This window comes from Peromyscus eremicus, chromosome X (genome assembly GCF_949786415.1).
Source record: "Peromyscus eremicus chromosome X, PerEre_H2_v1, whole genome shotgun sequence".
Classification (NCBI taxonomy): Eukaryota; Metazoa; Chordata; class Mammalia; order Rodentia; family Cricetidae; genus Peromyscus; species Peromyscus eremicus.
Window position 1 is genome coordinate 106,396,917 of NC_081439.1, and position 72,089 is coordinate 106,469,005.

Below are 72,089 nucleotides of genomic sequence, written 5' to 3' on the forward strand. Positions count from 1 at the left end.
CCCAAGGATGACCCCAGCCTGGTCTACTAGCAATAGTGGAGAAGGTGCCTGAAATGAACTGGCTTGCCCCAGAGATCAGACTGGTGAATACCCTAACTGTCATCACAGAACTTTTCTCCAATGTCTGATTTCCATGCAGATGTAGAGATCCACAGCCAAACACCAGGCAGAGCTCCAGGAGTCCTGTCAAAGAGAGAGAAGAGGGATTCTAGGAGCAAGGGCATCAGGATCATGATGGGGAAACATGCAGGGATGACCAAACCAAAATAGAGGGAACTCATAAAAGTTGGATCAATGCCTGTGGAGCCTACATGGGACTGAACTAGGTCCTCTGCATGGTGAGAGAGTTGTGTACCTTGATCTGCTTGGGAGGTCCCCTGGTGGTAGGATCAGAATCCATCTCTGGTGCATGAATGGGCTTTGTGGAGCCCGCTACCTGTGATGGTACACTTCATGCAGCCTTGAGGCATGGGGAAGGGCTTGAACTTGCCTCCACTGAATGTGCCTCCCCATGGGATGACTTGCCTTCTTATGGGTGGGAGTGAGGGGTGGGTTGGGAGGGGGAGGTTGTGGGGGCAGGAGGAGGAAAGAGGGGGATATCTGGTGTGTAAAGTGAATGAAAAAATTTTCTTAATAAAAAAAGAGAAAAATATATATTGTACATTTTAAAAAAAGGAGGAATTTCCAGAATTCTACAAAGTTCTAAACTGATTTGATAAATGTAGCTTGGGAATATGTTTAAGAATCTGGGGAGCTGAAAGTAACATCATTCCTTTCCTCTGTGCTTAGCCATTTTCTACTTTCTCCCCATATAGATGAACCTCAAAACCATCTTGTGAAGGTAAAATTAGATACAGGTACTTATTTTTGTGCTTCTGTGATATGGTATAACTACATTTCTGATTATTTTTTTGCTTATGAATAAAATAACTTTTTGTTTGGCAAAAAATAAAGACTCTCCAGAAGTTTAAAAAGATTCACAAGGTGTGTATCCAAAGTTACATGAGGTGTAAAAATTGCTGGGGATGGGAAACTCCACAGACAGCAGAGTTATGTGTAAATTGTATGACAAGTTCTAGGGATACAGCTGTCAGGGGTCACTGTTATTCACGTTGAAGTAGGATTTCCAGTCATTAGTTGCCTTTGTGTTAATCCTATTTCTATAAGTACATCCTCACCAAAACTGATGTAAGAAATCCCCATAATCTCACTGGTTCTCTAGACTAGACCTAGGTGAAATATTTTCTTTCTTTCTCGTGGGTGCCTTCTTTGGGGTGCATAGATGTTTGTTCGTGTATCTCCTAGAAAAGTCAAATAACAAGAAATTACTGTTTGCAATGACGGATAGCACTAGATATCTCTTTCACTGAGTTGGATATTTGATTCATTGTTGGCACCATTTTACAATTGTTTTTTATGGTACTGACATTATAGAAAAAAACTAAAATGAACAGTAAGCTTTCTGATAAAATCTCACTTAGATTCACCAAATACTACAGTCATATTTTTTTGAAGAAAATAGTTATGGTAAAATTCAAGCAGAATGATGATGCTTGTACTTCAAAAGATTTTTATTTTTTCTAAACTTACTTTTAAATATACAATTGAGGACTTTTTGGACTTATTGCATAGTGCCTTTATGAATGATGCAGCATTTTCTTTTCAAGATATTTTTGATTCAACCCTTAAATCTCAAGATGCAAAGTTATTCTAAGTAAGAACATTCTTCTACTAGTATTTTGTATTAGTAGAAGTATAACTGCTGTGGGATGTCATTCTGTATGCTGTGAATATGTGTTGCTCTGATTGGTTGATAAATAAAATGCTGAGTGGCCAGTAGCCAGGAAGGAAGTATAGGTGGGCAAATAGATGAAGAGAATTCTGGGAAGAGGGAAGCTGAGTGAGGAGATACCAGCCCGCCGTTCAGGGAGCAGCCTGTGATTGCACACAGGTAAAGCCATGGAAAACGTGGCGATATATAGATTAACAGAAATGGGCTGAGTTTAAGTGTAGGAGCTAGTCAGTGGTGGACCTGAGCTAATGGCCAAGCAGTTTTAAGTAATATAAGCATCTGTTTACTTGGGTCTGAGCAGCTGTAGACTGGGTGGGACACAGGGAAACTTCTAGCACATATACATATACCTTTTATATTGAAAATTCTCTACTTTATTTGTGATATTAGTTTTCTTTTACAATTATAAATGTTGAATCTGGTTTAGCTACACACAACCTACATTTAAAGATCATTGTATGAGCACTGCATTAAAGTTAATATAAAACTAATTTTTGGTAACTCAATTATTTATCTTTCATTCCTCACTGTGTTCTTCCCTATCTTCTTACACATAATCATGTATGAATAACCACTGTGGAAGGTATGATCCTCCTAGCAATTTCAAATATGACAATTCTTTGTTTGGATTACTTAAACTTATGTCTGAAAAGTAATCAATGACACTATTGCTGTGTAATTTAAGAGAAATCCAACTTTTCATCAATTATCTTAATTTATTTGAAATAAAAATGGTGTGTATAGACTATTGTTCTATACATTATAACCTCAGGAAATTTTTACTGTTACTATTACTGATATATACTCGTTTATGTGTATAAATACATACAACAATATAAAATTGAAGCCATATTAATATAAGAATTCAATACAACAGATTGCTTGCAATCACACTTCAATATGCCAAATAGAAGTCCTTTTAAACACCCAGTATCAATTTTTTTCAGTTTTCTTGTTGTGAAAAAATATCATAACAAATTGCAATGTAGAAGAGAAAGAGGTTTTATTTTAGTTTGCAATTCTAGATTATAGTTAACCATTGTGAGGGTAAAGACAGGACCTCTATGGTGATATTTTATTTGTTCTGAAATGTGATTTTATTTGTATGTTAATAAAGTTGCCTGGAGATCAGAGCTAAGAGCATGCCATTTAGCAGAAGTCCAGTGGTGGTGGCACATGCCCTTAATCCAATCACATGGCAGGCAGAATCTCTGTGTGTTCAAGGATACAGCCAAGCGGTGACTCAAACCTTTAATCTCAGTATGAACAATAGAGACTTGGAGGTCTGTATAGACAGGCAGTGGTTCGGTTTAGAACCAATGAGAAGGCAGAACAGAAAGGCAATAAAAAGACAGGACACAGGAAGAAGGTCTCTCTCTCAGGGGAAGGACAGCAGCTAGTGGTAAGATAAGGTGGTCATAGTTCTTGGCTACTGCTCAGTCTCTGGGCTTTTAACTCTTTATTAGGCTCTGTGTTTCTTATTTAATAAGACTGTTTAGAATTACATCTACAGACCTCCAACTAGGTTATTACATAACATCCATGGTCAAGAGCTGAAAGATATTAATTGATGTCTAATACTAGTGTTTGCTTGCTTATGCTCTGCTGGCCCTCACCACTCTTGCAGTTTAGCACACCCTGCCTAGGTAGTGGTGCAATGCACAGTGGGCTTGTCTTCCCCCAACAGATTGGCTTAAGTAAGAGAATCCCCCACAAACATGTTCACAGAGCAACTCAATGTAGGCAATCTCTCCTTGAAACTCTCTTTTGAGGGGATTCTACACTATGTCAAATTGACAATAAAACCAATCATCATACCCATAATATCAACCTATCCAGCTGTTTGCTAGGAGTATTGAGAGTAGACACATATTTTCTTCTATTTTCCTGTTTTCTTGTTAATGAAATCTCATATTTCTTACTATAAATAAAAACAGTAATTTTAAAAGTCTATCATTTCTGTAACACAGTACATAGTACTAAACCTACCTAAGACCAGAGCAACATACAATTACAGTGATCTAAAGAAAATAAAACATGAGCCTGAACTTAGAACATAAAAGATTTTTTTGCACAGATTCATAACTGTGCTATACAAAACAGATTTCAAATTTTAAGTTGTAAGTAAACATTCTGGATCTACCTCCTCCTACAGTTTTTTCATTTTCATGGGTTTTTGGTCTGAATGTTTCTAAATTGCTATGGCAAAGAGATATGAGGTATCCGGTCTCCTTGGAAATGAATCCCATCAGGGAGCCATCAAATTTTCAGACCTGAGAACTTTAATCATTTTACCTTCAACTCTTCTTCAGGAGAATTTAAGCAGCATGAATGTACTAAGAATGTTACACCTGCTAGCCATAAAATGTGCAATGAAAAAGATTATATGTTAGCATCAGTGTGAGAATTAAAGTGGTGTGCACAATATATTTCTTGAGTGATACATTTCAAATTGCAGAGTATTATAGCATTACAGAAACTTTCAAGCATATTTTTAATCATTTGTAAACAGCTAAGTTTAAAAAATGTGTTTGGGAGAATAAATTATTCTTTTGACAGGTATCAGAACACACACACACACACACATTTGCACAGTTCTCTTTTAGTAATATACTGCTTTGCATATTCTTTTTAAAAGGTATATGATCTCCTCGAATGGGGGGCGCGCTGGGGGGAAGGTGAGGGGGGCGGGAGGGGGGAGAACAAGGGAATCTGTGGCTGATATGTAGAACTGAATTGTATTGCAAAATAAAAATTAAAATAAATAAAAAAAAAAAAAAAAGGTATATGATCCTAATTCATATTATATAGGGTCAGGATAAGTAAAGATAATATATTATTTAACCTGTATGTTCCCATAGATACCTAAAATATATTTACTTAAACTTCTTGCATTTATACACTGTGTCTTTGACTTACTTTCCCTCAAAGGACATTAATTGGAAATGCTAATGGAAACATTACACAAATTAAGAAATCATTGCTCATTTTAGACATTTTTCTCTACTTTTCAGTTAACTAATTATTCATATATTTCATTAAAAATAAAAGCTGGGAGGGAAATGTACTAGAGGTTCTAGGGTTAGTTGGAGGGAGGTAGTGTGGGTACATATGATCAAGATACATTATTGACAAACAGAAAATTACCAATGAATAAATAAAAGAAAAAAATGTTATAAAATATTATCTCCCTTCAAAATGGAAAATGTATTTAGATACAATAAAACATAAAAGTAGACTATAGCAGTCCACAAATGACTCTGTATTCCCAGTCTACCTATTGATAATAAAGTATTTTATGCCCTCTGAAAATTCTTCTATTAATCTTATTTTGACTCTCAAAAAAGTTTCATATTATATGTTCTTTATATTTGCAAAGTACCAAAGAGCTTTGGTACCATTCAGGCTTAGATAATTCACTTGTATGTATCAATTTCAAATATTAATATATGCATCCCTTTTGTTCTTGTTCAGTTTAGAAAAAATGAATATTTTCCTACTGGATTATAATAATATTTATGTTGAACAATTTTTATAAAAAATTCTCATGGGTTCATTACTCCTTACTATCATACGTCTCCCATCTTTTGCATTTTCATAGACTGTCCCTTATATATATACTTCATTGCTTTGTTTAAATTTACCATTTTAAAAAAATTAATATTAATAATTTTAATTAATTATTTTCTGTTTAATAATGAGGCTTAAAGACAGGACATTTGTGGTGATACTGTGTTCCCCAAAATATTGTGCACTCTAATAAACTTATCTGGGGTCAGAGAACAGAACATCAACAATATTAAACATAGAGGTTAGACAGTGGTAGCACACGCCTTTAATCCTAGGATTCCAGAGGCAGAAATCCCTCTGGATCTCTGTGAGTTCAAGGCCACACTGGAAACAGCCAAACATAGTGACTCACGCCTTTAATCCCAGGAAGTAATGGCAGGAGGCAGAAAGATATTTATGGCGTGAGAACGAGGAACTATAGCCTGGTTAAGTTTTTAGGCTTTTGAGCAGCAGTTCAGCTGAGATCCATTTGGATGAGGACTCAGAAGCTTCCAGTCTGAGGAAAAAAAGATCAGCTGAGGAACTGCTGAGGTGAGGAAGCTGTGGCTTGCTCTGTTTCTCTGATCTTCCATCATTGACCCCAGTACCTGGCTCCAGGTTTGTTTTTATTAATAAGACTTCCAAACAATTCATGTTACAGACATTGTATATGCTATGCAAGTACTATCACTGGGCTAGATATCTCCCTTTTTTCCGAACTTTTTTTTATGCTTTCTAGTCTGGCCTTGAACTTGTGACTATACCTACCTTTGTCTCCACGGATGTTGACATAGTTAACATGCAGGAACATTTCCGGCTTATTATTACTATTATTGTTTTATAATTACTTTTATTAAGACTTACTTTATTGTTTTATATGCTCTTTGTAGCTGAAGTTTTCCTGGTCCTGCCCAGCTCCCATGGCCCTGTGGCTGCTTGGACCCAAGTAAACACACAGAAGCTTATATTAATTAAAACTGCTTGGCCATTAGCTCAGGCTAACTATTGACTAGCTCTTACACTTAAATTAACCCATAATTCTTATTTATGTTTAGCCACATGGCTTGGTAACTTTTCTCGGTTCTGCCTTTACTTCTTGCTTCCTGTGTGTCTGGCTGGCACTCCTGACTCAGCCTTTCTCTTCCCAGAATTCTCCTTGTCTGTTTATCCCACCTATACTTCCTGCCTGGCTACTGGCCAATCAGTGTTTTATTTATCAACCAAATCAGAGCCATACACCTTCACCGCATACAGAGTAATATCCACAGCAACTCTTAATCACTTCAGATCACAGGATCATAATTTTTTTTCCACACTAATATACTGGTCTCTTACAAATACATGGCACTGAGTATACATTTGTTTATTGTTTGAATAAACTTCAATAAATTGAAGTTGAAAGACAGATTCATTTCTTCCTATAAAGGACATCTAGTTAAATTGTTGGCCAAAGGGGTCCCATGGAAATCCACAAAGAACACAGTATGTTGCAAAGCAATAGGTTGCTCTCCATAAACTGACAAAGCTCCAATATTGATGACAACACAGATACAACAACAGGAACATAAAGAAGTCAAGCTGGTGCCAATATAGAAACTTCATCCTCAAGTCTTTGGTACAAGAATGGACCCTATATGCTGCCAAAAGAGAAATGTAAACACCTATTAAGGCAAAAACCCTTTGATATACAATCTGTCATTCCTGCAAAATATGCTAGGGCAGTGGTGGCACAAAGTTTGTGGAAGTAACTAAAGAACTTCTGATTTGACTTCAGGACTACTCTGTGAGAAGTAACCCTTACCTGACACTGCTTAGGGGACCAAGAACCAGAAACTACCTACCTCAGAGTCTTAGGGTAAAACCAAATACTACTGGTCTCAGGACAAAACAGTGGTGATTAAATGACTCCCAATGATATGCTGCTATACTCATAGATCAATGACTTATTTAGTGATTTTGTCTAGCTTGAGCTTACACTGCTATTTTTATGTTTTATTCCATCATCAGTGAATTCATATATGGAGTTTCCCATCCAGAAGATGTTTCCTGTAGTCATCCAGCAACTCCAACTCTGTTACAATTCTTTTGGCCCTTCTTTCAAAATGATCCCTAGTCCTTAACAGGACATGAGTGCAGTATATATGTTTCCTTTAGATTTGATATTTCTGCAGAATCTTATTCTCTGTGCATTGTCCAGTTGTTGGTAACTGTGCTCATCACCAGCTACTGCAAACAGAAACTTCTCAGATGAGGATTGTGAGATATATTGATATATGAGTATAACCATTAGACATTAGTAATTAATGTAATTATATGTCTATTTAGCAACATAGTCATAATGCGTTCTCCTTAGGGCTTATGACCTATCTAGTAATATGTCCTGAATTATATAATAGTACCATGTATGGTTTCATCTTGTGGAGCAGAATTTAAATTCAATCACAATATGGTTGGTTATTCACATGATGCCCATGCCATTAATGCATCAAGGTCTTCTCAAGCCAGCCATTATTGTATCTAGAAGGATTCACAGCTAAGTGTGACTGATGACTACTGTTCATCTTCAGTAGCTTGCATCACATCATCCAGCCCTGTGGAAGCTAGACAAAAGGGAAAAAGCTTCTAGGTTTGTGACACCTCCATTTCTCCATGATTAAATATGTGATATCTTCAGCATTAGGTTCTTACTGTGAAGTTCTAAGGGTAATCAAGAGCATTTTGCAAATACTATGAGATATATGAGAATTTACTGACTAGTAACCACTCTGAAAGAGGTAACCCATTCCTGGCACTTGTTGTTTTATTTCTTAGCCTCTCATGTCTAGTAGGTGCATTACTGAAGTGTTATATGTTATAGGATAACTCCTTCTCCCCTGCCCCTGTATGTGTGTGTGTGTGTGTGTGTGTGTGTGTGTTAAACAGTTTCTACAGCATTAGGTTTACATATGACTTTTGGGAACATTTTTAATGTTATTTATTCCTCCTCATAGTCTGTTCTCTATACTAGTCTCTAGTTCTCCACCAAACTTAACATTTTCTATACTGATGCTTTCTTTGAAACTGTTCTATCAGTTTGTTCTATTTCCCACCCCTTGGAACCACTTTCTCATATTCTCTTAGTAATCTCCTGAACTCTGTGTATTTAAAGTGAAAAATATCTGAATAGTCAGAGCTAATATCCTCAGATGAGAGAAAGCACATAACATTCATTTTTTTCTAGGTCTGGATTAACTCAGAGTTATTATTTCCAGATCCACTTACTTTCAATTTTCGAAATTTTACTTTTCTTAATGGGTAAATAATATTTCATTATCTAAATATATCACATTTTATTATACATTCATTAGGTGATGGGCATCTAGCCTGATTCCACTTACTGGCTATTGTGAGTAGCCAGGGATGAGCAGATATCATTGGAGTTGGATACAGATTCCATGGGGCATACATACAATAGTATTATAGATATATCATATAGTATCATATAGTAGGTCTATTTTTACTGTTTTTGTTTGTTTGTTTTGTGGAAACTCCACACTTTTTTCCACAGTGACTGTAGAAGTTTACTTTTCCACTAGAAGTGAATAAATATGAGAAAGTCACGTTTATGTTCTCTATTATTATGATAATAGAGTTTGCAATGCATAGTTTATTCTAAACTGTTTTCTTTAAGGTTGCAAGTTTTACATTCTTTATATTGTTTATATAACTATCACTCTAAATATTTATTTCAGAGAAGAAATATATATTTGCTTTCTAGGTATACCATACATACCTTTCCTTTGAATCTTATCAAAATAAATGACATCTAATCACTTATAACTGTATTGTTTGCATAACTTAGTGCCATAACATTACATTAAGTGGGGACTGTCAATGGACATATGAGAGATATTGGAATCAATACAAAAACAGAATTTTCAACCCATAATATTCAGCAACAAGAATCATAATCTCCTTGTCTGTCATTCTCTATATTGCTTTCAGGAGTTCACCATACTGTAAATTAAAAATCAATATAAAAAAAACAAGTAAAACAATCATAAAGTACAGGTCCAGGTGAGATTGGGAACATATAGCATGGTGAGTGGAATGAGACCTAACACTAAAGATTTTTGAGAAAAATCTATTAAGAAAATGTTTCATACATATACACATACATATATGTATATATACATATGCATTCATATATAAAGGATTAATTGAAATTACTCTATAAAAGGGAGGATGCCCTTTCTTGACCTATATGTTGCCAAATAAAAGATCCATTGCTAGATGTGACATATGAGTACTTGGCTGTGGGCATCCCAGTGACACTAAAACAATATAATGTCTTGCCATTGCTCCTGTTTGCCTACCAGGTGATAGTAAACCCCTGTTGATGAAGACATCACCAATTTTTCTTACAGTACATGGAAAAATCAAGTTGGGACTGAAGAAGAAGCCGCCTCTTTGATTAGTAGCTTTCAAAGTACTGGAAGGTGCTGTGTAGGCTTTTGAGGGGAAAGGTCATAAATAATCTTGTTCAGCTATGAATTTTGTAAACTGGTCCAATAAAGATACAAAAGTTACAGAATGTAGCCAGAAGTTTTCCTGTGTCCTGCCTGTTCCTCAGCTCCTCAGAGCCAAGTAAACACACAGAGGCTTATATTAATTAAAACTGCTCTGCCATTAGGTCAGGCCTACCTCTAACTAACTCCTACAATCAAACTCAGCCCATTTTTTGCCACGTTTTCCATGGCTTTACCTGTGTGAAATACATGCTGCTCCCTGGATTGTGCGCTGGCATCTCCTGACTCAGCCTTCCTCTTCTCAGAGTTCTCTTTGTCTGTTTATCCTGCCTATACTTCCTGCCTGGCTACTGGCCAATCAGCCTTTTATTTATCAACCAGTCAGAACAACACATTCACAGCATACATAACATCCCACAGCAACAGAGTTAATTAACTGCCTTCTGATTTTATTTAAAGCCTCTTTCCCAGGAGGAAATACCTGGTGCTAGAAATCTGGTCAAGAAACTATGGTAGGGAGCTCACAAGCCTCAGGGTTAAACTTACTACCATGTTTCTACTAAACAAACACAGTAACAAACTGCCATCTAATTTTCACCTCTAACTTTTAGATTAGTGCAGCTCTCAAATATCATCAGAGAAGTCTCTTTGTGCAGTGTGGGGTAGTTAACTAAAAAACTTGAAGCTGGTCAAAATGCAGAAAGTAACTGTTACTGGAGTCCTCAGCCACAAATGGGATAGCTACATTATCCCTTCCACTAAGTCTCAGGGCCCACTGCAAAACTGTAAGAGACAGATATTTGGAAGGAGAAGACAGAAAAAGTATATTCTAGACACTAGAGGACCACTGAACTCATGAAATCACAGAAGCTGTAGCTGTCTGAACAACAGATTTTAATATGAAGTGGGTGGCCTGATACACATGAGTACATGGGTACCTGAGCATATGATCTACTACATCGAATGCCTTGGTATACCTTGAGTATATGGGCAGCACAAATTGAAGTTGATGAGATATTAAAAAATAAAAGGAGGCAGAAAGTTGCAATGGGGAAATGAAAAGTAGAAATCTAGGATGAGTTAGAAGGAGTGAGAGGTGAATATAATCAATTACATTGTATGAAATTAACAAAAATGAAAATATTACACTAAAAAGAAAATAATATATTATAGTATTTATGGATTTGTTGGTAAAAACAAGGTTCAATGGAATATCTACATTTGATATTAGCCAAAAGGCCAAGAAGAAATCAATGGAATATCTAAAGGAATCTATTATATAATGCCAACATTTTCCTGAATTCTTTTTTTTACTTCCTTTATGAACTACAGTCAATTAAAAGGAGTGTAATAAAACATGATCATTACATCAAATCAATTCTGAAAATAATAAATAGAATAGAATTATCAAACTTGAATACTTACAATATTGTCTAACAGACATGGGCAGTAATGAAACTCTACAGCTTCAAGTCTCAACAGATAATGAATTGCTGTAAAACTAAAAGAGAATATTCTTGGAAAGATATCCAATAAAACATGTACTCTTTCACTTTGACTCTATACTTCCCAAACATGTTTCATAGAGAATTATCAAAGGATCCTATGCATGTTTACAGTTCTTTCACTTTTGACATCTCCCAATGCACTAACTACAAGATAAAAATAACTAAATATAAAAAAACCCAAAACAATAACACAAACAAAAGTTCTGCAAGATTCTTTTGTGTAAAAAATGCACTTCCTTAGAAGACACCTATGTCCCAGTCAGTATATAAACACTAGTCCCAAAGAACTAATATGCCCTTGTCCTGGGATGGATCCTAGGCAGCAAAATAAAATCTCTTATCTCCCCATGGGTCACAGAACATAAATAACATCAACACAGAGCTAATAAGTGGACTCATATTACCCTTTGCTGTGGCTTTCAGGAAACCTTTCATCAAATTTATTGCCAGAGCTGCTGCACATTATTGTGTTCTTTATTAGGCATTCTTCTCCCTAAAGATTAATTCAGGGCTTTATGAAGCTGCATGTTCCAGAGTAATAGATGATTGCAAGTAAGTTAAGAGGTGTGACATTCACATCACTATAGACACAGAATTGTGGTCAAATATCTGGTGACATTCTTGACATAGTCCACTGACTTAAATTTACCATGACAACTCTGTCTTTGTGACAGTGCTAAATTAGGAATCTTTAAGGTGCATACATATTTGAGGAAGCCAGTTAATACAGAACAGCTGTACGGTGAGCACTCAACTACATCTGTAAGATTGCAGGGTAACATATATAAAAATGAAAGATTCAGTCATATCACATGTTCCTGGTTATATTTGTGAATTCATATGTGTCAAAAATATAGGCTGCATTCAACTGATGTGGAGGGGGGAGTCTGCCAGATGGTTTACACATGTTTCAAATATTGAACTTCTGAGAGGAGGTATTAGCACTGTCTTAACTTGTCTTTCTGAAGCCAAATTTTAATTTGCAATAACATACTGACCTCAATGAAAAATATAATCCATCTACTCAACTTGTAATCACATCCTTCTTTTATCCATCCATTAACTAACTGTTGAGTGCCTTTATGACTATCTAGTAACCCTTTATATATAAGGCAAACAGCATCTTATTTTAAATTGAAAAAAAAACCTTACATTGTTTTAATTTTATATAAAGGACCAGTAATTGAAATTTTAATCTTTTAAAATTTTTAAATGCCATTGCAGACACTACTTTCTCTGAATCATAAAGCACAAATACTCCATAGGTATTTCAGTAAATTTTGTTAGCCTATTTAGAGACCATCTATGATAGTTATACTGCAAAATGCATTTTATTGAGTTGCCTTTCAAATGTATATAACATTCAAGTTATTTCAGTATTGTTATGAATAATGATTCCTATTGTGGAATTTAGTGTCTAAGTAGTGTTTATACATTTGACTAAGGGTAATATTAGTAGCATATGTTTTTATTTCAGTGAAATTAGTAGCAAATAAAAGAGATCCTTTTGGGAAAATACACACACATAATTTTACTACTAGTTACTGTGTGTCATACACTGTTGTAAGCATTTTACATGTACTAAATATTGGCATATGTCAGGTACTAATGAAGAAAATTGCAATAGTTCACATAAATACTGAAAGGTAAACAAATATTTTCAAAATTACTGGGAAAAGAGAAAGAAAATGAAAGAAGGAAGGAGAGAGGTGAATATGCAAATGTGTATATTCAAAAAATAATAATCAATAAAGACTTGTACTGAACTAACTTATATATGGGAATCTACATATAAGTCATTGAACAAAGAAAACATATTTACATATATTCTCTTATGTGAACATCATGTTTTTTTAATTTTTTACTATTAAGAGACTTTTTTCTTTTCATTTTACATACCAACCACAGATTACCCTCTCCTCTGTGGTTGATATATTGTGCACCCCAATAAACATCTGGGGGTCAGAGAAAAGAACAACCGCTAGATAGACATAGACGTCAGAAAATGGTGGCACACACACCGTAAATTTGAGCATTCCAGAGGCAGAGAGCCATTCGGATCTCTGTGAGTTCAAAGCCACACTGGAAACAGCCAGGCAAGGTGACACATACCTGTAATCTCAGCATCTCATGTCTTGCTTGGGAAAGACACACGCCTTTAATCCCAGGAAGTGATAGCAGGAAGCAGAAAGGTATATAAGGTATGAGGACCAGAAACTAGAAGCTTTTGGCGTTTTATGCTTTTAGGCTTTTAGCACCAGTTCAGCTAAGATCCATCTGGATGAGGACTCAGGCTTCCAGTTTGAGGAAACAGGATCAGCTGAGGAATTGGCAAGGTAAGGTTGAATGTGGCTTGTTCTGTTTCTCTGCTCTTTCAGCGTTCACCCTAATACCTGGCTCCATGTTTGTTTTATTAATAAGACCTTTTAAGATTCATACTACACTCCTCCCTCCTCCTGCCTCCCAGTCTTACCTGCATTTCCACCTCCTCCAAGGCAAGGTCTCCCATAGGGAGTCAGCAGAGCCTGCTACATTCAGTTGAGGCAGGTCGGAGGCCCCTCCTCTCTGCACCAAGGCTGCAGTGTCCCACCATAGGCACTAGGCTCCAAAAAGCCGGCTCATGCACCAGGGATGGGTCCTGATCCCACTGCCTCGGGGCCCCCTAAACAGTTCAAGCTAAACAACTGTTTCGCCTATCCAGAGGGTCTAGTCTAATGCCATGGGGGCTCCTCATCTATTGGTCCACAATTTACGTATTTCCACTAGTTTGGCTGGTCATCTCTGTACATTTTCCATAATGATCTTGATGTCCCTTGTTCATAGAAGCCTTCCTCTCTCTCATCAATTGTACTCCTGGAGCTCAGCCTGGCATCTAGCTGTGGATCTAAATGAAGACATCATGAGAATAGGGAGAAACAAAGTACTAGGGAATTTCCCAGGAATCCTCGAGGATGATCCCATATCTTAGACTACTGGCAATAGTAGAGAGGGTGCCTGAACTGGCCTACTCTGGTGATCAGATGGCGTAATACCCTAACTCTCATCAAAGAGCCCTCATTCAGTGACTGATGGAAACATCATGTTTTATTAAAATTAGATTTTTAATACAATATAATCTGTTTACGGTTTCTCTTCCCCCAACTACTTCTCGATCCTCCCTACTCCTCTACCCACTCAAATATATACCTTTTCTTTCTTTATTTCATTAACATACAAACAGTAATCTTAAGATTAGTAATAGTAATTCAATAAAACTAGATAAAAATGAAAAGCCAAACAAGAATAGGACAGAACAAACAAACAAACAGAAGAAGAGTCAAAAGAAAAAGCTCAAGAAACACAAAGACTCAGAGACACACAGATTTGCCCACACAGAAATCCCATAAAATACAAAACCTGAAATCATAATATGTACATAACAGACTTCTAAGGGGAAATAAAGAAAGAAAGAAAGAAAACACTAATGAAGAATTATGAAACAAAAAAAAATCTCCAAAAAAAATTCCATTGAGATTGTTTAAGTTGAAAATCTACTACTAGGTATAGGGCCTGGTATTAGGAGTGTTTTGTATACCCAGTGAGATTTTTTTGGAGAAAACTAATTTATATTTGTGATGGCTATCAATTTAAACAATCTATTGAACAAGTAAGATTGATTGGTTAACAAAAACTAAGACTATATAAAGAAGTCATGTGGAAATCCACTACCTTATTACCTATTAAAATATTTCATATCCATTTTTGTGTCTTCTTTTAAGAAATTGTGTTCAGATTAGTCTTCTCTAGGGATAAGCCAATAATGGATTTTCTAATTTCGTGTGTGTGTGTGTGTGTGTGTGTGTGTGTGTGTGTATGTGTGTGTGTGTATGTATAACTCTAAATTGACTCAAAAGCTTTATTTATCTATACAAATATTTCTATATTGTGATTGATATATTGTACACCACAATAAACTTTTCTGGTTGTCAGAGAACAGAACAGCCACTATATTAAACATAGAGGTTACGCAGTGGTAGCACAAGCCTTTAATCCTAGAATTCTGTGAATTCGAGGACACACTGGAAACAGCCAGGCATGGTGACATACCTTTAATCCCAGCGCTTGAGATCTCATGTTTTTCTTGGGAAAGAAATGCCTTTAATCTTAGGAAGTAATGGCAGGAAGCAGAAAAGTATATAAGCATGAGGACCAGGAACTGGGGGCTTTTTAATCTTTTAGGCTCTTAGCAGAAGTTCAGCTGAGATCCATTTGGATGAGGACACAGAGGCTTCCAGTTTGAAGAAACAAGATCAGCTGAGAAGTTGGCAAGGTGAGGTTAGCTGTGGCTTGTTCTGCTTCTCTGATATTTTAGCATTCACCCTAATACTGGGCTCCATGGTTGTTTTTATTAATAAGACCTTTTAAGATTCATGCTACAATATATGTATCTGTTTGTGTCAATAACAATGAAAGAATAAGAAGTCAGGAAGATGAGAGGAAGTGGAGGGAACAGGGAAGAAGGTAGATGGGTGAGAGTGTAAAATAGAAATGATGTAAATGCAGTACTACTGTATGAACATCTCAAACAATAATAATAGAATAAATGTTTTAAAAGTAGGAAAGAGGGAAAATGATAAAAGGTATATATCAAACAAAGTATAAAAAATGTATTCTTACAATGAAATAGCAAAAGGACAAACAGTCATTTTTAATTGAAAATAGATTTTTTTCACACAATATAGTCTGATTAGTGTTTACCCTCTCCCAACTCCTTGCTAAGTCTTCCCACTTCCCCACCCACCAAAATCCACACTCTTTCATTGTCTGTTTCATTAGACTACAAAGAAATAGCTACAAAATAATAAAAATAAAGTAGAATAAAATTAAAACAAACAAAAATAATACAAAACAAACAGAAAAAAAAGTAATAAAAGCACAAGAAACAAACATATACACTAAGATACACACATTTGCACATACAGAAAGACCATAAAAATAAAATCCGACACCATAATATATAGGCAAAAGATCTGTAAGCTTTTACAAAAGAATGAAAAGTAGAAATAAAAAATTCCCAGACATTTATTGTAAGACAAAAATTCTTCATACATACCACTGAGTTCATTTTGTGTTAGCTATCTACTGCTGGGCATGGGGCTTACCCTTAAGTTTGGTTTGTTTCCCTAGTGAGACTCCATTTGAGAAAATGAATTTTTCCTTTTTCAGTGGTTATCAATTGGACATAGCTTCTGGGTTAGGGACAGGAGCTTTGTCTACTTCCCAACTCATCACATGTGGCTTGGATTTGTGCAGGTCCTTTGTACTGCCACAATCTCTGTAAGTTCATGTGTGTCAGTCATGTTTTGTCTAGAAAGCCTTGTTTCCTTGGTGTCGTCCATCCCTACTGGCTCTTACAATTTGTCATTTAAGACTGACTGTTCCAAGGTCTCTTACTCTCTGCACATTGTCTGACTGTGGGTATTTGTTCCCATCTATTATAGAAGGAATATTCTCTAATTATGGCTGAGCAAGGCATTGATGTGTAAATATAACAGGATGTCATTAGTAGTCATTTTATTGATATATTCATTTAGTAGAACAATAGTATTTGGTTTTCCCCTAGTTCCCCGGCATTTAGAGTCTCAGGTTCTTGGCCAGCCTGTGAGTATCAGACATGAATTCCATCTCATAGAGGGAGACTGATTTCTGATCAGATGGTGGTTGGTTACTCCCAAATCTTTGTGTCACTATTTCACTAACTCGTCTTGCAGAGAAGTCATCAATGTAGATCAAAGAGTTTATAGCAAGGTTAGTGCTTACCTTTTTTCTCTGGTGGCGTGCAGGGTACCTTCCAGTGCCGTGAACACTAGTCAGTAAAGGTGAAGGCTTTAGATTGCAATAGCACTTTCTTGTCACAATCACCAGCCCACAAATAATGACACAGAGACTTAATAATTATGAAAGCTTGGCCATTGGCTTAGGCTTGTCCCACTAGCTCTAATTACTAAAAATGCTTTTATTAATCTACATTCTTCCTCATGGCTCAGTTTACCTCTACTCTGTATGACATTTCTGACCTCTTCAGTGTCTCCCTAGAGCCTTGCTGGCATAATCTGCATGCCTAGATTCCTTCTCCTCTTCCTCTCTCCAGAAATCCCATCTATCATCTGCCTAGCTGTCAGCCATTCAGCTTTTTATTACACCAATCACAGCAATATGTTTTCACACAGTGTACAAATACCCCACATAATTTCCCTCTTTTTGTCTAAATAAAAAGGAGAGGTTTTAACTCTTATCCAGTAAAACTATGTATAATAAGAACAATTAAGAAGTAAGAATTACATTTACAATGTCAAGTCCATATGTATTTGGCAAATTAGGGGAAAGTACGATATTATCTATCCCATTCTATTGAGTTCAAAGTTTTATACCTAAAGTACTTCCTATCATAACTTGTCTTACCATCCTAAAATATCTTTCTAGACATCAAAACATATTTTTAGATAAACAACTTAAGCTTTTATGTCTCTCAACACTATATACTTTACACCTCTTTTGTGAGTTTCTTTTTTGAATTTGGTAACAATGAAAACTGTAAATACAACTATCTTGTTGTCAATCCCTTAAAGACCTGAGAAGGATATAATATTACCTGAGTAAACAAGAAGTGCAGAAAAAACAACTTCCAAAACTATAGAAACTACAAGGACAGTTGGCTGCCTTCACAGTCACTCAAGTTTCCTTGGCAATGTTGGGGAATCCATCTTTGGCCTATAGACCTAGAATATCTGACCGACTTTTCTAGCAAGCAGGAATTTTTGAAGGAATATCCTACCTTGTCTTGGCAAAGTTTGGTAGTCTCCTTTTTGTGTGTGTGTCCTGATTGTACAATTTGGACAGTATACTGTCAACAGTCCAGGCAAGGGCAATTTCTTGCCCACATGGATTACTTTGCCACATTGAAAGTAAACTCCATATGGAGGTTCTTTGATGCCCATCATCCTTTTTTTTTTTAAGTAAATTGTTCCTGCCAGGAGCAGATGCATCTCACTGTCATGAAAAGCCTTATGTTATTAAAAAATCTTAAATGTCATTTTCTGTAGGTCTCTGAAATGTTTGAAAACCATCTATCTCTTATTGACCTTGAAAACATATCTAACATGTCTACAAGTTTGATTGTTATAGAAGACTAACTACTAACCTGCATTTCTTAATTATCCTAAATTGTTTTTGAAGATTAGAACTTTACATTACATTTTTAAGTTGCCTCTATAGGTACAATACTTTAAACAAGAGTAGAAACATATATACAGTATGTTATAACAAAAATAACCTTAAATTTGTATCAATATGCAAAAATCCATACCAATGTAAAATATTTGAGATTAATAGGTGTTTTTAAGTTTAAAAGTAGATCCAATAATCTGCCTTTTATCCTATCATATATACATATATATATGTATTTATATCCTTTTTTTATTTTTTTAGAAAAATATCCCTGAATCTATCCTCCTTTGTTTAGTTTACACCCTGACCATTACCAGTAACAATTTTCAATCAAGATCTCTAAACTATATGGATATCCATAACTCACTGAATGACCAAAAACCACCCACGCCAACTTTTGGGACTGTGGGTATCATGTTCTCTAGATTGGTTCCTATTGTTTGAGAGTGATAGTAAATTTAGGGGACCCTGAGACAATTAGGATAATGGTCAACTCCTGAGACAGCTAGCTATATTATTTTTTTGTTTAGCCCCTGTGTAATAGGAAAGTGTAGAGCTTATCTGAAGTCTTGTCTGGAGTAGTTTGTGAGGCTGGATCATCTCAGTTAGCAGCATTGTAGTTGTCCTGAATGTAGAATGTTGAAGAAACTGTAACAGAGGCATTCTGAAAGGCTGGATCACCTGGGCTACTTGTCTTCATTTGTGTATGGAATGTTTTTTCTGAAAACACAAAAAAATTCATAAGGTAACATATATATCTTTATTAACACAAGTATGGAATGTGCCATATGCACAAATCAGCTAAAGATGATTCTCTGTTTTGTGTTTAAGCAGGGAAAAGACATCTGTCAGCTTTATAAGTCCATTTGGACTACACAACCAAACTATAACATAAATCTCCATCAATGCCATATGAAAGGATGGGATGTAATAATAAGTCATGTGGACTCTGTAGCTAACAAGGTTTATCATGTCTCATCCAGTCTCAGAGCTATTTTCATACACAGGAATCAGCATACATGTTACCTGTCATATAGTTTTTTTCTGGCTTCCTCCCTCGTGTGTGCAGCCAAGCTCTTGAGAAGGTCTCCCCCAATCAAATATAATCTTTATTATTTTATTATCAAATTTGTACTTTATTATTTTTAAACTATTTATTCTTTTTTATAACTGCCTATACCCATTTTCTTTTTGTTGTTGTTGTTCAGCCCCTAACCACCTTTTTAGGCATACTGTACCTTTTTAGAGGTTTTCTGCATCTGAACATGTCTTCCTGCATGTCTGCAGCCTTCTCTGACCAGTTTGTCTACCATATGGTTCCATGCTGGCAGCTGGCTCAAGCCCTCAGGTAGTGGCCAGAAGTCACACCTCTCAGAAGCCATGTCTGGCTCCTTGTCCATAACTCTTTTTTTTCCTTTTTTTAAAAAAAATTAAGAGATTTTCTATTCATTTTACATATCAACCACAGATTCCCTTGTCCTCCCTCCTTCCACCCCCAGCCTTCCCTTCCCTAACTCACCCCCCGTTCCCACCTCCTCTAAGGCAAGGTCTCCCATGTGGAGTCAGCAGAGCCTGGATATTCAGTTGAGACAGGTCCAAGCCCCTCCTCCCTGAACCAAGGCTGTGTATCCAGTGACTGATGGAAGCAGATGCAGAGATCCACAGCTGAGTCCCAGGCAGAGCTCCAGGAGTCCAATCGACAAGAGAAGAAGGATTCTATGAGCAAGAGATATCAAGACCATGATTGGAAAATATACAGAGACAACTAGCCAAACTAGTGGAAACACATGAACAGTGGACCAATAGCTGAGGAACCCCCATGGTACTGGACTAGGCCCTCTGGATAAGTGAGACAGTTGTTTACCTCGAACTTTTCAGGGGGCTACCAGGCAGTGAGACTGGGACCTGTCCCTAGTGCATAAGCCAGCTTTTTGGATCCTAGTGCCTATGGTGAGACACTTGTCTACAACTTTTTTAAAACTTTTAAGGCCCTAAGTTTGGATATTTGAACCTTCACATTTTATGCTATATGTGCAGTACTTTCTCATCAGACCACAAGCCCTCAGACAATGACAAAATGACATTATTAATTATGAAAGCTTTATCATTAGCTTAGGTTTCTCCCACTAGCTCTTATAACTTAAATGAACCTGCTTTTATTACTCTGTGTTCTTTTGTCTGGCTCAGTTACCTCTACTCTGAGTCATACTATTTTGTCGGTCCTGTCAGCTCGCAAAAAATGACACAGAGACTTATTATTAATTGTAAAAGTTTGGCCATAGCTTAGGCTTTTTCCCAACTAGTTCATATAACTTAATTAACTGATATTTTGTCATCTACATTCTGCCATGTGGCTCAGTTACCTTATCTCCATACTGCACATCCTGCTTCCTCTGCATCTTGCTGGTATAATCCTTGTGCCAGCCTCTTCTTCTCTCTCCCAGAAATCTCACCTATCCTCTTCTGATAGCGATTGGCCATTCCACTTTTTATTATACCTATCACAGCAATACATATTCACACAGTATATAAATATCCCACAACATTAGGTAGGTACCAACTCAACTTCTGCATGGTCAATGAATTATATAGGTATTGTCTTCAACAGCAGTGACTTGCCTGAGTTATGTGGGAGTTTCTATGGGGTCAATTAGAAAAACTTGATTAGATATAACCAATTCCTGGCACTTGGGGTTTCATTGTGTGGCAAGAGATGTCATGTGGCACTTGTCTCCCCCAGTATTTGGTGATTACAATTCATAATTTCTTTCATACTTGTATACATTTTAAGAAGCTTTTGTTGCATTAGGTTTACATACAAGCCCTCAAATGGCCCTTAGTTTTATTTGTACTTCCATGTATTCCTTCCCTTATCCCCTCTTTTTTTCCTCTCCCCGTATGATCCTCCCACACCAGTCTATCCCCAGTCCATCTTTAACTATCTATTATGATTCCCTTTCCTTGGGATACCAACCAATGATTTTTCAAAAATATTTTACTTATTTTTGTGAGAGGCATATGTGTAGACATCACAACAACGTTTTGGGGGTTGATCTTTCCAACAGATGGGTTCCAGGGATCAAATTCAGGTCATTAGTCCCTTTGAAAGATGACTTTTCTATCTGAGCTATTTTTCAGGCCCATGACACTTACTTTTAAAGTCAGTTAAGAACTTTCAAAAATAGTATTAACATGTGGATAATATACCTAAATGATGCTCCAGATCATATATAATTAGGAAAAGCAAATTAAGTTTATAGCACATACCTATTTTACATTGGGATAATTTTTTTTATAAAAATGACAAAGAAATCTGTTGATTCAGACAGCTGCAGTAGAATACATTTCAGTATTAGCTCTTGAGAAAAAACATTATTCTATTGTTTCAGAGAATTAAATGTATGAACATGGTACTGGGGAAATGAAAGGATTAATAGATTCTCTTAAAACAGAACCTGAGACAGTGTTGCAACAGAGGCAGATAAAGAGGAAAATCACCCTGAGAACATCAGTAGTTGGCAAAACTTAATAACTTGGGAGTGTTACTTGGTTATAATAGCACACTGAAAATAATCAATAGCCTTGTGGCTAAGAAGAAGCAAAAAGATTATGGTAGGAATGAATAACATTTACTGAGAGTGGATTGAAAAAAACAGAACAAGAGATAATGATAACAGGAATCTTCCAGTCTCAAAAAGACACACATTGTACATTTTCTTAAGTGGTATCTGTATTAAAATGCATGAAAGAAGAAGGCCTACTATTTGGAAGGAGGAAGGGTATCTACTAGTAAGTGTTGTTTATGAGTGAGAAAAGAGAGTATAATAAGGAATGACTATGATCCAACACATTTTTGAAAATGTCACAATGAAATCCATCATTTTGTAAAATGAATATATACTTATAAAGAAAAAGAACAAGCAAGAAAAGTTCTTTGTAAGGAACTTCAAATAGAGTATGACAATGTGCTTCCTATGATGTTTTATTTCTGGAATTAATAACTATAAGAAAAAGAAAAAAAAGTTATGTTGTCATAAAACACTTATGGTAATTCAGTACGACAATCCTATGTAACTAATTATATATTCAACTAATTTTATTATATATATATTAGAATTTTAAAAATGTTAATACTGTTGCATGGTACAACTTGGAACACCATTAAAATCACTATGGTAAATTTAAGAAACAGATAGAAGACTATGTTTTAGAAATAATTGATAAGAAACATACAGAAGAGGAAAATCTATAGATATACAAAGAGATTAATGTTTTACAGGCATGTACACAGTCATTTACTATAAACCCAATGACTAATATTTGGGGAGGTGAGAAGTGTTTAAAAACTGGAAGTTCTATGAGCCGGGCGGTGGTGGCGCATGCCTTTAATCCCAGCACTCGGGAGGCAGAGCCAGGTGGATCTCTGTGAGTTCGAGGCCAGCCTGGGCTACAGAGTGAGTTCCAGGACAGGCTCCAAAGCTACATGAGAAACCCTGTCTCGAAAAACCAAAAAAAAAAAAAAAAACAAAAAAAAAACTGGAGTTCTAGCATAATTATAAAGTCACCAAAATCATTAATACTTTGCTGAAAACGCTTTAAAATTTGTTATACAAATTTTGTTTTAATAATGATATTTAAATAAAAAGTAAGTAATAAGATTGAAATATTCAAGTCCTAACTAATGCTAGTATTTTTATTCTAATGAACATTTCTGTGATGACAGAAGCATATTTTTCAATATCTCATGCATACATAGATCTTTAGAATGCCCAAGATGCGTAAGGACAAAAGTAAATATTTCAGCATAAACTGTGAAAACAATTTTTTTGATTCAGAGAACTTACTGTATGAACATAATAATACTGAAAGAATGAAAGAACAAATAGTTGTGTTTCAAACAGATTTTTAGACATTGCAACAGAAACAGATAAATAGTAAAATCACCCTGATTTCATCAGTAGTGCTAGAAAAATAATAACATTTACTTGGGTAAAACTGCATATTGAAATAATTAGTAGCCTTGTGATCAGAAAGAAATAAGAAGAAAGTGGCAGAAAACAAATTACTGAGCTTTTTTTCTGTTTGGTACTTTAATGCATTTAATACATTTTGTACATGTATTTCCCTACACATTTAGCACTACCATCTGCACTTGAGGGCTGCAGAATGTGGAATTTAGAGGATGCGTTATTTCCAAAATCAAATGCCATGAGTTAAGCCCAGTTGTTTCTCATATAAACAGGAGTTATACTACTGAATGTGGGTGTCATGAAAAATATGGTAATACTAAAAGTTTTCAGAATGTGCAACAACCAAAAATTAATTTAAAGGCAAACACCTAATGAATCTGAGGGGCTTATAGCATCATTTAGCAGTGTTGTACCATGAAACATTCCTGCAGAGTTGGTTTTGAGCACCTACAATGTACACTTTGCACAGTACGTGCTCCTACAACACAAGGTGCTCACAATTACTGCCTGAAACATGTTGGCTCAGATTAAAAATTATTATATGCTACGAATTGTAGTGCTTTCACCATACACATAGTTTTATTAGGAGGGAGGTTGGAGGCAGGACTGAAGGGGAGAGAAACAAGAGACATCTTGATGGGGGGGCATTTCAGGGTTAGGTAGAAACGTGGAGCCAGGTAAACTCCCAGGAATCCTCAAGGATGATCCCAGCTAAGACTCCTAGCTATAGTGGAAAGGGTGTCTAACCTGGCCATCTACTTTAATCAGATTGGTGACTACCCTAATTGTCACCAGAGATACACTATCCAGTAACTGATGGAAGCAGATGCAGAGACCCACAGCCAAGCACTGGGCCAACCTCCAGGAGTCCTTCTGAAGAACGTGGGGAGAGATTGTATGAGCTAGGGGGGTCAAGGTCATGATGGAGGAACCCACAGAGGCAGCTGACCTGAGCTTGTGAGAGCATATGTACGTTGGACCAACAGTTAGGGAGCCTGCATGGGACTGCTGTAGGGTCTCTGCATGTGTGTGACAGTTGGGTAGCTTGGTCTAATTGTATGGTTCCTAGCAATGAGATCAGGACCTGTCCCTGGAGTTTAGCAGGCTTTTGGAACCTGTTCCCCCTGCTGGATTACCTTGCCCAGCCTTGATGCAGGGTGAGGAGCTCAGTCCTGCCTTAACTTGATGTGTCATGCTTTGATCAAGCCAATGGAAGGCCTGCGCCTTTCTGAATGGAGACTAAGGAGGAATGGATGGGGAGGGACTGTAGATGAGAGTAGGGGGAGAGGGAAACAGGAGGAAAGAGGGAGGGGAAAATGTGGTCATTATGTAAGATAAATGAAAAAAAATGTTACTAAAATAAAATACAATTTAAAAAATGATTTAGTTACAGAAAACAAAGACATATTTTCTTATCATAATTAATTCATCAGCATGTATCATATCAATGCATATATCTATATATTACACATACAGTTTGGATGAACAGAAAGTTACAGGTTCTTCCTAGTGTAAGGATTTCAGGCACGCATCACTGTGTCCAATTTCCTATATGGATGCTAGGAATCTGAATTCAAATCCTCATTCTTGGAGAGTGAGCTCTTTGCTAACTGGGTTTCGTTTTCACTTCTAAATTTTTTATTTTTATGATTTGTTTTTAGTAAGTTCTTGGTTTTATAGGCCACTAAACCTAGGGTCATACAGTACTTTTCTTGGGCAAAAATGGGTTATCAATGAAAAAAACTGTTTAATAAGTTATATTCTAGTCTAATCGACTGTGCTGTTTAAATATTTGTTTGAAACCATAACTTATTATAGCAGGGGATGCAATGAAGCTGCTGTTGCAAACATATTGGGATTTCTGGGACATGAACCCAGGCATCAACATTATTTTTAAGATACAAAACAGACTTCGATGTTCAGGATGAAATGAAAATGCCTACCAAATGTGAACTAGTATTCCTCAATGGAGAGTAGATGCGTGAAGGATACAATAGTTTAATTGACACTACTTGCACTAATTTTCTCTGTGACATCTAGAAATTTCTCTAGGTGCTGTGGTTATTGCAACTTTTCTACATGTAAATTTCATTACTTAACAATCGTACTTGATATGTGTCCCAAGTTGAGAAATATTTATTTATCCTCTCAACTAATAAATATAGATCTCCTGCTGTGTACAAACCAACTTGCCAGGTAATATAGTATATCTGTAATATCTATGTATATCTATTTATACTCATTTTGTCTGTCTATCTATCTATCTATCTATCTATCTATCTATCTATCTATCTATCTATCTATTATCTATCTACCTACCTACCTACATATCTAAATTGTACTTGAATGGAATGCATATTCTAAAGGAGTAAGGGAGGAAATGAAAATGGGATGTATTCCAAAAGATAAAGATAATGAAATGAAAAATCTCAGGGCCAGTCATAAGTTATCTCTTTCTGAGATTTTGGTCAGGAAGTCCCTAGAGGCACCCAAAACAACATGGGCTATTGTCATTGTTCTTGGTTTCCCACAGAGGTGATAAGACCCTATTTCTGACGATATTACACATGGTGGTTGTGGGACATAGCATAATCAACCTCAAATTGGGCAGAAATTGCTCTCCCTGATGAGCAGCTTACATATTGACAAAAGGTACTATCCAGATCGCTGGGAGAGAAAGCACATCAGTGGTCTTACATATTTATGGACTCTGAGTGCTACAAAATAGGACTGAGCTGAAAAGATATGCCTACTAGTACAACAGTGGCATTATGATTATGTGGGTAGCTATTCACTTTTTGATTTAATATGAGACCTCCTCAATATGAAGAATTTCATGTATGGAACTATAAACCTTGTCAGAAGTTCATAAATGGGAACATGACAGGCCCTGATGGTAACCTGTTCTTTTGCAAAATTCTCATGCTGTCAAATAATCTTCTAAGTAGATCTGTGTTATTACCAACTTTGGTCTCAGAGAAGTTTATTTTTGTTCTAGGTATTGTTAATGCAGAAACACATATCTGTTCAAAGCATGAAGTATAAATAACTCAGAGTGTGCAGGTGTGGTCTAATTGTCTTTATCAACCTTCTATCATTCAGTGCTAAGGGAACTTCATGAATGGAGTGAAGAGAGAAGTAATAGAAAGTGGAATGCTGACTTCTGGACATAACGTGGGTTCTACAAACATTGACTTACCTGCTTAAGACCTACACAAGAGCAAGGCTCTCAAGAATCTATCATGAATAGAGGAAAGGATTGTAAGACCTCACTTCTGTCAGAGGAGTTCTTCCAGTTGATTACCACTGAAGGAAGGAAAGCCACTAAAAAGTTGCTCATGCCCTGTTGAATGTCAATGCCAATGCATATGGGATAATACCAATTAGACTCAGGGTGGTATTAATAACAAAAGAAGCAAAAAAAAAAAAAGACATGAAGCTGGGGGAAGTAGGGAGAGTTGAAAGGACGTAGTAATTGATTGATAAGACCAATATACATTGCATAAATGTATGGAGCTTTCAAATAATAAAATATAATAAGGGATAGAGAGATGGCTCAATGGGTAAGAGCATATACTGTTCCTCTAGAGGCTCTGAGTTCAACTTCCAGGTATCTGCAGCTCTTGCTCCAGGCCAGAACTTCTGCATATACTTATACATAATTTAAAAAGAATAAAGATGAAGTACAATTGGTAGTGTTATGAGTTAGTAGGTGAAAATAAAGCAGGATTGTTGGATTCAAGACATAAAATGGAGAGGAGAGAAAACAAAAGTAAATGTTTTTAAATGGAGATACTCAAAAATGTTAAGAAAATAAATACTAATAAGAATTTTGCAATATCAGCCGGGCGGTGGTGGCGCACACCTTTAATCCAAGCAATTGGGAGGCAGAGGCAGGCGGATATCTGTGAGTTCGAGGCCAGCTTGGGCTACAGAGGGAGTTCCAGGAAAGGTGCAAAGCTACACAGAGAAACCCTGTCTTGAAAAACCAAAAAAAAATTGCAAAATCATAAGATTATGAATATAAAACACAGCACTGTTTTAGATTTCTGATCAAAAGGAGGAAATGAAGATTATGTGCTTATATTTGTTCCAGTAAATAAACAATTTCATTTAAATTTAAATATACTAGAAATGATGGGAGACAATATTAAAGGTATAATTTCTCAATGTCAAGGAATCTATTGGAATGTTTAAAACCATTTTTTATACATTTTCACAAACTATTTGAATTTTATCTTATTAATTTCAACATTAATTATTTTGATATTATTTTAGCTGGCTAAAGTTTCTTCCCTTTCTTTCTCAGACTGTTTTAGCAACATGTTGTCTCTGTATGTTCCAGGCTTGAGGTAATTCCCTTTACTGCTTGTCCTTCCTCAAAAGACTTCCCTAGTAGAATTCTCTCATGTTTATTTAAGTTTAATATCGTGAGGGAAACTTTCATGCACATATAATCTAAAGAATCTATCTCTACATGCACACATTCAACTCTGTTAACCAGTATTACTAAAGTGTAACACTGAAAATTATATGTTTGATTATATAAGAGGTAAAGTATATATAAAGAAGTTCTATGTAGTAAGAAAACAAGCCCAGCTAATTAATATTCTTTTTGAGATTATCAAGTTGATCATTGTAAGATTTCCTTAAAGTTATTTTTAATTTTATATTGGCAATGTGACTTGGGGAACCATTGATTTCTTCTGGTTCAGATCTCAGGATAATATACTCCTATACTAGAACTGTCATCAAGTTTTAACATGTTCCATTATAAATACATGTAAACAAAATATGTAATGGAATTATGTAGCCACTTAGAACAAAATTATACAGATCTAGTTATTGCATAAGATTAGCTCTCTTGAATAAGAATAAAATAAAATATTTTCTCCTTCATTTCCTATTTTACTTATATCAGACTCATGATTCTGTTTTCTTTGTTTTACATTTGTCACAATCATTGATACTAGTCAGAATCCAGTTAATTTTGTTCTAGGTTTATTATAAATGTGACTCTGAGTTTTAGTAGAAGTAAACTAACCTCTGATTCTCTTAAATATACTTGCCTACCTAATTTTTCAAAAAATTCAACTTTAAAATAGAAAGTAGTCTATACACTGCTGCAAAAATAACATGGTCAGAGAATATTATATAAACTCTGTGAACCATTTATTACCTATTTTTACCTATAACCAAATCACTGTCAATTCCACAAAATCCAGTCCTTTACATTTTCCACTTTCTATCATTAGCACAGCATTGATTACAAACATTACTGTTTGTAAGTGTTTTGCATATCATATTACCCATCCTTTAAATTTGAATTGTTGAGTAGTTGATATATAATGATTCTGGGTACCCAAGCACAACCAATTGGCACATTAAACTGCTAAGAGACTCTTACCTTGGTTAAAGTGATTCTTACAGTGTAGTCCTGAGGGGAGTTCTAGCAATGAAAAGTAGTATTTTGATATCCTTCTACCTATATATTTTCAAGAAGTTCAAAATGAAATCCTAGTATTTTTTATTCTTTTATATAACTGCAATGAAAGAAAACCAGGTGTGAGACAATCAAATGTGGAGAGTTTGACTAGACACTTTGCTGTTGTTCTTTTTACAATTATTTCATATTTTATTCATAATGAGATCAAACCCTATAAGTGTACATATGAAAGTTGCAATTTCTTTGATATCTGTCATCACCTTAAAGCAAAAATACTTTGTGTACACACATAGACAAACACACAAACAAATTCACTAATATATTTAGTGATTTTAATACATTTATGGTTTTTTTTTTTGGTTTTTCAAGACAGGGTTTCTCTGTGTAGCTTTGCACCTTTCCTGGAACTAACTTTGGAGACCAGGCTGGCCTTCAACTCACAGAGATCCACTTGGCTCTGCCTCCTGAGTGCTGGGATTAAAGGCGTGTGAAACCACTGCCCACATTTATGTTTCCTAAACTTAAAATTTATTCTAGAATCTAAAACAAAATATTTGGTTTACCCACTCATATTTACCTAAACTAATCTAAATGCATTTTAGAGTTGTGCAAGTTCCAGCTACTTAAAATGTAATTTGAATCAGAATTATGATTTTAAATAGTTACTTTTATGGTTTAACAGTTTTCAGGATAGAGTCTTTTAAGTCAATTTGTTCATGCAACCAATAATCTTCAGGTGAATGGTAAGTATTTTAACAACAATATTTTATGAGATAAAAGAAAATGGTGATGAATTGACTCATGTTCAACAACTGTATATTAGTTGCTCAAGGTATTCATTTATTGCTTCTAGCTAATTTTTATCTTGAGTTGCTTTATACATCCAAATTTCTCCAAAATTATAACTTAGAGATAAATTTATGTTGCACTGACAAGTGATTGATGTATTTTTGTTTGTAAAACATGTGGAAAAGATAAGGCAGTATTATTTGGAAACATTCATGAAGATAGAGGACAGTGCTTTGCAAAAGATTAAACATCTCACTAGATTAAATGTTATTTCATTGAGTTTCTCCTTTATCATTCTTGCTTAACTGCTAATAATTGCTTGCATTAAGCTAAACTAGCTCTCTTGAGATGACTGTGTTGCTTTAAAACAGTGTTGATGGACAAAAGTGAGGATCTTTTTAAAGTTATTTTTACTTATCTTCTTAGATTTGAGAAGATTATATTGAAGATTATCTTGGTTAAATTTAAAGTGTCTTCTTTAATTTTACATGCTGAGGTAGACACACTGGCAAAACATCAGTTGCATATAAATCCAACTGTGACTCAGTTGATTAATCACAGCCACCATTTGCCTATTCTAAATTGCTTGTTTTTGTAGGTCAATAGTGAAAATTCAAGTAAGTAATTTCTGTAATTTACTAGACATTAACAAGTTCTATAATTATGCAATGGATGTTTTGTATTCCATTACAAATTGTTTATTTCTAAGCTAGATTGAAGTGTCATATTATTCTCTATGAAGTGGTATAGCTGCCTCCAGAAAGTGCTAGCTTATTTCAAGGTTGTTTTCCATAAGCATGCATAAATTCTATATAGCACTGAGTTTCATAAAGTCATTTTATTATAGTATATAATTTACATTGACCATGTATTAAATACTTTTTTCTTTGTTGTGACCAATTACATGCCATGAAGTCAGGTAACCTAAGGGAGCAAGCACTGACATTGTCTTGGAGTTCAGGGAATACAGTCTATTAAGACAGTGCCAAGAACATGAATTCACAAATAAGGCTATGGGAGCTTGCTCATATCTTGTCAATGACAAAACAAAGAACCGAGTAGTGTTCAGCTAGTATAATCAAATGTATCTTTTTGTATATTTAAAATATTTACATCTCCAGGTTTGTGGAGATAGTACATTTTGTAAATTGTTTGGTATGTAAACAGGAGGACTTGTTTCAAACCTCTAGAACCCATGTAAGAAACTGGGATGTCAATATCAGATATGAGAAGCCCTCTGTTGAGTTGTTGATCAGAACTATGCAAGGTAATTCCAAATCATGCAGCCTATGGCTGTTGCTCTCAGCTGACCCCCAGGGGTGGAAAGGAAGTCCTTATTCTTAAATATACCACACTCCTCAGACATGGGGCCCAGAAGACTCTGACCTTTAACTGATATGAATAACTGGCCCTGAGGAGTAGCTTTCATGGTACCAGAATGTATCATGTAAGCTTCCAAAGGATGAAAGCAACATTTGTACTCAGCTATGATGCTTATGAGCAACCACAGTGTCATGATAACCCAAAAGGTGAAGTAGTGGTACACAAACCTTGTCAGTAACCAACAGCATTCTAATCAGGCTTAAAACGGACTCACCAAGAGAAAATCTTGTCTAGTACTGGAAACTTAGCAGAGCACTTGGTGCTAATGAAGTCACAGAACTTTGAGGAGACCTTGCAAATTTACTAAACCAATATAATCCCTAACAACAATCTAAACCCTTGTCTTATACCCATAGATAAGTGTAGTCCTCACTAGCCACCCATCAAGGAAAATCCTGTGCAACAGGTTGAGACAATTACACAAATCCATAATCAAACTCAGAGTTGTGGAGCCTAGTACCAATGGATATTTCTAGAAAACATTCCTGTACCTAAGGTTCAGGGAACCTGATGGAAGAAGTAGTTGAAAGATTGTAGGAACCAGATTATTAAGTGTGGTGATATATTGTGTCTCCCAATATATTGTATACCCTAATAAAACTTATCTGGGGTCAGAGAACAGAACAATCACTAGACAGATATAGAGGCCAGACAGTGGTGGCACGTACCCTTAATCCTAGCATTCTGGAGGCAGAGATCCTTTTGGATCTCTGTGAGTTCAAGGCCACACTGGAAACAGAGCCAGGTATGATGGCACACACCTTTAATCCCAGGACTTGAGATCATGTCTTGCTTGGGAAAGACACACACTTTTAATCCCAGGAAGTGATGGCAGAAAGCAGAAAGGTATATAAGGCATGAGGACCAGGAATTAGAGGCTTTTAAGCTTTTGAACAATAGTTCAGCTGAGATCCATTCAGGTGAGGATTCAGAGGCTTTCAGTTTGAAGAAACAAGATCAGCTAAGGAGCTGGTGAGGTGAGGTTAGCTGTGGTTTGTTCTTTTTCTCTGATCTTTCAGATTTCACCCCAATACCTGGCTCTGGGTTTGTTTTGTATTAATAAGACCGTTTAGAGATTCATGTTACAATTAAGGAATTTACTGTGAGATTGTGGTTTTTAGTAGTGCCAGTAACTACACTCATAAAGTCTCACCAATATCACTGTCTAAACTTGAGTTGAATAGGGATCACACCAAGATACATACCAGTGGACAGGGCTCTAAGCTCGTGAAGTCTCAACCCTACAAGTAGAACTACAGGCAAGTAAAAATTGCTGATAATGGGAGAAATTACTTTCTCCAGGAAGGAAACACCAACTGTTATCCAATACCAGTTAGTCAGCCTCAGTCCAAAAAACGAACATACAAGCACCATTATAAAGTTTGAGCAGGTTATACATAGGAATATATTTCTCTGTGTGTATGTATGTAGGTATGCATGTAATATCAATTACTTAAAAAAGAGAGCATGATTTTGAAGGAGAGTATAGATATGGAGGGGAATATGGGGTATTTGGAAGGAATAATGAGAAAAAGAAATATTATAATTCAATTATAATCTCGAAATTTAAAAATAAAACAGGCTTTAAAAGGAATTAGAGAAAGATAGGCCTAATGAGAAAGGAACAGTACTTGAGAAGGTTAATATTACAGTAATCATGTATGAAAATGTCAAAGAAAAAATTCAGTAAAAGATAAAAAAAAATGGGAGTCTATCATTACATGTTGTGATGTTTTGAAGGAGAATGGCCCCCATAGACCCATACATTTGAATACTCAGTTCCCAGTTGATGGACCTGTTTGGGAAGGATTGGAAGGTGTGGCTTTAATGGAGGAGGGTGTGTCACTATGGCTGAGAGCTTTGTGATTTCAAAAAACCTGTGCTATTCCTAGCATTTCTCTCTTCTACTTGTTTGAGATGTGAGCTTTCATCTGTTTCTGCTGCAGGACACTAATGCTCTGGAAACATAATTAAGCACTTCCTTTTGTAAATTACCTTAGTCATGGAGTTTTGTCATAGTAATAGAAAAGTAATTAAGATGTACATTATCTCTTCTTTTTGAAATTTCTGACAATCCTGTTGTTATTCTAACAATTACTCTGTGTATGTGATTTGTTATATTTTAAAAAATATAAAAAAGAAAGAAAACAAGTGCATCCAATAAATTTTCATTGAAGTTTTTATTCATTTTTTATATAAAAGGGTAACAAAAAAATCTTTGCAGACTAAATGGTCTATCATTTACATACCAGAGAAAAAATGATATACATACAAGTGTATGTATCCTGTATAATATAGATGTAAAAATTAAATATTACCTTGTTTTCCCTCAACATATATAGCAAAAAGGCACTGAAATTATAGACAATCTGAATTGAATTCCAAATTTTGTAGACTTAGTGTGCAAAAAGGAATCTTAATAATTTAATCATTAATTTTAAATAAAGATGCCACATTTAAGAAGCAATTATATTTCATCAAATAGTTAAATATAACATATTAACAAATTCATTATTTTTTTCTTCTTAAAATATCATTACTTGAAAATTTAAGTTCTCAAATATGGCTTGAATTGTACTTCTTCATGATAATGATTGTAGTATAAAGGACTACTGTGTGAACAGATATTTAAAGAGTTGTGTATTGAAATAAGGGTGTGAACAAATCTCCTTTGTAATTATGATACCAAATGTTGTATTCTATATTGCATTCATCTTTAATTTCCTTATATGCAGTCATTTTTGAAAGATGAAAGAAGTATAATATCTTTGAACAATATAAGGGATTTGCAGGGAGTCAAACAAAAGAAGTAGAACTCCATTAAAGGTGTTTACTTTGCAATTACCCTCAGTTAAGCAATATATTTGTGAAAGGGTTATTTGAGGATCCAATGATTTAATTAATGACTTTATTTTCTTCTTTTGGTTAAACTGCCTTTTAAATATTGTTTATATCTATAGATTAGTTATGTTTTTAAACTTGGTCAGAGAAGCTTCTTTCTACAGTAGGCAGTAGTGAACCAGTGAAAGTGTTGAAAATAAATAACTGTGGAGACCTCAGCCATACATGAACATATATATTACCTCGCCATCTGAAGGCTCAGGGAGCACTGCAGAAAAAGAGGTAGAAAGAATGTGATATGCAGAGGAGGAGGAGAAGTGCTTGGAAATTGTGTCTTTTCGCACGCTAGGGCTCTTCCAGTCATGAATGCACAACTTCCGTGGTTACTGGCACAAGATGCTGCACAAATGGAGACTTTCAATATTCCATTAGGGATGGGGGTGGGGTGGGGTACACAGGAGGCTCCACCACTAGATGAGGCTCTACTGACACCTAATGGTTGTTGGGGCAGTGAGTATTTTTCCCAAGGGTTGTAGACACTGGTAAACTGTCCATGATCCAATAAATAACCTCAGACCCATGTACATTCAAGCTAATATAATTAAACTCAGTGGATTATAAAAAATGCATAGAAGCATTCAAATGGGACTAGCATAAGAATATAAGAGAGGAGAACGAGAAGTGAATATGATCAAACTACATTATGTACATGTATGGAATTGCTGATGAATAACTAACAATACTTATAAAATGCAATCATCTGGTGCTGCGCAGGCGTGATTGTATCATGAGTACAGACAGCCTGAAGGGACACTAAGGAAACTCAGAAGGCTACAGCAGGTCACATGACAGTACAGTGAAATACTGTCTACAGTCCCTTGGAACTTGAACGGCTCATGGTTTTGTGATTATTATTATTTTGGCAACAGTAAAAGCTAACATTTATTGTTGCTAAAAATGTAATCAAAGTAAAGGAGGCCACCAATTAGAGAGGGAGTAAGGGGAGATACGGGAGGAAACTGAAGAAGGGGACATGGGAGGCACTGGCAGTGTGAAAGACATGGGGTGATATAATTATATTTGAATTAAATTGTTTTTTATTAAAATGTTTGGAGTGAGAGCAGAAATTATGTCTCTTGTTTTTTATAGGAAATTTTGTATATAGGGATATAGGCTTGAATGACCTTGATAATTACTATAACAGGGAAAAGCATCAATGCAACATATTCTATCATCAGCAGTGGAGGTGCATAGGTATAACACATTGATCAGAAAGTCAGCATTCACAAACATGAATTTGACCAACTGTTTTTCTCTTATGCCCTCTGTTTTCATTATGATTGCATCAAGATTTTCTGGTTATCTTTGATACTTTTTCTACCTAAACAATATGCTTTAATTGGTTACTATGACTTATTTATTGTCTCTGATTTTTTTTTATCATTTTAAAAAAATTTCACCTAAAGTGTTAGATGATGTTCTGAATTCTATCATTTACACCTCTATTTGTGGAAAACAATATAGATAATTAACCTACTAGTGTTCAGAAATAGACTAAACTAAGTTCATATTTCAAACTTCTCATTTAGTTATTGTTTTAGATTCTTTATGTCTCAGTTTCACTAATTATAAATAAGTTTTGGTTATTGGAGATTGGAAATGCAATCACATAGTATTTTACAATTAACTGGTAGCAAATTTAGTAAAATAAGAAACATTTATAGTCAATATTTTCTTCATTTATGAAGTGGAAAAATGTTTATCTTGAAAGATGTTTTTAAAAATGAAAACAGTAAGGAAAGACAAAAGCATAATGTGTTAAGATATATCGAGAATGTCCAATGAATGTTATTCCACTTTGTTCCTATTTTGTTTTTAATCATTTTAATCCCTCAAAATGTCATATTTACTATGAAAAATGTAAACATTTCAAATTATGTGAAGACTTCACAATGAAAAGTAAAAACAACTGTCTCTCCTGAAATGCAGTTAAAATCTCAAAAATCCCAATTTGAATGCATTTACATCTATTTATATAACTGATATTGTACTACACTAATACCAGTACTTTTGTATATTTGTTTCTTTTTATTAACATTTCCATGATGTTTATTTTATTTATTTTTTTTTTTTTGGTTTTTCGAGACAGGGTTTCTCTGTGTAACTTTGCGCCTTTCCTGGAACTCACTTGGTAGCCCAGGCTGGCCTCGAACTCACAGAGATCCGCCTGGCTCTGCCTCCCGAGTGCTGGGATTAAAGGCGTGCGCCACCACCACCCGGCTTCCATGATGTTTAAATTAGTACACAAAGATTCAACCTACTTATAAAATCAAATATAGGTATATTCTCTGTAGAAAGTGAAAAAGAAAGATAACCCATGCAATAGAATCTATTCTTCTTGCTAACTAAAAAAGGAGCATATACTTTGTTTCCATTTTATCTACTATGAACAAATACGCAATGAAATTAAATTAGCTATTTTATAATAGAAGTATAATGACAGATCCTTTCCTAAGAAGGTAATTGCTTGAGACAGACAGTATGACTTCTGTGTGTGGCACATGTATGTAGTATATTTGCACATGAATATTTGTAGGTGATTGTGACTACATATGCATGAATGCAGAAGTCAGAGGAGGACTCTAGATGTCTTGCTCTACCACTCTCTATTTCATATTTCTGAGAAAGGCTGGTCACCGGCAAGCTGCAGCAATTTGTCTCTGCCCCCTACAGTGCTGGAGTTATAGGGGTGCATGTTCATGACTATCTTATTATGTGGGTTTGAGGGTCTGAAATCAGATCCTTGTGCAGCAAGCACTATTACCTACTGAGCTACCTCCATAGCCCCAGATAATATGATTTTCAAATGTGGGCAGATATTGTGAGATTGTTACTAGGGAATTTTGCATATTTCTCAATCTGACACATAAAAATATAAACATATTTTAACATTAATTTTTGAAAGACTGAGACATTCTGTATTTCCTTTGTTTATTTGTATTTATGTTTCTGTGAGTTATATGTTAATAACATTTATTAATTTTAACAACATGGTTCTGTTTTATTTACAAATTTGTAGATCTTCATTGTACTAAAAATTAGTTTCTCTACCAACTTAAGTTTTAAATGGTTAGGTAAGTTTCTATTATTTTCTAATATTATGTTTTTTAAACTTCATATGTGTTATGTCACCATAGATAGTTTAACAGTATTTACTCATGATGTTTACAAAGAAAACAGATTAGTGAAACATTGATTGAACTGAACTAATATAAATCTAAGTCCCTACAATAACAAAAATGAAGAGATTGTTTCATTTCCCTAAAATAAAGGCTGGTAATGTTTTATCATTACAGAAACCTTTCAAAATTCTTTATAGAATACATTTATATTTGGACTAAAAAAAGTGAACTTTCCTCACTATTTTTTCCATTGAAATATTCATTATTAACTTATATTAAGAAAAAACAAATTATTTATTGTGGCTCTGTCCTTCCTTGACTGCATGCAGACATGATAAAGTGAATTTGTTAAATCACTATTTTTATTATGACTAAACACACAGGTTCCTATGTTGGTTACATTTAATTGATGTTTTGCTGTAAGCATAAGTTATATAAGAAAATAAAGTCTACAACACTTATAAGAATGAAGCATAGGTTACCATAGGATATATGAGATTGATAAGGAACATGCTCCTATTTTGTCACTTTGCTCTTATATGTATAAATGAATTTTCAGATACACTTTTCAAAGACAAAAATAGATAGGATAACATTAGTTGAGTGTATTAATTTATAGGCAAGCCATATGAATGGATATAAAAGACCTCTATAGAAAGACATTTTCAACTGTGAGGACAATTTTATTGAAACTGACAGTTGGTTTCCTTCCCCAAAAGGATAAACTAGCTCACTCATGCATTTATTTATAGGGAAAAAGAAAATAATGACAATGATATCTTTATAAATATGATCATGTATTAGTACCATAATGAGCTTAGGGTTAGAGGGAAAATATAGTTTCAGCTCATAATATGAATAAAATCTTAATTCTAGATAAAGATCAATATAAAAGTTTTATATTCTCATGAGCCTGCTCAGATGTACTAATTCTAGATCACTGTCATAGGGAAAATGGGTAACGAAATAAACAGAAATTTATACTGTTTCAATTCACTGAATCATAGTTTACTTAAGTATTTTGTGACTGTGTGAATGTCTCTGTATGGCATATGTATAACTTGATAGAATTTTAAGAGCCATATATTATTCAGTGGTGACATTGATAATGTTCTTGGGCATTGTAAACAAAGACCTTAATATTTGTTCTATGTCTAACAACTTTTCAGCAGGTTAAGTTTATGTTTCCAGGTTTGTAGCTTTGCCCTCCCTTGGGCACCATATCTGGGCCCACAACTCCAGCAGAATAACCCTGTACTAGAGTCCATCCCAGTACTAAGAACCTAGATAAGACACAGCCCGCCATCTACTAAGACTCCTTAAGTCCTACCCAACAATTCAAAAATGCATCCATTCCCTGGGCTCCACATCATGGCCCACAAATCTGGCAAAAAAACACTGCTTCACAAGAGGCTACATTGGTACTAGGAACCCCAGAGATCAAGCCAGTACCTGGAACCCCAGAGACCACACAGGCCTCCAAAACCCCAGTGGAACCATTCTAGTAGATCTGAAGACTCCCTGGTCATCCTAGCCACAGGCCACTCAGGCCAGATAACCAAAGAGGAAACAGAAACCTAGGAAAAAAGCATCCAGGATCATCAATCCAAAAAAGACAAACTCAAGTATCAGCATCTAAACCTATAATAGCCCCAAATCCACATGAATAGAGGCCAGTATAAGAACACAACCAACAATAGCCAGGGTAATATGAAATCACCAAAGCCCTGTTATCCTCCTACAGCAAGCCCTGGATATTCCAACACAGCTGAAGTACAAGAAAATGACCCTAAATACAATCTTATGAAGATGAATGTGGCCATTAAAAAGGAAATGAATAAATCCCTTAAAGAAATTCAAGATGTCATTTTATTTACAGCTGAGTAGTACTGCATTGTATATATGTACCACATTTTCTTTATCCATTCTTCAGTTGAGGGGTATCTAGGTTGTTTCCAGGTTCTTGCTATTATGGATGACGCTGCTATGAACATAGTTGAGCAAGTGTCCTAGTGGTATTATTGAGCATCCTTTGGGTATATGCCCAAGAGTGGTATCCTTGGGTCTTGAGGTAGATTGATTCCCAATATTCTGAGAAACCGCCATACTGATTTCCAGAGTGGCTATAAAATTTGCACTCCCACCAACACTGGAGAAGTGTTCCCCTTGCTCCACATCCTCTCCAACTTAAGCTGTCATTAGTGTTTTTGATCTTAGCCATTCTGACATGTGTAAGATGGTATCTCAGAGTAGTTTTGATTTGCATTTCCCTGGTGACTAAGGATATTGAACAATTTCTTACATATCTTTCAGCCATTTTGGATTCTTCGGTTGAGAATTCTCTGTTTAGATTGGTAGCCGAATTTTTAATTAGATTGTTTGGTATTTTGCTGTCAGCTTCTTGATTTCTTTGTATATTTTGGAGATCAGACCTCTGTCCGATGTGGGGTTAGTGAAGAACTTTTACCATTCTGTAGGCTGTCATTTTGTCTTATTTACTGTGTCCTTTGCCTTACAGAAGCTTCTCAGTTTCAGGAGGTCCAATTTATTAATTGTTGCTCACAGTCTGTGCCACTGGTGTTATATTTAGGAAGTGGTCTCCTGACAATGCATTATAGGCTACTTCCTACTTTCTCATCTATCAGGTTCAATGTAGCTGGATTTATGTTGAGGTCTTTGATCCACTTGGATTTGAGTTTTGTATATGGTGATAGATATGGATCTATTTGCAATCTTCTACACCCAGTTATGCCAGCACCATTTGTTGAATATGCTTTCTTTTTTCCATTGTACAGTTGAAGACAAATGGATAGAACTAGAAAATATCATCCTGAGTGAGGTACCCCAAACTCTGAAAGACAAACATGGTATGCACTCACTCATAAGTGGACACTAGATGTAAAGCATAATATAACCAGACAACAACCCACAACTCCAGAGAAGCTAATTAACAAGGAGGACCTTAAGAGGGATGTACGGATAACCTTGGGAAGGGGAAACAGAGGAGATCTCCATGAGTAAACTGGGGAATGGGGTTGGGAAATAGAGGAGAGGGGACATGAGAAGATCACGAAACAGTCAAGCTGGGGGAGGGACAGAGTGGGAGAGCAATGAAAGAGATATCTTGATAGAGGGAGACATTATGGGGTAAGGGAGAAACCTGGTGCTAGGGGAATTCCCAGTAATCCACAAAGACAACCCTAGACTAGACTACTGGTAATAGTGGTGAGGTGTCTGAACTGGCCTACCTTGGTAATCAGATTGGTGAATACCCTAACTGTCATCATAGAGTCTTCATCCAGTCACTGATGAAAGCAGATGCAGAGGTCCACAAACAAGCACCAAGAACCAGGAGTCCAGTTGAAGAGAGGGAAGAGGGAATATATGAGCAAGGAAAGTCAAAATTATGATGTGAAAATCTACAGAGACAAGTGAATAAAGCTCAAAGGAACTCACGAACTTTAGACCAAGAGCTGTGGAATCTTCATGGGATTAAACTAGACCCTCCGCATGTGAGAGACAGTTGTGTAGCTGGATCTGTTTGACAGGCCCCTGGCAGTGTGATCAAGATCTATTTCTGTTGCATAAGCTGGCTTTCAGGATCACATAAGCTATGTTTGGATACCTTGCTCACCCTTGATGCAGGGGGGAGGGGCTTGGTCCTGCCTCAGCTGCAGGTACCAGGCTTTGCTGCCCCCCCATGGGAGTACTTACCCTTTTGGAGGAGGGGATGAGGGAGGGTTAGGGGAAGGTAGGGGGGAGTGGGAGGAGGTATGAGTGGGGGATCTGTGGTTGGTATGTAAAATGAATAAATTTTTTAAGTTAAAAAATAAATAAACAAAAGAAATTCAGAAAAACACAAACAGGTGAAGGAAATGAATAAAACTGTTCAAACCATGAAAATGAAAATAAAAATCAATAATGAAAACTCAAACTGAGGGAATCCCGAAGATAGAAAATCTAGGTAAGTGAACAGGAACTACAGAAAGAAGCATCACCAACTGTATATAAGAGATGGAAAAGAGAATCTAAGCTGTAGAAGGTACCACAGAAGACATTGAAACATCGGTGAAAGAACATGTTTAATCTAAAAAATTTCTAAAACACAAAACATCCAGGAAATCTGGAACACCTTGAAAAGACCACACTTAAGAATAATAGGAATAGAAGGAGGAGATTCCCAGCTCAAAGGTCTAGAAAATATTTTTAACAGAATCACAGAAGAAACCCCAAACAAGAAGATGCTTATAAAGGTACAAGAAGCTTACAAAACAACCAAGTAGATTGGACCAGAAAGAAATTCCCCTTGCCACACAATAATCAAAACATTAAACATGCAGAACAAAGAAAGAATATTAGAAATTACAAGGGAATAAGGCTAAGCAATATATAAAGGCAGACCTATTAGGATTACTCAAGTTCTCAATGGAGACTCTAAAAGCCAGAAGGACTTGGGCAGATGTGCTACATACTCTAAGAGACCACAAATACCCAGTGAAACTTTCAGTCATAATACATGGAGAAAATAAGATATTCCACCACAAATCAAATTTAAGCAATATATATCCATAAATTCAGCCCTACAGAAGGTACTAGAAGGAAAACTCCAATCCAACGACGTTAACTACTACTAAGAAAACATGGGAAAAATAATTTCATGCCAGCAAATGCAAAAGGGAAACACACACACACACACACACACACACACACATGCTTAAAAACAAAACAAAGCAACACAAAAGCCTACCAACAACAACAAAATAGTAGGAACTAACAGTTATTGGTGAAGAATATCTCTATCAATGGACATAATTCCCCAATAAAAAAGATGAAGACTTACAGAACTGATCCAAAAACAAGATCCATCCTCTGCTGCAATAAACACACCACAACATCAAAGATAGACATTATCTCAGAGTAAAGGGTTGAAAAAGATTTTCCATGCAAATTGTCCCAAGAAGCAAGCTGGTATAGCAAATATAATATCTAACAAAATAGACTTTCAACCAAAATTATTCAAAAGAGAAGAAGGAGGAGATCTCATACTCATCAAAAGAAAAATCCACGAGGATGATGTCTCAATTCTATGCCCCAAATGCAAGCGCACACCCATTTGTAAAAGAATCATTACTAAAGCTTAAATCACAAATTGAACCTCAAGCATTAATTGTGGGAGACTTCAATAACCCACTCACACCAATGCATAGGTCATCCAGACAGAAAGTAAACAGAGAAATAATGGACCTGACAGACACTATGACTCAAATGGACCTAAGAGATATCTACAGAATATTTCATCCAAACACAAAATAATGTACCTTCTCCTCAGCACCCTGTGGAACCTTCTCCAAAATTGATCACATAATCAGCCACGAAACAAGCCTAAATAGATAAAAGAAAATTGAAATAACCCCCTTTATTTTATCAGACAAGCATGGAATAAAGCTAGATTTCAATGACAGAAAAAAACAGAAAGCCTACAAACTCATAGAAACTAAACAACTCCCTATAGAATGACCATTGGGTCAAGGCAGAAATAAGAAAGAACTTAAAAACTTCCTAGAATTCAATGAAATGAATGTACAACATATCCAAACTTATGGGACACAATGAAAGCACTACTAAGAAGAAACTTCATAACACTAAGTGCCTTCATGAAGAAATTAGGGAGATCTCACACTAGTAACTTAACAACACATCTGAAAGCTCTAGAACAAAAAAATTCAAATGCACTCAATTGGAGTAGATGCCAAAAATAATCAATAAAATAGAAATAAATAAGATGATACTAACAATCAATGAAAGAAAGAGTTTCCTTTTGGGAAAATAAACAAGATAGACAAATCATTATCCAAACTAACTAAAAGGCAGAGAGAGACTATTCAACTCAATGAAATTATAGATGAAAAAGTGTGACATACAACAAGGCAAAGCGACAGCCTACAGAATGGGAAAAGATCTTCACCAACCCCACATCTGACAGAGGACTGATATCCAGAATATATAAGGAACTCAAGAAATTAGACATCAAAATGCCCAACAGTCCAATTAAGAAATGGGCTATAGAACTAAACAGAGAATTCTCAACAGAGGAAAATCAAATGCCTGAAAGACATTTAAGGAATTGCTCAACATTCCTAATCATCAGGGAAATGCAAATCAAAACAACTCTCAGATACCACCTTATGCCTGTCAGAATGGCTAAGATCAAAAACACTGAAGACACCTTATGCTGGAGAGGATGTGGAACTAGGGGAACTCTCCTCCACTGCTGGTGGGAATGCAAGCTTGTACAACCAATTTGGAAATCAATATGGCGCTTTCTTAGAAAATTGGGAATCCATCTCCCCCAAGATCCAGCTATACCACTCTTGGGCATATACCCAAGGAATGCTCAACCACACCAGAAGAGCACTTGTTCAGCTATGTTCATATCAGCATTGTTTGTAATAGCCAGAACATGGAAACAACCTAGATGTCCTTCAAATGAAGAATGGATAAACAAAATGTGGTACATATACACAATGGAATACTACTCAGCAGAGAAAAACAATGACATCATGAGGTTTGCAGACAAATGGATGGATCTAGAAAAAAATCATCCTGAGTGAGGTAACCCAGACTCAGAAAGACAAACATGGTATGTACTCACTTATAGGAGGATACTAGATGTGGAACAAGGATGACTGGACTGCTACTCACATCACCAGGGAAGCTACCTGGAAAACAGGACCCCAAGAAAGACACGGGATCGCCCAATGACAGAGAAATGAAATGAGATCTACATGAACAGCCTGGACATGAGTGGGGGTAGTGAAGGGCGAGGGTCAAGGAAAGAGAGCTTGGGGGAGCGGGAGATCCCAGCTGGATCAAGAACAGAGAGGGAGAACAAGGAATAGGAGACCATGGTAAATGAAGACCACATGAGAATAGGAAGAAGCAAAGTGCTAGAGAGGCCCACAGAAATCCACAAAGATACCCCCACAACAGACTGCTGGCAATGGTCGAGAGACAGTCCGAACTGACCTACTCTGGTGATGGGATGGCCAAACATCCTAATTGTCATGCTAGAAACCTCATCCAACTACTGAGGGATCTGGATGCAGAGATCCATGACTAGGCCCCGGGTGGATCTCTGGGAGTCCAATTAGCGAGAATGAGGAGGGTTTATATGAGGGAGAATTGTTGAGACCAAGGTTGGATAAAGCACAGAGACAAATAGCCAAATGAATGGAAACACACGAAATATGAACCAATGGCTGAGGGGTCACCAACTGGATCAGGCCCTCTGAGTGGGTGAGACAGTTGATTGGCCTGATCTGTTTGGGAGGCATCCAGGCAGTGGGACCGGGTCCTGTGCTCATTGCATGAGTCGGCTGTTTGAAACCTGGGGTCTATGCAGGATCGCTTGGCTCGGCCTGGGAGGAGGGGACTGGACCTACCTGGACTGAGTCTACCAGGTTGATCTCAGTCCGCAGGGAAGGCTTTGCCCTGGAGGAGGTGGGAATGGGGGGTAGGCTGGGGGGAAGGTGAGGGGGGAGGAAGGGGGGAGAACAAGGGAATTCGTGGCTGATATGTAGAACTGAATTGTATTGCAAAATAAAAATTTTTAAAAAAAGAAAAGAAAAAGTGTGACATAACAATAAAGGAAAGCTGAAGAATCATTAGGTCATATTTCAAAAACCCGTACTCAACAAAATTATAAAATCTAAAAGAAACGAACATATTTCTTCATAAATACCATTTACAAAAGTAAAATCAAGATCGGATAAACAATTTAAATATACCTAGAACTCCTAACGAAATAGAAGCAGTCAGTAAAAGACTCCCAAACAAATAATGCCAAGGCCACGAAGTTTTAGCACAGAATTCTACCAGACTTTCAAAGAAGAGCTAATGCCAGTCAATAATCCTCAAACTATTGCACAAATTAGAAAAAGAAGGAACATTGCCAAATTTATTTTATTTTATTTTATTTTATTTTATTTTATTTTATTTTATTTATTTATTTATTTATTTATTTGTTTTTCGAGACAGGGTTTCTCTGTGTAGCTTTGCGCCTTTCTTGGAACTCACTCTGTAGACCAGGCTGGCCTCGAACTCACAGAGATCCGCCTGCCTCTGCCTCCCAAGTGCTGGGATTAAAGGCGTGTGCCACCACCTCCAGGCAAATTTATTTTATAAGGGCACAGTTATCCTGATACCAAAATCACATAAAAACTTAGAAAATTTCAGATCAATTTTCCTCATGAATACTGATGCAAAAATAATCAACAAAATATTCACAAACCAAATCCAAGAACACATCAAAAAGGTCATCTACCATGATCAAGTAGGCTTTATCCCAGAGATGCAGGGATGGTTCAACGTACCAAAAAAAAAAATCTGTGAATATAATCCACCATATAAACAAACTGAAAGAAAATATAAAACACATGGCCATCACATTAGAGGCTGAAAAATTCCAACACACCTTCATGATAAAAGTCTTGGAGAGATCAGGGTTATAAGGGACATACAAAAACATAATAAAGGCAATATATAGCAAGCTGACAACCAACATCAAATAAAAAGGAGAGAAAACCAAAGCAGTCTCACAAAAATCAGAAACCAGACATTGCTATCAACTCTCTCCATACCTATTCAATATATTACTTGAAGTTCTAGCTAGAACAATAAGATAACTAAAAGAGATCAAGGGGATATAAATTGACAAGAAAGAAGATAATGTATTGCTATTTGCAGATGATATGATACTATGCATAAGTGATCCCAAAGATTCTACTAGGAAACTCCTACGTCTGATAAACATCTTCAGCTTAGTGACTGGATACAAGATTAACTAAAATAAAATCAGTAGCCCTCCTATATACAAAGGGTAAATGGGCTGAGAAAGAAATCAGGGATACCACACACTGTACAATCACCACAAATAATACAAAATATCTTGTGTTAATTCTAACCAAGCAAGTAAAAGAGCTGTATGATAATACCTTCAAGTCTTTCAAGAAAAAAATTGAAGAAGATATCAGAAAATGGAAAGATCTATCATGCTCATGGATCAGTAGGATTAACATAGTAATAATGGCCATCTCACCAAAAGCAATCAACAGATTCAAGACAATCTTTGTCAAAATTCCAACACAATTCTTTACAGATTTTGAAAGAACAAACCTCAACTTTATATGGGAAAAAAACCTAGGATAGCTAAAAAATCTTCTATGATAAAAGAATTTCCAGAGATGTTACCATCCCTGATTTCAAGCTCTACTACAGATCTACAGTAATAAAAAACAACATGGTATTGACCTAAATATAGACAGGTGAATCAATGGAGTAGAATTGAAACCCTGACATAAATCTACACACCTATGAACACTATTTTTTATCCAAAGTTGTACAGTGAAAAAAAGAAAGCATCTTCAAGAAATGGTGCTGGTCTAATTGGATGTTGTCATGTAGAGGAATGCAAATTTTTCCATATCTATCACTCTACATAGAACTCAAATCCAAGTGGATCAAATCTCAATATAAAACCAGATACACTGAACCTGGTAGAACCAAAAGTGAGGCATAGCCTTTAATGCATTGGCATAGCAGAAAGCGTCCTGAACAGGACATCAATAGTGCAGGCACTAAGATGGACAAGTAATAAATGGGACCTCATGACACTGAAGTTTTTGTTAAAAAAAAGATGTCATCAATAGGACAAAATGACAGTATACAGAATGAGAAAAAGGGCTTCACCAAATCCAAATCTAACAGAGGGCTAGTTTTCAAAGTATATAAAGAACTCAAGAACATCGACATCAACAAGCAAAATAATCCTATTAAGAAATGGGGGACAGATGTAAACAGGTATTTCTCAACAGAAGAGTCTCAAGTAGCCAAGAAGCACATCAGGAAATGTACAACATCCATATCCATCAGAGAATGCAAATCAAAAGGACTCTGAGATTCCATCTTACACAGGTCAGAATGACTAACATCAAAAACACAAGTGACAGTTCATGCTGGAAAGGATGTGGGGCAAGGGGAATACTCCTCCATTGCTATTGGGAGTACAAACTTGTACAGTCACTTTGGAAATCAATATGGCAGTATCTCAGAAAATTGGGAATCAATCTAACTCAAGACCCAGCTTTACCACTCCTGGGCATATACCCAAAGGACACTCCATCTTATCACAAGGACATTTGCTCAACTATGATTTTAGCAGCTTTATTTGTAGTAGCCAGAAACTGTAAATTACCTAGATGTCCCTCAATGGAATATGTAAAAAATAAAGAAATATATAAAATTTTTACATAATTATAAGTATTCTGTTAACTTTAAAAGAAATTAAAAAATAAATTTATAAGAATAGTTTTTAAAAGGTTTGTATTCCATTACTTCTCTAAATACATGGTCAATGTGAAAAATATATCCTCTTATCTAGAAATATCAGAACTCTGTGGCTAATATATCAAAATTTCTGGAATAAATTTTCTCATTTTATAGTTACTACTCTCTGGCTATGTTATTATAACTAACTAGAATTCAAAAAGGAGCAAAGAATGTAGAAGTAACCAACCATCTTATTAAATAAGAAACACAGAGCCAATACAGAGATAAAAGCCAAGAGGTTAGAGCAATAGCTAAGAGCTAAAAACCTTACCCTTCACTATTGTGATGGTCCTACCTCTCCGAAAGAGACCTACTTCCTGTGTGTCTGATTTATAAAGACTTTCTGTTCTGCCTTCTCATTGGTTGTAAACCCAACCACATGACCGCCTCATCACTGCCTGTCTGTACAGAACTCCAGGTCTTCTATGTTTGGTATTGAGATTAAAGGCATGCGTCTCCAATGCTGGATGTATTCTTGAATACACAGAGATCTACCTAGCTCTGCCTACCAAGTACTGGGATTAAAGGCGTGCACCACAACTGCCCAGCTTTTGTTATGGCTCTAATAGCTCTGACCCCCGGGCAACTTTATTTATTAACATACAAATAAAATCACATTTCAGTACAAATAAAATATCACCATAAAAGAATATGCAGGTAATGGTTATGGGAATAACCAGCCACTATCTGGTTGGATTTAAGCACCATGAAACCCATACCTGACACAAGTCATATGGCCAAGACCCTGACACTGGATAGGTCATGGGGCCAGGGAAAAAGCCAAAGACTCCTAATAACATTCTGCTATGATCACAGGTCAGTTTCTTGCTGAACTTTCATCAGTGAAGTTTTTGTAGTAAATGGGAACAAATTCAGAAGCTAGCAAATGGACAATGTGCAGAGGGTGAGAAACCTTGGATTTCTCAGTCTTAAGTGGAGTGTCTCTAACAAATATTCTCCCCATGTCTCAGGGAGCTATGTTTAAGAGAAGCCTCTGAAAGATTGTAAGAGCCAGACGTGATGGGTGACTCCAAGGAAACAGTGTCCTCTAGATACAGCAAGACTGATGCATATGTGAACTCAAAGAGACTGTGGTTCCATCTACAGGGCCTGCAAAGATTCAAGCCAGTCAGATCCTTGCACTGGAAGGAGGAAGAAGACACAGCCTCCACACATAACCAAGAATCTATTTGCAATGGATACCTGCCAGCAAAGAAAGAAACTAATTTTCTCTAATGGAGTCTCACTGGTTATATTAACAATGCTTAGTGGTAGAAACTATATCCAGCAGTAGTTGGCAAAATAAAATGAACCTGGTGTTATTTTGTAGATTACTTGTCTTAAATTGCTTTGTTTGGGATTTTTTTTTATTGTATTGGTCTTTTTTTTTCTATATTTTGATTTCTATTTGTGTGTATTTCTGTTTGCTTTTGTGTGTATGTTTGTGTGTCTCTCTGCATGTGTGCATAATATTTTTTTTTCCTTTTTGTTTGCTTGTTTGTTTTTAAATAGAGAAAGATTTGACTGCGTAGTGTACTGGAGCATAAAGTTGGGTGGGTAGATGTGTGGGAGAGGATCTAGGAGAAATTGAGGGAGAAGAAATGCATGATCAGAGTATGTTATATGAAACATTTTTTTCCAACATTAAAAAAGAGAAAATGGCAACAATGAAATTCTCAATACACTTGTAAATTGTAGGGTGTACTTCCCTATGTTGGGGTGACAGTAATTGCCAGATACAGGACACGGAGATGAAGGATGGCAGTCACTTAGCCATCACTGAATAAGGTTAAGGTAGATTTTTTTAAAGCATAGTTCAAGCTTTATGAAAGACAAAGTAGAGAATACTAGAGGGACACAACCCTATGTACTTATTGCATCAATCATTCAACAAGGAGGAACAGGATATTCTATCATCTCCCTACACATGAGAAATTTGATTGCAGGCGTATTTTGTAATGGAATCAAACTTATTTTTTAAGATAAAGTAAGTTGGAATCTATTACTTATAATCTAGCTAGTGTCTGTCAATGGAAAATATACATTAAATATAAAACCTAACTCAAACAATATCAGCAATGTCAAACTAGCAAAATCAAAAGTTATATACTTAAAATGAAAAGTATACATGCTCTAAAGCATAATAGGCTGAACTTTCTTCTTCCAATATAGTATTACCAAAATGATTCTGCATTTAAATCTTTCTGTCTCTATTATATTTTTTTTTAATGAGACCTGAAGCATTTCCAAGTAAAAACATGTGTAAAACATTTTTTTTCATTTCAAAAGATTTATTTTTATTAATTAATTTTATTCATTTATTTTATTTTACATCACATTTGCAGTTTCCTCTCCCTCCTCTCCTCCCATTCCTTCTTCCACCTTTCCTCCCTCTCCCCTCAATCTACTCCTCCACTGTTTCTGTTCAGGAAGGGGTGGCCCTCCCATGGGTATCAACAAAGCATAGCATAGCATATCGATTTAAGGTAGGATTAAGCTCCTCCCCTTGTATTAAGGCTGGGCAAGGCAACCCAGTATAAAGAATAGGTTCCCAAGAACCATCCAAATAGTTGGGTATAACCCCTGCTCCCACTGTCAGGAGTCCCCCAAGAAGACAAAGCTACACAACTGTCATATATACTTAGAGGGCCTAGGTTGGTTTCATGCAGGCTCCCTGGCTGTCAGTCCAGACTCTATGAGCTCCTATGATCTCAGGTTAGCTGTTTTTGTGGATCCCCTTGTGATGTCCTTCGCCCCACCACACTGACTAGTATAATCCTTCCTCTTTCTATTCAGCAGGATTCCCCAATCTTGGCCCAATGTTTGCCTGTGGTCCCTGCATCTATTTCCATCATTTATTGGATGAAGGCTCTCTGATGACAATTGGTGTAGTTACCAATCTATGAGTGAAAACATATATAGAACATATAAAAACAAAACTTCATCAGAATTTATAGTTGTATTAGGTTAGACATATTATACTATGATTTTCTAAGCTGAAAACAGATACAGATGTCCTTTTTCAAGAAGCCTGCTTTCCTGTTTTTAGAGTTTTCACAGGGTGAGAGGAAATGAATAGCCAAATGTCTGCTTTCAAATCATTCTAAATATAACATTAGCAGTTTCAGATTAAAAACATATAACAAAATAAATGAAGAACTGATGAGTTTTCATAGGAGGCAAGTAATATAGGAAGGTCATGACGCAAATTCCTACAGCATGCTCTTAAAACATTGAAAGCTATGATAGGACCATGTAATCTTGGTGAAATACCTGTAACTAAAAAAATGGCTTTATTTTAGAGACAGAGGTAGAGGGTAAGATTAAGATGAAAATATAAATATTAATTAGAAATAGGAGTTACTTCTTAAATTGTCTCAAATTCAGCATAAAATCAGGAAGAAATCATTTAGACATCTTCTGTTATAAGATATCTGTAATTAGTTGAGATACTGCACACCTACTTTGCTCATCCTAGTGATAAAATAGGGCTCATTTTTACAACACTGATGTAGAAATTCTCCTTATAGGAGTTACTTCTTAGTATATTTCAAGCTGCTATAGAACTGTAACTATAATGCTATTCATATGGAATTATTCACCTACCCTTAGTATGAATAGCTCCATGGATATGTGTAAATTGTTTTTCAAGCCTTTTAATATTTTTCTATTGAATCAATTGTCAGTAGTCTTGTATGGGTGAAGCTTAGGGTGAGAATATGCCTATAACTTCTAAAGGCTCTTTCTAAATGAATGTACCCAATGCTAATTTTTAATACAGTTCTTAGATGCCAATGACTTGGTAAATATTTGTTTAGCTCTCTTATTATTATTAAGACCTTGTTTCATAGATTCAGTTGCTGTTTCCTTACTTGAAATATGAGTTTTGTCTTAAGAATTTCCAACATCTGTTGTGGAATATTTAAGATGTGTCACATTTGTTTATGGTATGGAATTATTTATTTAATGATGCAAAGATGTGTTGCATTCTTTTATGTTGCATTTGTTTAACTCTGTAAAGCTGTGTTACTTTGCCTGTTTAAAACACCTGATATTTCTAATGAAGAGCTGAACAGCCAATAATTAGGCAGGAGAGATGGATAATTGGGGCTGCCAGGCAGTGAGACTAAATAAGAGGATAAATCTAGGCTCCAGAGAGAAGAAGGGGAGGAGAGAGAAAAAGAGAGGAGAGGATGCTAGGGGCTAGAACCCCCTCCATCACACAACTAGCCATGGAGTAAGAACAAAAGTAAGATATATAGAATAAAGAGAGGTATAAAGCCCAGAGGCAAAGCATAGTTAAAGAGAGATGGGATAGTTGAAGTTAGAAAAGCTCACTGGAAACAAGCCAAGCTAAGGCCAGGAATTCATAAGTAAGAATAAGACTCTGTATATTTATTTGGGAGCTGGGTGGTGGGCCCCCAAAGAGTAAAAAAAGAAAAAAGAAAAAAACCCTGCAATCATCTGCTCAGTTACTCCAGTTAAGCATTTCAAGAATTATTGATTGCTCTATTTTCTTCAGGCTATGCCTCCCATTTATACCATCAAACATAACCATGTTGATTTGTAGCTAGTTTTCTTGGACTGCCGGCCTCCAAATCATGACACAGAGACTTATTAGTATAAATTTTTAGCCTTAGGCTTATTTCCAGCTAGCTTTTTTAAACTTAAAATACCCCATTTCTATTAATCTATGTGCTGCCCTAAGGCTCCTTTACCTCATCTACATACTGTCAATCCTGCTTTACTACTCTTCCCATGTCTGTCTGTCCCTTCTGCAGGGTGCTCCCCCAGCTGGCTGGGTTCCCAGCTGACTGGGCCCTGACAGGCTGACTCTGGCTGGCTGGCTTCCCATTTCTCTTTGCTCACCAGCCCTGCCTATTCCTCCTCTGCCTAGCTGTTGTCTGTTCAGGTGCCTTAGGCAGGCAAGGTGAACCAGCAACATATCTTTACATAGTTAAACAAATGCAGTGTAAACAAATGTAATACATCTTTACATAGTTAAACAATTATTTATTCCACATCAGTGAGTCTTCTACAATATATATCTAATGTATCTGTGTATTTGCATTACCAAGTCAACAAAATAAATTTAGCTATTGCTGTTATCTTCTAATCTAAGCCTCACCTCCTACATCTCTAATTCTATAATATAGTTTTCTTTTTTCCATAGTAATAATTGTTCAAGCAAAAGAGGTTAAATTCTTCTAACAGTGGACCATCATGCCAAGCATAAACTATAAAATATGAATCATGTTTGAAACATACTTTTATTTTGATCTATTCAAGTTTTTATTTGCTTTGTTAAAAATCTATATGAGTGGTTGGAACAAATTATGAGATCGGGGGTATCTCATGATCAAACTTTTGTATTTTCATCAAAAATTTAGAGACTGAAAAGACTATGTATTTTAGTTTACCATCTAAAATAATTAGATCTCTGTAATCAAAGCTTGGTTCAAGGAGTAGTTACTTGAATAGTATAATAATAATAGCAATTATTATTATAGATGCAATCTATAGAAAAAATAATCAGACACTACTGTGTTTTACATTTCATTTATCTCAGTGTCACAATAACTGTGTGAGGGGTTCTAGTAAACTAAGACATGTTTGCAGAGCATTATATCTATGATTTGTTTTCTGCAGTTCGTATTAATGTAGTTATTATTTTTAAGGCTTGTTTTTCCCTATAGAACAGAATTTGAAGCTTGATTATATACTAAAAGAGGTTCATTTCTTAAGTGATACAATGATCTTAACAAAAAAACTTTTGATAAACACATTAATAATAAGAATTTATCATGAAATGCATAAATTCACTCTCAATTTTTATGAATATTGTTCAATTCCAGACTTTTGAGAGAAGAAAACAGATCCTCATCTTCTCTGAGCTGTCCTGAGACCTAGTGTTTTCATGCAAAATTTGTCTTATGAAAAGTGGAATATACTTCATTCAACACATTAATAACATCACCCATCATTAGAGAAAACAATTTAAAAGTTATTATATTTCCTGTTCTATGAAATCATTGATGTGAATCATATAAACAGCTTATTACAAACAATACCAACCAAAGCAAGAAGAACAGTAACAAAGGTCTCATAGCACCACCTGCTATAGGTTTTCTTTTTTTCCTAGATGACTAGAGGAAGTTCTTCTTTTAGGCAAGTGATCTCCGTATCATCAATATAAAATGATCTATAGGATAATGAATTTTAATTGTCCTTAATTATTTTATATCCAAGTTGTCATATACTGCATATAATTAGAATCATAATAATGGAATATCTTATTATCACTGTTTATTGAAGTACTACACTCAGCTTTAAGTTCTGGAAGTCACTCTGCACTCTAACAGGGCTTGTAAATCATTCTAATCTCATAGTTGGGGTGGAAGATGCAACGGGACACTAAATAGGGTAAGCAATTTATAAACTTATTAAATCATTTCCAGTAAAGCCTAAGCCTTTTTCCATTCATCTATTCGTTTATGATGAACTTTAGACAACTTAACTATTCATCAATGACATGATTAACTGCACTTAAAATTAACAATGAATTAATATATTTATATTTCAAACATTAAAATGATTATTTTCCTACCTAAAATAACTGAGAACTGAGTTAAGTGAGGGAGTATCTGCTTCTTTAATCATAGTCATTAGACATTAGGTAGCTTGTTTATCAGAAGGCTACTATATAAGACTGAGTTTTAAATCAATTTCAGAAGCTGCCTATATCTCAATAAAATGATCATTTAATTAAGGATTTTCAGTCATATAAGCACAGTGAATGGAAAATGTAAACTATGCTGCAATGATAATAATGGCAGCTTTAATTCTCATTCTACCACCACAGGTTATCATCATTGTGTATTATAACATTTTTTTTCTTTTTTTTTTTTTTGGTTTTTTGAGACAGGGTTTCTCTGTGTAGCTTTGTGCCTTTCCTGGGACTCACTTGGTAGCCCAGGCTGGCCTCGAATTCACAGAAATCCGCCTGCCTCTGCCTCCCGAGTGCTGGGATTAAAGGCGTGCGCCACCACCGCCCGGCCGTATTATAACATTTTTTAAATCTTGTGTGTGCAACATATACTCCACAAAATTAAGTCAATTCTTAGTATACAGAAAATATAGAAAAAAGTTTCCATTAGGATTGTGATTTCTAAGGATGTGATGGTTTATCATGATCTTTGAGGAATATACTCCTAGGCTGGCTTATCACCCAAAAGTATGAAATCATCTTTGAATCAACTATCTATGTTAGAAGATGGTAGATACTGCACCACAGGAAAGCTGATAGGACCAGAAATCCCTTTTATAAACACTATACATTGTAAGTTAAGGAGCTAAACCAATGACCTCATTTACTTACAAAATGGGAGACTTACAAAAAGTATGTGACTAAAACAATATTTTTTTTTCATACTGAATGAACTTACCTGCTTTTATTTGAATATTCCCTCAATTTGTATTTTATTTGCATTAGCCCATTTTAGCCAAATTATCACAGTGACATATTTTGTTTCATTTTAAGCTTTCAACCAAAAACATGAATTGTCATGATAATATCAGTATATTGTCAGTTCAGTAAGGGGCTAATACACTTTTCTTTTCTTTTCTTTTCTTTTCTTTTCTTTTCTTTTCTTTTCTTTTCTTTTCTTTTCTTTTCTTTTCTGTTTTTTCAAGACAGGGTTCCTCTGTGTAGCTTTTTGGAGCCTGCCCTGGAACACATTCTGTAGCCCAGACTGGATTTGAACTCACCAAGATCCTCCTGCCTCTGCCTCCCTCCCACATGCTGGGAGTTAAAGACATGCACCACCACTACCTGGTAGGCTAAAACATTTGTATGATCAAAGATAGACCATTTAAGAAAAATTTCTGGTGGGCGGTGGTGGTGCACGCCTTTAATCCCAGCACTCAGGAGGCAGAGGCAGGAGGATATCTGTGAGTTCGAGGCCAGCCTGGGCTACAGAGTGAGTTCCAGGAAAGGCACAAAGCTACACAGAGAAACCATGTCTCAAAAAACCAAAAAAAAAAAAAGAAGAAAAATTTCAGATTATCGAAGATCTATAACTCTCATCTCCAAGCTAATGTGATATTTAGCATATTTGTCTAAAAGTAAATTTTAGATTATTTGGCTCATTTGTGTTTCTGTTACTTATGTGTAAACATTGAGTAATTGAGGCTAGACATGACGATCATTGGTTAACAGCATGTATTACTCTTCCAGAGGCCTGAGTTTGTCATATGCTTCACAATCACCAGTAAGTCCATCTCCTGGGACACTATTCCTTCTTCTGGTATCTTTGGCCACCTGCACACATGTCGCATAAATTCACACACAGACTAAAGCGCATAAATTAAAAATTTTAAAATAGTGATTTTAAAATTGAAATAATCATGCCACTAATCATATTTCATAATGAAGAAAATATAGCCTAAATCTATCAGATAATAAGAGAATCTTACTCTGAAATGATATTAAGGAAGAAAGTACATTGTGAGGGTTCATTGTATGCCAACTATTATGAACATATTTTTCTCATTATTTTGTATAAATGACATGATTTTGTTGACACTTTCCTTCAAATTAAAAAAAAAAAAGACATGTTCTTAAAGAAGGGTGTAATTGCCCAAATCCATACAACCAAACTGTATCAGCAAAGATTTAAGAAAAGTCTATGTGGAGTGCATATAGTGGGTTAGTCATTTGTATACAGGAGGGCAATTGATTTTTGTGAGATGATTTTGTATTTACTACTTTACTGAAAGTGTTTAACAATTGTAGCAATGTTTTGGTGGTAAATTATCTATACTCTCATATCATTTCTAAATAAAGATGTTTTGACTTCTTCCTTTCCTGTGTGATGTATGGCAAATGTGTTGCTAATTAATCAATAAAACACTGATTGGCCGTTGGCTAGGCAGGAAGTATAGGCGGGGCAAGGAGGAGAATAAAGCTGGAAGTGGAAGGCTGAGTCAGAGAGACACTGCCAGCCACCACGATGAGGAACAGCTTGTGAAGATGCCGGTAAGCCACGAGCCATGTGGCAAGGCATAGATTAATGGAAATGGATTAATTCAAGCTATAGGAACAGTTAGCAAGAAGCCTGCCACGGCCATACAGTTTGAAAGCAACATAAGTCTCTGTGTTTACTTGGTCGGGTCTGAGAGGCTGTGGGGCTGGCGGGTGAGAGAGATTTGTCCTGACTGTGGGCCAGGCAGGAAAACTCTAGCTACACTTTCCAATTTGTATCCCCTTGATCTCCTTCAGTTGTCTTATTGCTCTAGCTAAAATTTCAAGTACAATATTGAATAGATATGGGGAAAGTGGAAAGCCTTGTCTTGTTCCTGATTTTAGTGGAATGGCTTTGAGTTTCTGTAGGGAAAAGGGGCTAGCTAAAAAAAAAAAAAAATCTGATCCTGGAGCCCAGAACTGGGGAAAGATGGCTCAGATAAGGCCAGTGAAAGAAACACAGTTTGGCTCAAATCAGAGTCATCTCTGCCCCTGGCCAACTGACTTGTGAAACCAACCAGTCACAGAGCAGGACAGAACTTTGGTCCTGGGGACCAGGACCAGAAAAAGAAATACAGTCTGGGTTTGGGCCCTGAGTCAAAGAAATGAACTAAGGAAACATTCCCTGACTCTGAAACCAGTACCAAAGAAACACTCTTGGTCCCTAGAATCAGAGTCAGTGAATGAAATGTTCCCTGGCCTTAGAATTAGTGTCAAAAAAGCTAAGTAAGGCCAGTGAAAGAAACACAGTTTGGCTCAAATCAGAGCCATCTCTGCCCCTGGCTAACTGACTTGTGAAACCAACCAATCACAGAGCAGGACAGTAGAACCCTGGGCCCCAAGTCAACTCCTGGTTGACTCGACCCCAAGACATCCTAAATAAACTGCCCTGCCTGGTCAGTTATAAAAGGACTGTTCTCTCCATCCTGGTAGAGGCCGCTACTCTCCTGGACTCCTCCTTCCCAAATAAATCTCTTTCTCAAAAGAGTTTTGAGTGTGAAGATCTTCATTCACTGGCATAGAGAAGATCCTTGCTAAGACATCCCTCAGTGGACACATCAAGGAAGAGCTGAGCAGAAGATCCTTGCTGAGACATACCTCAGTGGATAGAGCAAGGAGGAGCTGAACAGAAGATCCTTGCTGAGACATCCCTCAGTGGATAGAGCAAGGAGGAGCTGAACAGAAGATCCTTGCTGAGATGTCCCTCAGTGGATAAAGAAAAGAGGAGCTGAACAGAAGATCCTTGCTGAAACATCCCTCAGTGGACAGAGCAAGGAGGAGCTGAACAGAAGACCCTTGCTGAGATGTCCCTCAGTGGACAAAGCAAGAAGAGCTGAAAAAGTAACACTTTTCTCCAGAGCTGGAGGAGATTGCTATATTTCTGCAATTTTCTAGGCTGAAGAAGTAGAGCTCTCCCTTAAGTGGGGGCTGAGCAAAGCTCAGCTGTAGCTGCTCTCCAGGTGAGGAGCAGGGTTGCTATATCCTGTGGGGACACCATCCCCCATCACACCAGGTATAGCCTGACTCCCCTGAACAGTCAGGATACCCTTCCCTGCAGAGGTCCTGGCAGCTCCAGGCGTGACTTTCTGGAACAGTCAAGATACCCTTCCCGGCTGAAGCAGTTCCAGGTCTGACTCTCCCTTCCAGCTCGAGGTGTCCCGGATACGTCTCCCTCTATGGCTGAGATGCCCCAAGAAGCTCGAGGTGTCCTGGAAACCTTGCCCTCCAGAGCTAAACTGTCTCTTTGCAGCTTCATCCATCAGAGCTGTCCTAAGCAGTTCAAGGTGTTGCCTGACTCCCCAAGTAGTCAGGATACCTTTCCCAGAGTTGCAGAACTAACATTTTGGTGCCAAAACCTGGGACCAAACCCACAGAGTTGCAACAAATTTACTTACAGTTTCTCTCCATTTAATTTGATGTTGGCTGTTGGCTTCCTGTATATTGCTTTTATTATATTTATGTATGTTCCTTATATTCCTGATCTCCCCAAGACTTTATCATAAAGGGGTATTGGATATTGTCAAAGGCTTTTTCAGCATCCAATGATATGATCATGTCTTCTTTTTCTTTCAGTTTGTTTTTAATGTTGGATCACATGACAAATTTTCATAAGTTGAATCACTCCTGCATCTCTGAGATGGAGTCTACTTGACAATTGTGGGTGATATTTTTGAAGTGCCCTTGGATTCAGTTTGCAAACATTTTATTCAGTTTTACTTCTATGTTCATAAGGGAAATTTTCTGTAATTATTTCTTGTTCAGTCTTTATGTGGTTTGGGTATCAGGGTAACTGTGGCCTCATAAAATTAATTGTGCAATGTTTCTTCTGTTTCTATTTGTGGAATAATTTGAGAAATGTTGAGATTAACTTTTCTTTGAAAACCTGGTAGAATTCTGTGCTAAAATCATCTGGTCCTGGGAATTTATTGATTGGGAGAATTTTAATCACTGCCTTGATTTCACTGGGGTTTATAGAGCTCTTTAAATTTCTTACTTGCTCTTTATTTAACTTTGGTCAGGGATCTGTACCTATAAAATTACCCACTTCTTTTAGATTTTCCCATTTAGTGGAGTACTTTTTTTTTTTTTTTGGTTTTTCGAGACAGGGTTTCTCTGTGTAGCTTTGCTCCTCTCCTGGAACTCACTCTGTAGTCCAGGCTGGCCTTGAACTCATAGAGATCCGCCTGCCTCTGCCTCCCAAGTGCTGGGATTAAAGGCATGCACCACCACCACCTGGCTAAGTGGAGTACTTTTTTAAAGTATGTCCTGATGATTCTCTGAATTTACTTGAGTCTATAGTTATGTCCCCATTTTTCATCTCTAATTTTCTTAATTGGTCTCTTTTCTCTTTCTCTGCTTTTTAGTTAATTTGGATGAGTTTCTCAATATTATTTATTTTCTCAAAGAACCAACTCTTAATTGATTCTTTGTATTTTTTAGTGCTTCTATTTTATTTATTTCAGACCAGAGTTTCATTATTTCTTACTGTCTACATTTTGGGGATGATTTCTTCTTTTTGTTCTAGAGGTTTCAAGTGTCCTGGAAGTTACTAATATGATATTTCTCCAATTTCACTGTGTATGCAATTAGTGCTATGACCTTGCTTTTTAGTACTATCTTCATTGTGTCCCATAATTTTGAGCATGTTGTGATTTTATTTTAATTCAGTTCTGTAAAGTTTTAATTTCTTAATTTGTGTCTTGACCTATTTTTTATTCAGTAGTGAGCTGTCCAGTTTCTATGAGTTTGTAAGCTTTCTGCTGTATGTTGATGATTCCAGCTTTAATCCATGGTGGTCTAATAAAATGTAGGACATTATTTCTATTTTCTTATATCTGTTGAAACTTGCTTTGTGTCCAAGTATGTGGTTAATTTTGCGGAAAGTTTCATGTGGTGCTGAGAAGGTATATTCTTTTGTTTTGGGGTAAAATCTTCTGTAAATATCTTTCTAGTCAAATTGCTTTACAACTTAAATTTTCATACCCATTCTGTTAGTCTGTGTCTTTTTAAATGCAATTAAGACCATTGATGTTGAGAGTTACTAATTAATAATGTTTTGTTGACTTTTCTTATTTTGTTCTTGTGGTGGTTTTTGTTTTGTTTTGTTTTCCTCTTTTTATTTTCTGGCCTGGGTTTAGTTATCTTGTGTGTGGTTAACCTTTCCAGGTTGAAGTTTTTCTTCTATGACCTTTTGTAGGGATGGATCTGTAGATAGATACTGCTTAAATTTGGTTTTAGCTTGTAATGTAATTTTCTCCATCTATTGTGATGGAAAATATTGATGAGTATAGTGTACAAGTATCTGTAGTTTATTAGAGTTTGTAGAATATCTGTCTAGGCCCTTCTGGCTTTTGGAGTCTCCACTGAGAAGTCATGTTATTATAATAGGTCTGCCTTTAGATGTTATTTTTTCTTTCCCTTACAGCTTTTAATAGTCTTTCTTTGTTCTGTATGTTTGGTGTTTTGATTATTATTTGCTGAGGTGAATTTTCTCTCTGGTCCAGTCTATTTTCTGTGTTCTATGCATCTTGTACCTTCATTGGTAACCCCTTCTTTAATGTAGGGAAATTTTCTTATATGAATTAAAAACTCTTTTCCATGTCTTTGACCTGGGTTTCTTCTTCTTCCTCTATTCCTATTATTCATACATTTGGTCTTTTCATTATATACTGGATTTTCTGCCTGGATATTTTTAGATATAGCATTTCTTGACTGAGGTATCCTTGTCTCCTATTTTGGCTTTAATGCCTGAGATTCTTTCTTCCATTTCTGTATTCTGTTAGTGGGGCTTGCCTCAGAACTTCCTTTTTGACTTACAAAATTTTCCTTTCCAGATTTCCTTCAGTCTGCATTTTATTTACTGATTCTCTCATCACTTTCAGATCTTGAACTGCTTATTTCATTTTCTTCTACTGTTTATTTGTTGTTTAATATATTTCTTGATTAATTTATTCATTTCCTTTCAAGGAACCTTTATCCTATTTATAAAGGGTGCTTTGAGGTCCTTGTATAGTGCTTCAGCTACGTTTCATTTCTCTGGGCTACTGTGGTAGGGTTGTTGGGCTCTAGTTGAATCATATTATCCTAGCCTATATTGCTTATGGTTTTATGCTGGTGATTAAGTATCTGGAATTGGGATGTTTGTAATTCTAGGAGTTGAGATGTGGTCCTGTTTTTGTTGGGTAGATGTTTTGTTCCTTAGTTTCTGTTGCCCTCTCTGGTCCTTAGGAGACTGTTGTGGTCCCGTGTTTTCTGTTAGGGAATGCTTCTAGAATCCTACTAGATATGGCAACTATGGGTTTCAGGGAGAATCTGTTTCTAGTTATTGGGAACTGATACTCAGGGAGGTGATGGGCTAGTAGGGTTGGGGTAAAAGTGTTCACAGGAGAGAGGAAAGCAGTGTGTGTTCTGCTAGGATCTGCTTAATTTCCTGGGAATGGGGCCAGAGAGTGAGGAGAATCCTTAACAGGTAGTCTGCTACAGAGCTGGGGATAAGACCAAGACATTGGATAAGGGTATGCGTATGCATATGGATATGGAATTGGAGAGAGAGTGAAGAGCTGAAGCTAACCTACCTGCTTCTCTGGAAGAGTTGACTGGCAAGTTCTCAGTGAATACCTTTTGGAGTTGGGGGCTGAGACAAACAGATGTGCCCATAGGAACTTTCAAAATGAAGATAGGCATGATCTTCACAATTTTGGAGCAGAGAGGGAAAGAGATAGCAGAAGGTGGTCTGCTACAGAACTGGAGGTGAGATTGGGGGATTGGATTTGCACGAGAGAAGGAAGAGGTAAAGATTGACACTTAGACTACCTGCTTCCTTGGCCTACATAGATGATATGATCTTAATTTAGAAAAATAGTTAATCTTTAGTTTATAACCTTCACCTCAGTTTAGAAAAGTAAACGACAAAACAAAATTAAAGTACTCATTTTTAAAATTGAAAATAAAACAATATATGAAGAGATTCTTTGATAAAATTTAAAGTAAATTCCTTAGGCTGATAGTTTGAAAAACATCATAAATTGAGGTTGAATGAAACAAAGTTTGATAGATATAAGTAATCTACCAAATACATGAAACTTCATTGTATTAATTCCAATTGTGTTACTACTTCATCAAACTTAAAATGAGGCAATACATATGCTAAGTGTAGAAAATCAGTTAATTTCTTAATGTTACATGCTCTAAATGCTACTTAATATAATAATTTTTATGACAAAATTTTATTGAAAAGCACTCATTTGTTAGATATACTTTACTTGTGTCATTTGTTAGATACACCTTCTTTGTCTGTTGAAGATTTTATTTTATTAGTAGAATAACCTTTTACATTCATTAATGAAGTCCAAGACTTAGTTATTAGAAAACAATTCCTTTGGAAAATCTTGTAGGGATGAAATTATTCTGAAAGTAACATTACCAACTCATTACTTGCCTGGAAATTTTGCTAGTTTGCAGGCTTTATTTCTAATGTGTTAATTCACAGATTATGTTTCCTTGATGGGAAAAAAAAACAGTTAAGTTGGCAGATAATGATAGAAGTTTGTACCAGAAGATGACTAAATATTAACAATATAGGATGTATACAATAATGGCAATATATGGAAAAGATACTTTTATGTCAAGGCCACAATTGAGATTCCAATGAATAAGAAGAGTTAGTAGAGTGATACTAAAACAAAAGATAGATTGTTAAAGAACAGCTCATGTGCATACTAGTTGTCTGGATATTGCCTGGGAAAACAATTTCAGAGAACTCATTTGTATCTCACTAGAAACAAGCGATGAAATTCCAGTTGGAAATGCATCTTTATAATTACCTTCATTAAATTCAGGAAATTAAAATACATGCTAATGTCTGAATAAAAGCATTATTGAAAACAATGAAACAAATCTCCAACCTCTTTCACAAAACCATATGACAGATGGAAGAGAACTTGAATACTGTACAATCAAATCCACTATTAGCTCTAGTAGATTATTTACTGAGATTTTCATGAGAATTAACACAATAAAATGTTGCTTGTATGATTATTAAAATATATTAGTCAAAAATACTTAACTTAGTTCTTAAACTTTTCTTTCTGCTTTCTTAGATTAATATAATGGTATCTGTTTTTCTCCCTGCCAAGAAAAAATAAAAATAAATAATTAAAAAGTGAAAATTAAGAAATATTATTTTAGAGTAAAAGTATTTAATTTTTGGTCAACCAGCTACTAACAGGAAAGTTCAGATTTGAGACTAATAGAGAAATTATCTGGTATTTAGTGTTTAACTGGACTGTATTTGTATATCTTCCTTTAAAAATGAGTATAGATAATTCCAAGATGCATTCCAGTAATTTATGGATAATACATTTTTGAGTGAATTTCTTCAGCAAGCTAGTTTGAAGACATCATTCAGATTGCATCCTGATGACACCATTCACAGTCTAACACCTATTACCAATATGTGTGCTTTCCTGTCAAAAGATGATTTCTTTCAACATAATATTTTAATATGTTATCTCAGTGTGGCAGCTAATAAGTGTGAAAAAGATTCAGGAAATCTCTGTTTTACTAAAGACAAGAATTACCAATATACAGGAGTCTGCCAGTCAAACTCTAGATGTCTGAGTAAAGTAGTTGCAGCATAATGACTTTTTTAAGCCAGAGAGAGCTATTTGTCCTCAGTCATGTTTATGAATAGTTTTGATTTATTTTATACATTGTAGGAAAGGGCATTTTCTTGTTCTCATGTCCTGTGGCATTGTGGCATATTATACTGCAGGGTGCACTTTCCAGAATCTCTTGTATTATGTATGGAGACATAGGAATAAGGGATTATGATGTACTATAAATTAAATGTGGGCCTTTTAATGCAGAGAAGAGTACCTTTAAAATGTAGTGATATATATTCACTTCACATTCCATATTTCCAAATCAGAAACATATATGTGATTTGTAAGCAATGTGCTTTCTTTGGCTAAAGAGGTGCCTCCTTATTCATGTAGTGTTGGCCAGACTACTTTCCTGTAAATGAAGGACTCCAAATATATCTCTGTCACCTCATTCATTTTCCTGAATCAGCAATCTCTGGACACAAAGTTTTCTTTAAAGTTTCTTCAAAATACTACACACTGGAGGGGATGCTTTCACAAAGACTGATTCAGCAAGTGGAGCAAGAAGGAAACTGGGAGATTTATAGGGTTCTTTTAATGCTGGAAGAGGCTCAGCTGATGGATAAAGGGATGATTATGCAAGTTAGCCTGAGCTTTCAGAGAATGAACGTCAGTCTCTTTTGGTTTGAAATGAACACTCTCTGCAGCAGAGTAAAATAGTTTTCTGCTCATGGCAAAAGCTTTGTATCATGCTTGCCTCTGAATAATAATTCTCACTTTTCAGAATATTTTACATTTGCTCTTTCATTTGTTCTTCTCAATAGAATATGTAAGCGTGGCTGAGAAGTCAAATTTTGTAAGTGAAGATAATAAAAACAGAGAGACATTAAAGATCTTGTTGATTATAATAAAACTAATTACTGAGACTAAACTAGTGGTGTTGCTTTACTTCTCTGAACTTTTCAATTAACACATTGTCTACAGGTTTGGTCAAATACATTCTACTCAGAGAGGGGTTCCTTATAATGAGACCTAGATTTTGTGACAGGCTGCAGTTTCCTTTATGAATTATCAATCTTTGTCCCCCAGACAAAGTGAGAAAAGAGAGTTTAAACTCAGTAGTTTAAATCTTATTCATACTACTGACATGCATATGAGAAAAATGTGGTCTTTGATTATTAAATTTGAATTTGGACATAATTTCAAATCTGATGCTATCTTATTGGTAGAATTGCTGAAAAATGTTTCATTGTTTAAATTCTGCTCCTTTAATTCATACCTCCTCCATATACTGACAAAATGTTTCTCAAAATTAGAGTATTTTTAATTTTAGGTGTCAACTTGACTAGATTAAGGAATAGCTAGGTAGATGACAGAGTATCTGTGCAAATGTCTATAAGTGGTCTGTATTTTCTCAGTGTGTGTTGGTATCATCCAAGTACCAAGGGTCTTGGAGAGAACAAAAGTTCAGAGGAAAGATGAATTATCTCTCTCTTTTCCTTAGCTATGAAACTGTTGTATTATCTATGGACAACAAAACTCAAACTTCTCTGGCCTTTGGAGTCAAAGTGTTATACCAGCAGCTGCTAGGTTTTCAGGCTTTCATTCTCAGAATGATAACTGCACTATCCATTTTTTTGATCTAGGGTTTTTAACTTAGTCTAGACTACAAATCCAGAAACCCATGGATTTTGATTTGTAGCTTTCACCTTCCAGAATCACATAAACTAAGTCACTTTTATCTGTGTGTACATGTCTAAGTATGCACTTATCTATCATCTATCTATATTTCTCTGCCATCTATATATTTATCATTCATTAATATTTCTCTCTCTCCTGCTGGAGAATGCTGTTCAGCAAAGGGGATATGCCCATGGAGTTACTGAGTTGTCAGGTACAATATTGAGTAATCTTTTGATGTTTCTCACAAAATACAGTCCAAACTAGTAAGTCATAGGATATTAAATATTTCTTAAACTACACCTTTAAAATAAGAAGTTGATGAATTCTTCCTTGTTACCAGAAAGTGTCTAAACTTGCCTCTTATTTCACAAGATCTCTGTGTCTGTCTGTATGTGTATTTTTATGTGTAGGTGTATGTGTATGTGTATATGTGTGCATGTGCATGTATGTATGCATGTGGGAGCACACACTTGTGTATAGGAAGATAAAGGAAAATGTTTTCATAAAGTATAATTTATTCTTTCATCTTTCCAAGAATATGATTATGTGAAACAAATTACACATAAAAAAACACAATGCTGTTACTATTTTATGTTCTGTAAAGGAAAGTTAAATGGGTTAAGTTTAAGCTTTTTTGTTTAAAATAGTCATTGTGCTAAGAACTAAAAAGTGGGAAAGCACTACATAATCAGAGCATAGGCTAGGGTATCACAAGGAGAATGAAGACTGTGTATGATAAAAGAAGACACACTTGCAGACTGCATTAATAGAGGTTAGCCCTAGGAAAGAAACCAATGTAATAGCAAATTCATCAGTAAACAATTAGACTTTATTTGAATAAATATTAGTATAGTTTATATAAATATCCCTAGCATTCTGATGAACAGCATTAACTCCAAAATATACTCCTTTTATAAAGGATTGCACTTTCAAAAATTCATCCTAATCACCTATCCCAATTGTCCTATGGTAATAAAATCAATGAGAATATAAAACATACTTACACATTGGTTTATTTTTAGCCATACAATTCCTACTCCAATCTGTTTGTCAGTTGTTTACTGTACTTATCTACTGACAAGTTAAAGGTGTTTGTTCTTTAATCAGTGCCAAGATCAAAGGTGGTGTCAATTTTTTTTTGGCAAGTGATAAAGTGTCTTACTCTCCAAAAATATGTACAATCCTTTCTAAGAAACAAGAGTTAGTCATTGTATAATAAACATAGGCCTACAGTAAACAGAGTCTCATAAGTCATCCAAGCAATTTAAAAGATCAGTTTGATATTTGACAGAGTCAATATATGTCGCTATTTTGTGGTGACATGCTGAGCTAGCAGTTTACTCAGCTTTAGCCTGTGCTGTACTATCAGAAAATGAGTAAAGTCAAACAATAACCAAGATAATAAGGCCATTATGAAAACCTGAAAATAAGTGGGAAATTTGAGAATATAAATTTATATTAAGTAATTAGGGTATAGTGGAAGGACCAATGTGTGAGTCTGGCCTGCCTCAATTAACCAAGTTAGACTTTCCAGATCACTTTCTCTGTGTCTCCTTATTCTTGTATTAGAAGCTATACAGGTTAGTTACATTCCACCTATTATACATTATGTGTTATTGATCATCCTCATCTCTTCCTTCATCATTAGGACCAGTAAAATCCTGGAAGAAAAAACTGCCTGAGGTATACTGTCTGTATTGTCTCAGATGTTTCCCCATATTCTAAATATACATAACAATATACTAAATAATCTACACACTAATTTGAGACAATAAATAATTTATTGGAGAACAACCTATACATTTAATTATGGTAGAGCAGTTAGATATGTGTATCCTAGTCAGCCTGACTAGAAATTTCTAAAACCAGAAAAAAACACAGATTTAAACCTTAATCCCATGATTATATTAATTAAACATGAGAAAATCAGTAACATGTTAATGGCATGCTAGTACATTTTATGGGCTAAACAGTGAATCAAACTTCTAATTTTATTCAACTGTATTGACAATTTTTGAAAAAGGTTTATTAGCTCTTAGAGAATTTAATGCAGTATATTTTTTTATCATATTCACATACTTCCTCAATCCTTTCCAGGTCCACATACTACTCTTGATCCACACAACTCTGGGTACTCAAGACTAATTTATGCTGCCAATATTATTTGGGATGTGTGGCTTTCTGATAGGGTGTGGTCAAACTACCAGGGGACATATACTTATAGAAAACTGAATCTCCCTCTCCAAGCAGCAATCAATTGCCAATATCCCATTAGTTGGGGGTGAAACATCATGCCTACAACCCCTTTCCATGTTGTGAGTTTTGCCTGGATTGAACTTTCACAGATCTTTTTTATGTGGTCACAATTGCTTTAAGCTCATATGTGCAAATAACATGTTATATCCAGAAAATAGTGTTTCATTCAATTCATCCATCATGTCTGTTGTATAAATGTTCCATTCAGGCTGTGAATTCTGCAATCTCTTATTCTCTGCACCTTGATCAACTTTGGATCTGCTGAGGATATCTGTATGCTGTGAATGTGTTGCTCTGATTAGTTAATAAATAAAGTGCTGATTGGACAGTAGCCAGGTAGGAAGTATAATATAGGTGGGATAAGGAGAGAGAAGAATGCTGGGAAGTGGAAGGTTGAGTCAGGAGACGCTGCCAGGCACTGCCGCCATGAGAAGTAAGATGTAAATTATCGGTAAGCCATGAGCCATGTAGCAACTTATAGGTTAATAGAAATGTGTTAATTTAAGATATAGGAACTAGATAGCAAGAATCCTGAGCCATTAGGCCAAACAGGCCAAACAGTTTAAATAATATAAGTTTCTGTGTGTTTATTTGGGTCTGAGTGGCTGAGGGCCCAGGCGGGACTGGAGATAACTCCAGCTACATGGATCTCTGTAATAAGCCACATCTACTGCCAAGAGAATTTCCTCTGATGAGATGTAGTAATCTATTGCTACAATAATAAGTAATTAAGTCATTGTAACACTATGTTCATTTAGCAGAGTAGTAGTGGTAAATTCTCCTTTAGAGTCTATGACCTACCAACCCGTAGGTTCTTGGCCCCAGTGTGATGTCCTGTATGGGTTTTGTTTTGTGGATTGGTGCTTAAATCCAGTAAAAAAAAGTTTTTTCCAAAATATCCATACCACTATTTCATCAGTAAGCATGTCTTGAGTAAGTTGATATGTCAGTGAATAGAACTGATCATTATTTGTATCCTTCTGAGGTATGCACAGCAACTTCCTGCACTGTGAAAGCTAGTTAACATAAATGAAGACTCTAGATCAGCACCAGCTTTATTTTTCCACCTTCTATGATTCAAAATATTTGTATAGTTTGCAATATTCTTACTGTCATATTCTGGGATGTGGAGATAACAAAGGTAATTGTCAATAGTTTTGAATGTTTTGGAGTCTATGCAACCTTGCTTATCTTCAAATTCAAAGGAGGAAACTCATTTCTGGAATTTGGACTTTTACTTGTTTACCTATTGTGTATAAAAGGAGCAATGCCACCCATTACAGGATGACTCCATTTAAACTCTTTCATGCAGGTGTATGTATACTTGAAGAAGCTTATATATCAGTTGGATCTTTCCTTGTCATTTTTTCAAAAGAACTTCGGTATTAGTAAATACACACTGTAGTTCTTCTTATACCCTACCCTTCTATTCCCCAAACCACTTACTCCTTCATGTCCCTTTGTTCCCCACTATCTATTTGTGCTAGTGGATTCTACTTCCCCACCCTTGAAATCCCCCTTCCTCATGCACCATTCCGAATTCCCTGACCTCTGTGGGTATTCTAAATGAAACACAAATATCTAAAGATTCTAAGCTAACAACCACAAATAAGAGAGAATATATAACATTAGCCTTTTGGGGGTCTGGGTTACCTCAGTCAGAAAGATTGTTTCCAGCACCATCAATTTCCATAATTTCATTTCAACAGTTAACTTATAGTCCAATGTGTACATTTACTGCATTTTGATTATCAGTTGGTGGATATCTAGGCTGTTTATGATTTCTATTTTCTGTGAACAGAACACAAATGAACATGGATGAGCACATATCTCTAAAATTGGACATAGAGTCCTTTGAGCATATGTGCAAGAGCAATGTAGCAGGATTATGTTGTACATCTATGTCTAAATTTCTGTGGAAACTGCACACTGATTTCCAATGTGGCTGTAACAGCATGTAATCTTCCTGGCCGTGAGTAAATGTTTCTTTTTCTTTACATCCACACTAGCATTTGTCCTAATTTTTTAAAAATTACAACCATTGTAACTGGAGTAATAGAAAATCTCAAAGTGCTTTTAATTTGAATTTCCATGGTAAGTAGGGATGCTGAGCTTTTGAAAAATGTTTTTATTCATTTGTATGCATCATTTGAGAATGTTCTGTTTATTCCCATTGCCCCATTTTTAATTGTTTTCTTTTCTTGATGTTTAGTTTTTGTTGTTCTTTATACATTCTAAAATTTCTAGATATATATGATCTACCAAAACTACATCAGGGTGAAATGAATAATTTAAATAGATTTATAACAGTATGAGATAAATGCAGCAAATGAAAATCTCTCAGCTAAGAAATACCCATGTCAAAATGCACTCAGAATAGACTTATATCAGACTTTCAAAGAAGAACTAATACCAATACTCCTCAAATTATTTAATAAAATGTCCATTCTACCAAGAGCAATATATAGATTCAATGCAATGTCCATCAAAATTCCAATGTAATTCTTCACATACATGGAAAAAAATAACCTCAACTTTCTTATAGAAACAGAAAAGCCCACATGATAGTTAAAACGATCTTGAATAATGACAAAATTCTGGAGTTACCAAGTTGTATTACAGAGCTCTAGTAATAAAATAAGGGCTATGGTGGCATAAGAAGTATATACACTGCTCAATGGATAGAATTAAGCACCCATATATAAGCGTACAGCCATCTGATTTTGACAGAGGTGGAAACTTCAGTTTGGAGTAAATACAGCATCTTCAACAAACGAATCTGGTCAAACTGGGTAGCTACAAGTAGAAGAATGAAGCTAGATCCCTGAACAATCAAGTTTTTTTTTAATGTCAATTTTACACAAGCAGTGAATCCTTGACTGACAAAATGCCTCCATAATGGTAGGGTATTTGCAAGTAAGACTGAGGGACATTTGGAAACCATACTTGACACTTCTTGGGTAACCTGAGACCTGATATCCCAGGGACCTACGATAAACCAAATAATACTTGTCTAAAAAAGAAAAAAGAGGTAGTAATGAAATGACTCCTAATGATATTCTTTAATACTAATAAATTAGTGCCTTGTTCAGCTGTCATCAGAGAAGCTTCTTCCTGCAGCAGATGGGAACAAATATAGAGTCCCACAGCCAGGCATTACACAGACAGTGAAAGACCTTGGAATACTCAGCCCTAAATGGGAGTTCTCCATGAAAATCCTTCCCTCATAGCTCAGGGAATCCCACAGAAGTGGAGGCAGAAAGGATAAGGGCCTGAGGATTTGGAGGACAACCACCAAGAAAACAAAGATCACTAAATCAATATAAACAAAGCTTATATAAACTCGCAGAGACTGTAGCAGCATGCACAAGGTCTGCATCAGGTCCTCCACATATATAGTATGGTGTCCAGTTTATTGTTTTATGGAATTCCTGAGTGTGCCAGTGGGTGGGTCTCTGATTTTTCTGCTTTCTCTTCAGCTCTTTGCTTTATGTTGGTTTGTTCCCTGGAAGAGGGAAAATAGAGTGACACTGAGTATATCAACCACTCTGCGACAGGCCTCATGTTCAGGAGTAGGTGACCAACATATAATGGACTGCACATTTGTTTTGTTTGTTTCTTTGTTTTTTTTGTGTGTTTGCCTTTATTTGGTTACAGTTTGGTAGGATTTATTTGTGGGGAAGGGTTGTTTCTAGAATTGGGGGTTGTTGTTTTTGGACATTCTCTATTTTTTGGGACATAAATTAATGTTGGGTGTGTAAGAGGAAGGATTTGCAGGGCCTTAGGAGAGTGGAAGAATATGAACAAAACATATTCAAATTTAAAAATTGTTTCAAATTAAAAAAAATAAAAAAGTATAAAATAAAAAGTACTTCTCATATCCTGAAGAAATATTTTGTGATTGATAGGGGAGAGTCTACCTATTGTAGCTGGAACACCATCCAGTTGGTGATAAGAAAGCAGGATGATCAAGCCATAAGAAGCAAGCAGTAAGAAATACTCTTCCATGGCCTCTGCATCAGATCCTGCCTCCAGGTTCCTGCTGTGTTTGTGTTCCTACCTTGGCTTCCCTCAGTGGACCATTACCCAAGATATATAAGTCAAATAAACTCTTTTTCCCCAAGCTACTTTTGGTCTTGGTGTTTCATCCTAGCAATAGTAACCCTAACTAAGACAACCCTTATCTATTACCCTGTACAAAAAATGCTTCCAAATGGATCAAGAACTGTAATGTAAAGCCTGACACTGTGAATCTGAGAGAAGATGAAATAAGGAATATGTTTGAACTCATTGCCACAGGGAAGTTTTTTCTAAACAAGATTCTTTTATCATAAGCAGTAAGGCCAAGATTATTAAATAGGACCCCATGAAACTAAATGTCCTTTGTACATTCGCAAACAGCATCATTCACGAAAGGAGACAGCCTACAGAATACAGAATGAGGAAACAAGACTTTGCCAGCTAT